General features: G+C 34.5%; 1 protein-coding gene and 1 long non-coding RNA gene across 3 annotated transcripts; one reads left to right on the top strand and one right to left on the bottom strand.

Moving 5' to 3' along the window:
- Window positions 1–23261: 23261 nt before the first annotated feature.
- LOC141481763 (equilibrative nucleoside transporter 3-like) lies at window positions 23262–60541 on the bottom strand. Of its 2 annotated transcripts, none has more exons than XM_074173891.1 (8): window positions 60401–60541; window positions 37539–37702; window positions 31543–31786; window positions 30339–30389; window positions 28278–28715; window positions 25152–25237; window positions 23951–24150; window positions 23262–23622 (listed from the first exon to the last, which is right to left on the bottom strand). In XM_074173891.1, the coding sequence occupies exons 1-8, from the start codon at window positions 60429–60431 to the stop codon at window positions 23514–23516; spliced, it is 1323 nt and encodes a 440-aa protein (XP_074029992.1). In that variant the 5' UTR covers window positions 60432–60541; the 3' UTR covers window positions 23262–23513. The 2 variants fall into 2 exon arrangements, with proteins under 2 accessions (XP_074029992.1, XP_074029993.1); XM_074173892.1 differs by lacking the exon at window positions 60401–60541 and adding an exon at window positions 47046–47093.
- Window positions 31786–45783, top strand: LOC141481765 (uncharacterized). Its single transcript, XR_012465158.1, has 3 exons — window positions 31786–31931; window positions 43454–43536; window positions 44723–45783. It is a non-coding gene; the product is annotated as an uncharacterized lncRNA (long non-coding RNA).
- Window positions 60542–72089: the final 11548 nt, after the last annotated feature.

Genomic DNA, 72089 nt, shown 5'->3' with positions numbered 1-72089 from the left:
TCGGAACAATTAAGTAAATAAAGGGGGTTTGATTTTTCGCAAATATCTCGGAAAATATTGAAGATATTTTCAAATCTTCAAAAAGGAGGAATTTTTCTGAAAAAAGTCCCACCTCTCGGAACTCTATCACCAATATTTATAATTTTAATTTAGAGTCGAAAATAGCGCTAAAAGCGGGCGATGCGCGTCTTGCACGCGCTGACCTTTGACCTTTGAGCAATAAAAATTATTTTAACCCATTAAGTATCATCGTGAGAAATGAAAATTCACATATCCTTTAGCTACTTGAATGAACGAAAATCCATAAAAAAAATTGATTTTCCACTTTGTTATTAATTAGAGACGTTAAAAAGTGAAAAATTCAATTGAAGCAATGCAATTTTTTTTAATATTCAAATTTATTCGTATTCTTATTGTGTAAAGTTACATAATGATGCGGGACGCGCATCGCCCGCTTTTAGCGCTATTTTCGCCTATAAATTAAAATTATAAATATTGGTGATACAGTTCGGAGAAGTAGGCCCCTATTGGAATTTTTCAAAAAATTGCTAGATGTTATTCCGAATCGAACGAGCCTTGGGTCATAATTGTCAGTACCCTTGTCAGGTCCAAAAAAAGGATCTTGTGACCCAGACTAGAAGACGCTAACTTGTTTGGTAAACCGCGTTTCGAAAAGAGTAATGTATTCCTGGTGATTGGGAAAAGTGCTTGTTTTTGGATGTACTTGTATTACCATATCGTAAAAAAAATATATTTCGTTGGAAATGCAACCAATTTGAAGTATGAAAAAATTATTATATTTTAAAAAGGCACTTTGAACACGTTATCATTTTCAAACACCAAACCTTGATAACCAGATATTCAATTAATGAAAGTAATTTATCTCGTAGAGTATCACCACATATCTTCATTATCTTGACATTGCCTTCTACTTATAATCTTCGACCTTGAATAATAACTTTGTTCATATCGAAAACATGTATCTTCATATACGTAACATATACAAGTTCGTAATTTACTTTAATATTTTTCCCAGATTTCATCCACGTTAACTTATATATTAGAAAAGACTCTATAGAAGACACTGGAAACGATAATCTGAGAGGTAGGAAATGCAAACAAATATTCATTATGGCATATTTCTTTTTTATGCTGACGGGGACACTCCTCACTAATTCTCAATAATATAGGAATCTTTGCTGTGTGATGAATCTAACAAAAATAATATTTCCCACACACTTAAAATTTTTTTATTGAGATACGTAGACATTTCCAGGAGATGATTGCCGAGATTTCATTTTAGCAAAGCTAATATTTTAACAATAATGTGATCACTTGAAACCGTCGCTTTGTGGAATATTTTGACGAAAACACTGAATCTACAGTACATTTTTATGGACAAAGTTTGATTATTCAATAATTCATTTCACGACTACGGAGTGCATCATGACTACTGCCATAACCTAACAAACAGAACGTCGTTGATTTGTTCAACCCAAAATATTTCTTTCTAGAAATGATAAAAAAATCGGAAACACATTTTTATTTCAAGTTTGTATTTTTTTTGTTACCGACAGATATATATCATTTCTAAAAAAGAGAATGATAATTCGAGCTGAAAACTTGGTGTCAATGTTGAAATTTTGGATATCCACCAGTGAGGATGACAGTGTAAGTGAAATTTTATCTATTCCATTTACAATATTGTGTATCAATCCTGAGAATGATATCTGATGATTTAATTCCATTACGAATGTTTGGAGTACAAACCGAATAGGAAAAAGTGTTTTTGTATAATTCAATGTTCATATAAATGTAGTTGGTTGTTTCGAAATTATTTTTCTTTCGTGTAATTCAATGTTTTCATGAAAGTAGCTGTTTCGAGAAGGCTTTTCTTCCAGTTTGTGTCTGAAAGTTATTTCTTTGCATGATCTACATATCTTTATACAGTGCATTTCTTTAATATCCGCCCCTTTATTTTTTTTGAACGCGTCAACTCAAAAATTTGAAATTTGGGATAACGAAATTGATACATAAATACTTCATTTTGAAGTAAAACTGACAGATAAAACTTTCAAGATGGCGACTGAACACCATCAAGAAAAAAAATTGGAAAGGGTGGTCTTGTGACACATCTTTTCGAAGCTCCTGACAAATGCTCTACAACCCTAGAATATAATGTCAATATCTTCAACTACTACAAAATTCCTGAACTTTTAATTATTATAATAATAATAATGTTTATTTCAAATAGAAAAATTAATACAATTAATAAATATAGAATAATAAACATATATGCTCACAGAAGCAAGGGGTTGCTTGTGCGTGAGTGAGAAAAAGTAAGTTGATATTCAGTAAGCATGATTAGAAACATACGTAAACGGTAAAATAGTTGAATATATTGACAACACTTATAATTAAAATATATACAGTAAAAGCGAAATAACGATAACACTTTTACGATAATAATGAGGGGTCATATTCGAGAAATTTGCGTCAGAATCGGGGTATTTTGTCAAAAGCGGAAACTTCACTATTCAATTTGAGTATTGAATACACTAAAAGTGAGATTGCCATTTCACTAGTTCGGACTTCCATTGTCTACTATATAAAATGATTTGAAATCCCTGAAACAAGTAAAAAAGAATAATTAAAAAAAGAATAGTTGAAAATAACAATTATATTAAGCAACAATAAACCTGAAATGAAATGATAGTGAAGTAACCTACAAGTAAAAATATAATAATTGAATAAATAAAAATTAAAGGAATGCAAAAAGAAAATAATAAAAAATAAAAAAGTGTAGAGATTCCAAGTCACGTTAGTTCACGACGTTTCGATTGTTGGTATCTACAATCGTCTTCGGGTGATGACTGGAAGTCATCACCCGAAGAATACATCAAAGAATACATTGACATATAACTACATAATATGAGGTAATTAGCTTGAGGTCAGTTCAGAAGATGCTCAAAATGGTTACCTTGAACTTCTTGACATATGAACAGCCTATCCGATATTTCACACCGAACATTTTTGAACACAGTAACGTCAATATCTCTACAAATATTCATTATTCTCTGCCGTATATCCAATATTGAAGCAGGGTCACTTTCGTACACCTTTTGCTTCAGATAGCCCTATAAAAATAAGTCAAATGTGTCAAATCTGGCGAGCGGGCTGACCATTCTGTAGGACCTCGACGGCCAATTCAACGACCGAGAAAAGTAGTAGCCAAACAGTTTCTTACTTGTCTGGAGTGATGTGCTGGTGCTCCATATTGTTGGAATACAATATCCATATTGAATTCATTAGGATTCGCTTCGACGATTTCAATGATGAGAGGGTCACTGGTAGTTTCCAGCGTATTCAAAAACATTTCCATTGTTGAATTTTAATCAATAAATAGAGGTCCTACAATATGGTTTCCCAATATTCCTGATCAAACGTAAATTTTTTTGGTATTGGGTATGTGTTTCCCGGAAAACGTGAGGGTTTGTGTCACTCCAATAACTGCAATTTTGTCTGTGAACATTGCCGTTTAAAAAAAAAAGTACATTCGTCACTAAAACAAATATTGTGGAGATAGGTAGAATGCCTTGCCCTTGCAATGGTTTTCTTCATGATTTCACAGAATTATGTTCTTCGATCAAGTTCATCTTCAGTTAATTGGTGTACCATTTCAATTTTGTATGGATGATACCTATTCCTCTTCAAAAGTCTCCACGTGAATAAAAATCGCTTCATTTTTTTTCCAATAGACGAGAATTGACCAAATCAAAGATTGTTGACGTGGTACCTTTCTACTAGTAAAACCGAAAACTAAATGAGAATATTCTAACTGAACAATGATGTTCATTGTCGTACTGACATTTTTGACGTTTTTATTAACAAAAACTAATTTTACAAACCTCATCGGGTTGTTGGAATTGCCATATGGCAGATAAAAAGGAATATTTCTAGAAATTTCGATACTAATGTGTTTGTCTTCAGGAAATTATTAAATGTTCCGCCATTTTGTAGTAAGTAAGAATTGACTTCATATTCTAGGATTGTGAAATATTTGTCAGGAGCTTCAAAACGATGTGACACAAGACCTCCCCTTCCATTAAACTTTTTTTCCAAATGGCGCCCAGTCGCCATCTTGAACACCCTAAATCGGTGTTCTGTGGTAAAGGATTTGGGAATTACTTATAACCATCTACTGTCCTTTTCTACACATATCAAAAATATAGTCTGCAAACTGATTGCTAGGTGATTTAATTAAACAATCATTTAATTTTACCAATGTACATTCCCTTAAAATTTTGTATTATAGTTCCGTAAGACCCAAATTAGAATTTGGTGCAATACTTTGGCATGGAGAATACCAGACTACATTATTCTTGCAAAAAAAATTCAAAACAAATTTTTAAGATACCTATATTATAAAAAGCATCTTATAAATCCCGAATATAATATAGTTAGAACTACCCATCTTAGACATGAATTCAAAATTCTATCTTTGGAAGATCGATGAGTGCTTAACATTTTGTTATTTTTGTTTAAAATTATCATTAATGAAACTAATTCACGAACGTTACTTTGTTTACTGCCGTTTAATGTGCCTCCAAGGAGAATGCGCTCTTCTGTTACATTTAATATCCCTGTTTTACATAGAACTACTAGAGCTCCTCTTGCAACCATGTAACAACTGGCAAATTATTATAACACACTCATTGATCTGGATTGGTCAATAACTCAAAATATATTTAGAAACATTATAATCAAACAAATTATCAATTTATCATCATAATGCTAACTGATTATAATTACTACTCAAATAAATTTTCTTATTTGTTAAATTGAAACTAATATTGTGAAAATCATAGTGTTAAGTTCAATTTTACTTTCATTTTCACTTTTATTTTTACTTTTACCTTTATTTTTCATGTTTATGGCTTGTAAATTGATATAAATTATTTGTAATATTATATATTTGTATATTTATCCATGTAATTAGACCAGTAGGTCTGTTTGGATACAAATAAATAAATAAATAAGTAAATTTCACTTCAATATAAAGTATTCATGCATTGATTTCATCATCTCAAATTTCAATTTTTTGAATTGACCCATTCAAAAAATAAAAGGGGGAGGAAATTAAAGAAATGCACTGTATAGAGTTAATTTTATGAATTGTATTGCTTTCTCCCTTCTTTTGGAAGATTCCCACATTTTTTATATGAAGATGAAGACGAAGATAGCCAAAACTATTTTTTTTTTTCGAAAATTGATCTCTCTTGAAACTATACCCCCTTCAGTCTGTGGAACATCTTCAGAATATTCTCTATGACTGCCATAACGGCATACTGAATAGGTTTCATTCTATTTTTTAGTACTGAGGTTGAATTATATTTTAAGTGAAAGATTCCTACCTCAGTGACTGCAGCATCCTTTTCAAATGGGGGCATCTGTGAATTAGATTTCTACGGAAATCAAAAATATGCGGTCAAATATATAAAATGAGTCAATTTCGGTCCCGACAAAACTTCCGCTGTGAATATCCATCATTCGCAGTTACTTTCAATATCTTTCGTTGGTGTAGAGGCTAAGGACATTATCTACCACACGGACGTCCTGGGTTCGATTCTCATAACTATAAACTTATTTTAATTAGAATCACGTGACTGGAACGATACAAGGGGTCCGAGGAGTGAGGTGGAGTCTCAAGAGGGCCTGCACATCTACAACATAAAACGAACCTACATACAAAAGTTCAGCCTCCAAAAATATAGCGGTATGGAGGAATAGTAATGAAAAGGTAATTTTCATATGTAAGCGCCCCTTTTACCTTCAGTGGAGGCGTCCTAATTGGAATATTCAAAAATCTTTTCTATTGTACATCTAGGACATAAAACGATTTTTTTTCTGAATAATTCGGCCATTACTTGATGAAGATCCATAGTAATTACACTATTTAAGAAAACAAGTTCACCATTATTGAACTTGTTTTCTTAACCAAGAAAGAATTATTAATGATGTATATGTGAGAAAATATGTTTCAGGTGATCATAATTGAAGAGGTACCTTAGGTAGAGGTGAAGGTCTTTTTTTGGAGGTAGTCTCAATTATGGTTACCTGTAGTATATAAATATTAGTGTAAAAACCAACTTGAAGTATCCAAATCACTTGATAAAAGTACTGTGCTAGCGACACATGTTGTGATCAATTTTTCAAATAAAGTTTGTGAAGATCAGATCGTGAGGTGTAGTTTATGAAAATGAAACGAGCCTACATACAAAATTCCAGTCTCCGAAAATATGCAGGTATGGAGGAAGAGTGACATCAAGTAACTTTGTCAATGAGAATTATGTTCTTCAGACAATGAAGTATATATTGATTTGATTTAATTTGACATATATGTATTTGGAACATAAAAAACCATCTTTTTGTATTCGGATGTTTTCTCTCTAGTAATTTTTGTGAATTTGTTCAGCAATGCTTTCCAAAATGTAGTATTTTTTAAATTATCTGTAAGAACAATTCGTTCAGGCCAGTCTCAACTCACCTACACTGTAGGTCAGAGGTTCCCAAACTTATTTCGACCCTAATTTATTTCAACTTGAAAACCCCAATAACATATAAATCTCACCTGGAGTCCAATTAAACTTATATTCTAAACGAGACTTTCTTACATGAAAAAGTAATAATGATGTAATTTCACAATATCAAAAGTATATTTCATTCAAAATTAACAATAATCAACATTGAGCAATAACAATACAACTTTACAATATCAAGAGTATTTTTTACCTATTCGAAATAAACCAATAATCAACATTTGTTCCAAAACTAATCTAATGTGAAGGGTGTATCAGATGATTTTTAACAAGTTTGTTAATATCAGGTTCCAATTTACTCAAGAACAGCCGCAAGTCCTTCCGTTCGGTAACGTGCAAACGATTTCTTTTTTTATTACTAAATAAAAATTGATGGATGGATGAGAAATGAAACTATGTTTATTTACCACTTTTATTTGTAATAAATGTTACTGCAGTTTCGTCCTATACAAATACAATGAACTTGTATTTGTTTGAAATCAATTTGGAATCAAATAAATTAAATAAGTAGCAGGCATATCAATGATAGATATTTCAGGATAATAGTACCTAGTTTAGTAAAGAGAAAGGAATGGCAAATATTCAGTGGCAAAAATAGAGGAAATATTAGAGGGAACCGAAATGAAAAGTGCTTGTTTTTGGAAACATTTCACGCCAAAGGTTCCAATTCTACTTTCAATTTCAATAAATGAAACCATATACGTTTTTAAGAATTTTTATCCAAATGGACAATCAGTCATATTTCCATGATATCATTATTTGAGAACCAGGTAGTCAAGAATGAAAAACGATAGTTTCTTGGAAACTAAACCAAGTCATAATTAAAAAAATGAGAATCAAGAAACATATCGAATATTGATTGGAAGAACAGCTCATTACTGGACCAGAAGCCTTACATAAAAACAATTTGGTAGTACAGAATCCCGCCGCAAAATCACTACGTTCATAGCGTAGTTAATCGAACTCAAATTTTCACATACATTTATGAATAGGAAAATACATTTATGACAGTTTGCCAGTCAAGAAGTGGCCGCTAATATTTTTATTTGAAAAAAATCAAGCTACTAAAATAGTTCATGTAGTAAGAGCCGAGTCAATCCCTCTACGAAACCCTTCATCACTTGGAAGGATCGATTACAGCTTGAGAAATGGTTCTGAAGCAGATTCTGTGAAACTCTTACATTTATTCTTCAAACTCCAATCTTAAATGTTATGAATATCCTTTTGCTGATATGTGCAGTCTCAGACTGTTTGGACTGATTTGAAGAGTTTAAAATCATCAGCAAAAATAAGAAAATCTATATATTTCAGAACTGATGGTAAATCATTGATGAAAATCATAATTGAAAATTTACCTGAAATTTTTCAGTTATGTTTGACAATGAAAAAACGATTTTGAAGATAATTCTCCGTAAGTTCCATTTTTTTTTCATATTTACTCAATTATTATGAAATTTTTTTTCAGGTTTCTTATACTTCATTTGGTTTCCCCGATAAAGCCATTGTAAGTACATATATACATATAGATGGAGCTGAAGAAGTTTTACTTCAGACGTGTGGTTCGAAGTACATTTACTTTTTTTAATCGAAAATATTCACGACCACATTTTGACTGGCACACTGTCGTAAATGTATTCTCTCATTCACAAATGTATGTGAAAATCTGAGTTTGGTTAACTACGCTATGGACGTAGTGATTCTGCAGCGGGATCCTAGACTATTAAGCTTTCAGTATCCATTGAAAAGTGGTATTGACGTATCACAAGCTGAAATAACACTTTGAACACAATAATTAAAATGTAATAAGCTTGAGTCTGACAATACAATCTTTTCTTTCATCTACTGGGTCATGAATTTGATCACCCCAGATTTTTTTATGGCAATTCAGTGATGGTTTCTTAAATTCATCATAGTTTTTTCTTAGAAATTCTTCAACTCTCAAAAAACTTTCATGTCACACAAAAAAATTCTACAAACATTTGCATTATTGGGACTTTATATTGCAGTCTTGTGTTGTTTAAATAATATATAGAAATTGATCTCACCATGTCGTACTCAACCCCTGGAATTTCCATGAAAATTGTTATATATTTTAAAAATTCGCGTTAAACATAATATCTTCCTATTTCAATTTGGTAGAAATTGTTTTGTATTTATTCTCATCTCTCCTCAAAATTTCAATATGTGGTGACATTTTCGACAAAACTTGATGAATGTCTCGCCAGTTTCGAAAAAAACATTATTCAATACAAATTACCGGCCACACAAATTTCATCTACTTTTACCCGATTCTTCCAAAAATGGGTAAATAGATATCGCCTAATTTATCGCCTATTTACTCCATGAGAAAAAATTTCTTTCGAATAATAATTTAATGAGTGTGGAGAATGGATTAGATAATACTCGAGATCTGATAAAAACTATTACAATAATCACTTTTGGAAATTTGCTTTCTATTTCTCTCTGCCATTTTCACGGTGAAGACCTCCTCAGGGAAGGAGATCTCATTCTGACCTGAAAACAATCTGAGTGTGGAGAGAAGGTGATATTTCCGTTCACGAAAACGTAATCTACGGGATCGACAGACCATCAAAGATAAACATATATTGATGTTTTATTGAGAAGTATAAACAAGCTATGATAACTTTCTGGAAGCAAAATTATTAAATTATCGAATGATATCAGTATTATCGTGCATGCATACATGAAATATTTGTGTTTAGAATTCTCTCAATATGAAATATCATTCACGTATTATAAAAAGAGTATTCCAACAATTCACTACTCTGTTCAAAAAATGAAGTTAATTTTCATATTTATCAAAATATATTCATTTATTCATTAACTTCTATCTTGTATCTCTCGAAGTAGTCCCCCTCAGATATAATACACTTGTGCCAACGATTCGGTTTTTATCTTCTAAATGGTCGCAAAACGCCGTCCACAATTCCAAGAATACAAATATGTCGGTTCATCAAAGACAGCAACACAGTCGTCTCAAGCAAGTGGCACTGCAATTCATCCACAGAGTCACCTGCTATGCCCCTTGCCTTGTGCTATTGCGTTAAAGACAGTGTTGATATAAATTTTCCAATGATATATTCTGTATGATGCGAAGATAATTTAAATATCGTAAAAACTGATTTTGTTCAAATATTTTATTTTGAGAAGGACAATTTATATTTGAAATAGTTTTTTATTTAGATAAATTAGCTTTTTTAAAAAAATCCAATTTGTCAGTAATTTGAATTTATAAAATTCTGCATATAAAAATAAATATGTATTATCTGGTGACGTTTTGAAGACTATCCATTTCCTTCATCCAACCTATTTAAATTAAAGCATTATAATCTGTAGTTATAATTCGTCTTTTGATGTAAATTAATTTGATATTATTATTGATAATGAAGATAAATAAAGTATTCTTAACGTCACCAGATGAGTATACGAATAGAATATGTTTCCGCGGTTAAACATATTTTAAGGTTTTGTGACTTGACGCCGAGGTCTCTCATCCACAGATCTATCAACCTCACAGGCCGCCACAACAAACGACAAGAGCTAGCTCAACTCAAATCAGCTCTTCTTAAAAATGTATTCACAGACCATCAAATTGATAAATTCATCCGTCGTCAACAAACTTCTTCATCCAGCCAACAACGTTCCCCACAGAGCTTTCTTCCTTACATCAAAGATGTTACTGAAAAAATTGCCGAATTCTAAAAAACAGGATATAAAAACGATATTGACCGCCAACAATCAAATTTCCATATTTCATTTTCTCAGCTTCTCTTTTTAGGTGTTTCAGGGCCACGTAACGAAAATTATGGAGGAAAAACTGAAAATCACAGATAGGGAAAATTATATGCAGCGTCAGCAAAAAGACGAATTAACGAGCCTAATGAATCAGCTGAATGAAAGGCTGAACTACGTGGAGGAAAATCTTACGCAAAGGACAAGAGCGAACACAAGACTATCTAGGACGCAATCTGCGGCCGGAAAGCCAAAAAAGCCCAGTGAAAGCGAAAACAAAGATAAAACGCACCAAACCAAGTGGCTACGAGGCCCGGATAGCGCAACAAACACCGACTCGGAGGAAGACGGGTTCGAATTAGTATAAAGAGCAAGGCCTAATCGAAAAACCAGAAGGCGCCTAACGCAAGAGAAAGTCGCGAAGGCGGCAAATCAGGAGGAAAAACCAAACGAGAACATGGACACATTACAAGAAACGGCAACCATTGAACAAATGGCACCATTAAAACCGAAACACCGATCAATGATGTAGGTTAGGTTAGGTTGAGTCCAAAGTGAGTGGGTCTATTAGACTGTCCACTGCAACCCGCAATGGTTTATTGTGTCTCATACCTATTCACACTCGACCAAATGAACCCAGCTTCTCAATGAAGCGAATTAGTTTGTATGGTGAGTGGTCTTTCAAGTCGGATGGTAAGAGTACGGCTCTGCATTTGATGACTCAAATGTAAGTGACCTGTGGGAAGGTTTGTTAGACATCGTAGTTCATCTCTACTGTAGTCCAACAACTGTTTGATATCAAGCTTCGAAGGGCGAATAAACGCCTAGGAGTGAGCATATCCTGAACGATTCTGCCAGAAGTCCATAAAACTTCTTGCCATCCAGGTGTTCAATCTTCGTTTGGCAAAGCCTAAACCGATTCCAATGACAGTTTCTGGTCCGATGAAGCTGCTTGCAGCACCCTCATTTGCAAGGGAATCAGCAGCCTCATTCTCCTCATTCATCCAGACCAGAGACAATATGTTTAGTCTTCCTATCGAGGAGAGTCGTTTTTGGCAATTTGCTACCAATTTAGACGTTGCTTGGTAGGAGCCAAGAGGTTCCAACGCCGCTTGACTGTCCGAGAATATTTTCATTGACTTGCGAGTGAGGTTGGATTTATCTAATCTCTCCGCACACAATTCAATAGCGTAAATTTTCGCTTGAAATACAGTAGCATAAGTTCCTAGGCAGGTACATAACTCTATCCTGGGTCTGCGACTGAAAACACCTGCACCAGAACCGAAAGGTATTTCTGATCCATCTGTGAACCAACAACTATCTACTCCTTATCCCGGATGATTCAGTCTTCCTTGCTCGGAAACAGTACTTCATAAGGCAGTTCGTAGTTGACAGTTGGAGGCATTAAGTCAGAGATCATTTCCAGAATGCTGTTACTTCCATTATTAACCAACATTCTGTTACACTCTGCATTAGATTGATTTGTGCAATTGGCAATGTGTACAATTCTGTATGCACTCCATCTAGCCTCTCTCTCCAAAAAAATGTGGAGAGGGGGTAGATCTGGAAGGATCTCCATGGCCGCTGATGGTGTGGTACTGATGGCACCACTGATGGCTAGACAAGCCTGTCTCTGAAAGTCAGAGAGCTTCGCCTGGGCCGTTTTCTGTAGAGCCTTCGACCACCAGGCAATTGCACCATAAGGGATCATAAGTCTGACAATCATTACATAAATCCAATGGATTTGTTTGGGACCTAAACCCAAATTCTTACCACAAATCCTTCGACATGACCATAGGGACAGTCTGGCTTTGTGTAAAACTTTTTCCAAGTGAGCGTTCCAGGTGTGTTTTTTATTAAGGACAATGCCAAGATATTTCACCTCCGTCCAATTTTCTCCTCCCGGTGAAGGGGATTAACACAGTTTTGCTGGAGTTGACAGACATCTTCTCCCTCAGGCACTAACTGTGAATAACATCCATCGTGTTTTGACCTTGCCAAGATGATAAGGTCATCAGCATAAGCTTGCAGATCTACTTTTCTTCTGTCGAGGGTATCAATTCAATTCAAATCAATTTATTTGGAATATGTTAATATACTATTTATTAATATTATGGGTAGGTTAGGAGTTTGAGGAAAGAATCCTAAGCGCAGGTGGCTTGTAATGTGCTTCCGTCTGTCTCTCCGTGGAAGTACTTTTGTATTTTTTTATACTTTAAAAATGTGGTATTTATCTCTATTTCAAGGGGAAGCATGTTATACAGTTTTGGAGCGAAATAGTAGACTGAACGTTGGGTATGACTTTTTTTGTAAAGAGGTATATCAATGGATAAATTATGTACATTTCTGGTGTACTTTGTATTTGCCTTAGAAAAATTGATATTGTTTGGGTATATCCATATAAGACACTGGTGTGCATACAAACTTCTTATATCAAGCAGATTAGTTTCAGAATGGAGTTTTTCTGTATCAAATTGTCGGTTTTTTTCACCATTATTTTTAAAACTGTATTCTGGAGCACCTGTACAATATTTAGCACATTCTCAAACATTCCACCCCACACTGTGATACAATATCGTATAACTGACTCAACAAGAGATTTGTAAACAATAATTAAGCTTTTTTTGTGAGTATATCCCTGAGTTCATACATTTTATAGCTAAGATGTCTAAGTCTCTTTACTATATAATGCAAATGTTCATTCCATCTCAGATGTTGGTCCATTACAACTCCTAAATACTTTAGTTTAGTTACTTTCTCAATATATGGACATTCACAAATGGTTTCAAAACACTTTGGCATATGTAAATACATTTTTTTTTGGACAGGTTGGTGGTTGCTCAGAAGAGTGAAAGTAATAAATTCCGATTTTTCAACATCAAGGTTGAGAAGATTGTTACCCCAAACACTCTTCTGCTACTTTATATACCTGTTGCCATGTATCACCTGTACAGATAATTGCAGTATCGTCAGCATATGATATGAGGTGTCCTTTGAAATTATTCATGCGACTTAAACTATTAATATATGCTAAAAATAGTATTGGGCCTAAAACGGTACCTTGAGGTACGCCACTAGAGATTTTAGCCAGTTCACTAACATTGTTACCTATTTTGACCCGTTGGGTTCTAAAAGATAGATAATATGTAAAGACATTATTTGCTGGTCCTCGTATTCCATATAAATTCAGTTTATTTAAGAGTGCTTCATGAGAAATTATATCAAAGGCCTTGGCCAAATCAAGAAAAATTGCAAGACACTTTTTTGAATTGTCTAAGGCATCCGATGCTTGCTTAAACAAATCTAAAACAGCTAGTTCAGTATTACTTCCATTAATGAATCCATACTGCCTTTCTGTTAACACCTCATTTTTTTGAAAACATTCCAGTAGGCGAATTTTGAGGGCATGCTCCAATATCTTCACAAAATTATCTATTACAGAAATTGGTCGATAGTTGCTGGGATTGGATTTATCACCAGATTTAAAAACGGGAGTGACTATGGAATATTTCCATTGCAGTGGTATTCTGCCAGTTTTGAATATTAAATTGATTATATAGACAAGAGGTTGTACCAAATACAGGTGTAGAGTTTTTATAAGTTTGGAAGTAATTCCATCGGGACCAGGTGCACAATCGTTTTTTAATTTTAATATAATGTTTATAATTTCTTTATCATTTACCGGGGTGAGAAATATTGAATTTACAATTGATTTGTCGTTCAAAAATTGTGGGGTCATTTTATATGATTTATTTTTTTAGCCATTTCTGTGCCAACACTAGCGAAATATTCATTGAAAACGTTTGTCTTTTCCTTATCTTCTCTAAATATCTTATCTTTTAATTTGATTTCCCGTATATTTTTCTGTTTTATATTTCTATTAGTTATTTCATTGATTGTTTCCCATGTTTTTTTGCAATCTTTACTATTTTCCTTTAATTTATTTCTGTAATAGTAATTTTTTGTAATTCGTAATAATTTACTCAATTCATTTCTATACCGCTTATATTCATTTCTCAATTCTGGGTTCATACTTTTATTCATTTTCAGTTTCAGTTTATTTCTATGCTCTATGTATTTGATTAAACCTACAATGATCCACGGTTTAAGTTTGTGCGAAGATTTTTTTTTACGTATGTATCTTGTAGTGCAGTCTTTTAAATGTTTTTCAAATTTAGTAATGAAGTTATCATAGGATTTTTGTGATTCATTGCAATTTGTAACATCAAACCAATTTTCGGTTTGTAACACAGTGTAAAGTTTTGTATAATCAATGTAGCTATAGCTATGGGATGTGTTTCTTTCTATCATCAGTTCGCTTCTCGAATCGTGTTAACTATTCTTTGAAAAAAAAAGCATGTTATCATGTGGTCTGAAATATTTGTTCCAATTAATGAGGGTGTGGCTTTTATTTTTTCTGCAATTTTATGTTTTTTAATATATATGTGATCAATTAGTGTTTCTGTTTCTTCTGTTATATGGGTAGATTCATTTATGTAGAATCAAGCAGACTATCCATCAGAAGCGACCACAGAAAGGGAGATAGTACCCCATCTTGAGGGCAGCCTCTGGTTACCCTGGCCCTGAAGGCCTCGCCTTGAAGAGTCGTAGTTGCAGTTCTGTCTACAAGCATGGCATAGATCCAGCCAGTTACGGTAGATTCTATACCTTTCCTAGCCAGAGACGATCCTATAGATTTAGGTAGTACAATGCCAAATGCTCCTTCAATATCGAGAAATACAGCAACCGCAATCTCCTTGTTGTCAAGGGATTGGAAGATTTTCTCTACAAAGTTGTTTAAGGCTAAATCTGTGGATTTGCCGGTTTGATTAGCATACTGGTAGTTATTCAGGGGGGATGCATGTAATGCTACCCTCCTGGTATCCTCTCAAGTCCTTTCAACAGGAAGGATGTGAAGCTGATCTGTCGTACCGATTTAGGGTGTGGGTCTTTCCGACCCACTTTAGGTATATATACTACCCTTGCTGCCAATTAACTGGGTGGTATACATATAGTTTCACGCCAGACTAGCTCTATACAACTTTATAAGAATAGGTAAAATTATTTCCAGTCCGTTTTGAAGAAGAGCTGGAAATATACGACGACCTCCGAATCGTTCTTTTTTGTGCGTTTAGCGCCCTCAAAGATGGGAGGTCTGTTATTATCAAGAGTCAGATTTTCAGGAGAGTGGTTTTCTATCGAAAACTCTAATGTTTCTTCACTACAGGTTGTGAATGTTCCATCGGGTCGTTTAAGAGACTCAATTTCAGCAGTCGGCTCTCTAGAGGGAATCTTGTGAATTCTTGTGCTGCGAAGTAAATCAGTGATACTCTCACAGAACTATATCCAAGATTTGAAAGGGTTTTTTTTTAGGAGTGATTAATTTTTTGGGAAAGAAAGTTTTTGGCTTTCTACTACTCCATCTGATACAAAAAAATGGATGAGAGAATCTTCCAAAGAAAGGAAGGATTAATCAATTTGAAAATAAGTGACTCTATACATGGATGTGTAGATCATGCAAAGAAGTAACTTTCAGACACAAACTGAAAGAAAGTCCTCCTGAAACAGCTACTTTCATATAAACATTGAATTACACGAAAGAAAAAATTCTTTCGAAACAAATACTTCTATATGAACACTGAATTATACAGAAGATACTTTTCTCTATTCAGTTTGTATATCGAACATTTGTGGAGGAATAAGAATCAGATATTATTCACATGAGTTCTACTTTGAATGAATGGTAATAAATTGTACTCACATGGAACACTGTCACCCTAACTGGTATACACGTGTTTCGTGTATACAGGTGGAGTAGTAGAAAGCCAAAAACTTTCTTTCCCAAAAAATTAATCACTACTAAAAATATAACCCTTTCAAATCAAATAAGATTCCTCATGGCTGGGATTAAATCAAATAGGTGAATGAATGTCATTACGATGTCATCGATGACATAAGCAGATCAAGCTCATTCCGTGACATTCAAAATCGTAATTCATGAATGAAGTGTTTGTATTTTCTATAATGTTATCCAATTTGGTACTGAAGAGCCTTAGGGCAAGTGTCTTAAGGCGAAACACGTGTATACCAGTTAGGGTGACAGTGTTCCATGTGAGTACAATTTATTACCATTCATTCAAAGTAGAACTCATGTTAATGATATCTGATTCTTATTCCTCCACAAATGTTCGATATACAAAATGAATAGAGAAAAGTATCTTCTGTATAATTCAGTGTTCATATAGAAGTATTTGTTTCGAAAGAATTTTTTTCTTTCGTGTAATTCAATGTTTATATGAAAGTAGCTGTTTCAGGAGGACTTTCTTTCAGTTTGTGTCTGAAAGTTACTTCTTTGCATGATCTACACATCCATGTATAGAGTTACTTATTTTCAAATTGATTAATCCTTCGTTTCTTTGGAAGATTCTCTCATCCATTTTTTTGTATCAGATGGAGTAGTAGAAAGCCAAAAACTTTCTTTCCCAAAAAATATATCCAAGACTTCCGTTCTGCCTTTCTAATTTCCTTGTTGTATGACGTAGTTTTATAAAGCTCCCAGTTACCTGACTCTTTAGCTCTCTTGAATAAACATCGAACTGCTTTCCTTTGTTTTTCAAGGCTTTTGCTCCACCAAGAAGAGTTATGGTTACCTCTTTTAATTCTCGATGGACAGTTCTCAAGATAGGATGAGATCACTGCTTCACGAAATTGCTCCGCTACTATAACCATATCATTACAAATGTGAATAGTAATCAATCGGTCCTCAAAGTACGATCAGTAGATCAGATGAGATCAGTAGATCTGAAGAAATTCCAGCTGATTGGCTGTTAATGAGGTAGTTGGATAATCAACGTGCAAGATTTCCACCCTGGTATCCGCGACAACTTTCCCATTTGAAGATTTTTGCACGTCAGCTATATCTGACAATGCCTTCGAAGGCTTTTTCGCCTCTGGTTTCGGTAAATCACCATTTAAGCGCAAACGTATGCTAACCTGCTCATAGGGGGTTTGTTCCTCCACCTGAGGGAAACTCTGCGTACGCCGCTCAAGAATTTAGTGCAAGGCGGTTTCATAAAGTAATCTGCTCTTGAGGAGACGACTTAGTCGTTTCCTGGCTGCACCACCAAACCTTTTTTGAGGTTCAGTTATTGGATCCGAAGTTGGAGAGTTGAGAAGCTCTCGCTACTGATTTGAAGTTACAGGAAGGTCAGTTGGAGTCGTGAGAACGACATCCATTTCCTCTGAAGACTCAACGAAAAAAAAATTAAATTTACTCTGTCCATAAAAGTCCCACGAGTAGCTAGGGAAAGAAGGTCACTCACGGTAGATCCCCGCATTACCGTGACAAGGCAATGCTACGACGAGAGGGCGCCTGGTATCTCGAAGGTTCCGATGGCTGGTTTGCTAAGCCCCCACATCCCAAGCCAATGCACTCACAAAAGCAGCAGACACAGTGGTTCAGGCAGTGATAAATGAACAAGAACAGCCAACCTAATAATGTAACACTGATCAATAATGTTGAGAGGCCAACCAGTGGAGAAGTGGTATCAATCTCTAACGGTTGGCACCACCAAGGAAGTGGTGCCAACCGTAGACTCAGAAAAGCCGCCACCGATAGTGCTGCACGACAGCAAGAGATGGAACGAGATATTTGAAGATCTCGAAACAAGGAAGATTAGGTACAACTAAGCCAAATTGACAAAGGATGGCATCTACATTCATACCAACGATGAAACAGAATGGCGTAAAGCTACCAAATATATGGAAGATGGGGAACTGGACTTCCACACTTACTCTATCAAGAAGGAGATTCCATTACACGCGATTATTCGCGGAATCCCTGAAAATGTGGAGGCAAAGGACGTTACAGGTGACCTCGTAAAGCAAGGATTCGCAGTGATTTAATTTCACCGAATGACATCAAGGCGCACCAGGAAGACGCTACCACTTTTTCTGTCCAAACAGATGACAAAATTTTTGCACTAAGAACAAGCATGGGACTAATATCCCAATGTCACCGTTGCCAATAGTTCGGACACGCGTAACGATGATGCCACGCAGCTGCGCGTTGCGTAAAGTGTGGAGAAAACAACGACAGCAGAGAGTGTCAAAAAAAGAGAGACAGTGCCTGGGTTCGCACCCAGCTAGCTAGAGAGGATGTAAAATATTCCCCAAACCATGAACAGCGGAATGAGCATGGAACAGGCCCAGACAAGCGAAGAGTCAGAGGCCTAGACAACAACCATAAGCGAGAAAACCGCCGCCGAAGGCGCATACAGCCGGAGGAAATAGCAACGACTTAATAAACGTGCTAGGAAAACTGACGACAGAGCGGCAGGAAATCGCGCAAGCGGTATCAGCTGCATTATTACAAGCACCTGGACAACGTTAATGCCTGTACGTTTCTAGAATCGCTAAAAATAGGATCGTGGAACATTAATGGTGCCACAGAAAGGAAAAACGTGTTCCTAGAACTGCTATTACGGCTAAGCATAGACGTCATGGCAATCTAGGAGACAAGTATACGAAGTAACAAGAACTTTCGCATCCCAGGATACACAACATACAGGATGCCAGGGGGCGCCAGGCCGCAAGGGGCGCGGCGCAACTAGTAAAAACAGAACTAGCGCAACATGAGGACAGAAAGCCGGAACTACAATTCGGAGAGGCAGCAGCAGTCAGAGTAGAACTGGAACGCTACGAACAGCTGAGAATTTTGTACCTGCCTCCGCAAGGATTACTAGATAGAACCAACATAGCAGAAATATTCCCAGATCATCATTAAACAGTAACCATAGGCGTCTCCAATGCGAAGTCACGCGACTGGAACTGCAGAAACGAAAACCAAAGAGGTAGACAACTAACCAGGTAGCTAGAAGAATTCGAGGACATCGCGGTAGTCGCTCCCGAAGCCCCAACGCACTACCCGCAAAAAGACCAACTCCATCGCCATAGTGCAAAACATCCCTACATTGGAGATGGAAGTACTAAACGGAGAATCACAACCCCGTCCTACTCACAATAGGAAGAGGCGAAGAGGAACCAGATGATCCGATAAAGAGAATCATCGACCGGAGCGGATTCCAACGCATCATTCATGACGCGATAGGAGACATCCCACGCATTGAAACAAGGATTGATCTGAAGAACGCCACGACGCAGCTACAACAGGCGATCATCTCAACTATGGAGAGGAGCGCGCGAGAAGTCCCAGCCGCATGCTTTAATTTACAGGACCAAATTATCACAGCGGAAATAATGGAACTCATTAGAATCAGAAGACGCCTGAAGAGACGATACCAATGGACACGCGCTCCAATGTACAAAAGTAGTATGCACAGTGCCGGCAGAATCCTGCGGCAATAGCTGCGTACAATTTGAGACCGACAATGGGCAACCCGTCTGGAAGGACTCAACACCGAAAACCAATCTGCATGAAGAATGCTGAAAGTTCTTAGGAAGGGACAACGAAAACCATGTCCGCGGAAAGCGGAAGCATTTGCTGGCAACTACGAAAGGCAGTGTACAGAAAATGATTTCTCGTTCACGGACGAAGTAGAAGAAATAGAAAACCAGGTCGAAGAGACGGTACGAAGGATACGACGATAACGAAGGGACAACGCGCAACCCATAACACCGACATCACCCGAGGAAGTGAAAGGCATTGTGAGGTGCCTAGCCACTCAGAAAGCCCCAGGCCCGGACCAGATACCAAACCGGGCATTGAAAACCCTACCAAGGAAGGGTATAGCAACAATGACAAATATCATCAAGATTATACTCAGACTACAGCATTTTCAGTACCCGTTCAAGAAGGCAACGGTCAACATCCCGAAGCCAAATTACAACCACATATTTTCAGATAACCATAGGCCAATGAGCTCAACCACTTCCATAAGCGAAGTGGCAGAACAAGTAATCTTGGGGAGACTAGAAGACCAAACCAGCGAACTGGCAATCTTACCAGGTGAACAGTTCGGTTTCAGATCCGAATGCTCGACAGAGCTGCAAGTCCTGAGGGTAGCAGACTATGCGACAGAATGTGCCAACCTAACCTGGGCAAAGGATACCACACCGGAGCGATATACCTAGACATCTCCAGAGCGTTCGACAGAGTTTGACACCGTACTACTCCCAATCATTCTGTATGCCTGCACTGCCTGGGGCCAGCGACATACAGACGCAGTATCCAGAAGTTTATGAACGGTTGCGTGCAAGCCGCCGTAAACGCTCCGAGATACATACCAAATAGATACCTATACCGGGACCTGGACCTAAACATCCACTACGTAGACGCGTATATGAAAGAACACGCAGAAAACGTGTTCGAAAGAGTTCGATTACACAACAGTCCAGCGCTGCGCGATCTACACAAAGCACTCAACAGAGAAGACCCAAGATTCTGAGAGAGAGACAAATACAGAAGGACAACGAAGCAGAATCCGAGACCACCCCCGAGAGTCGCTATCAGGCGGCTCCGGTAAGTATGAAAACAACTCAATCAGATTTCAAATTCACTTCTTTTTCAGATCACTAGGAAACACTTGCTCGCGATACAAAGACATTCGTCTCCGGTTAGTTTTTGGGGGGCCCATGCATTAAATTACATTCCAGTAAAGTTAGATTTAATAAAATACTAGATTAGAAAGTAAAAGCACCTAAAGGCTGGCTTTCAACTGCAGTAGGTCTGTAATAGGATTGGTTCGATAATAAAGGTAGAATGAGAGAATACTAATTTTATTCGATCTCTATTGAATTTGCTGCTGTCAGCTATCAGCGTTTTGTCGAATTAAAAAAACTAAAACCATGAAAAACTGATTAAAAATACATTTAAACAATTAATAAGAGAACCAACAATAATTTATTATGGTATCTGAAACTTACCTAAAACCAGGCACACTATTCGTAACTTGTATAACAAATTCTGATAGTTTCGCGAGAGGATTATAATTTTCTTTCGATTTCTATGGCTATCGCTCACAGACTTGAAGAAAAGAATTTTATTTTGTTCTGTCCGAACATTTAGCAAAAACTATTGAAATGATGAACGGTCAGGTAGAGGCATCTAGTCGTATACTTATCAACCTTTCGAAGTAGAAACCTTACATTCCAATGATAGCGGGTAGGAATGACCACATACAGGATGATTCTGCTACAACTTGCTCCCCAAGATCTTCTATAGATGATTTGAGTTCGGGTAGGGAAGATTTCTTCAAACGGTTTCAAATGACAGGCATGAAACATACCACGTTCTTTTTCCGAATCTAAATATTGCAGAATATATGTAACTGGACTAACCTGCTTTTTTATTCCATAGGGCCCTTCAAACAGGAGTAAAAACTTTTTGGTTTCGGTTTTAATGGCAAAAGATAAATTATTTGCCCGCAGCAATACGAGATCACCTGGTTTATATTCTTTGTATGGACGAGATGGATGCCGGAATATCCGAGCGGCACGACCCTGTAATGTCTCTTTCGCTAAAATTAGTTTAGTTTCGTGGCTCGCTAACTGTTTTATGAATGGTCCTTGTACAGAAACAGGTAGTAATTTTGGGGGAGTAGAACCAAAATGTAATTCATCCGGACTGTACCCTGTAGATTCGTGAATAAGTGAATTTAAAAATACCGAAAAATTTGACAGTTCATTTGCCCAACGAGTGTGTTGATCATGGCAATATGTTCGGAATAAGCGACCGAGTTCCCTCATCACTCGTTCGGACGGGTTTGCTTGAGGCCTACGAACCGAAGTGAATATTACTTTTATTCCTAAAGAAGTCATAGTCTCGCGATACTTGACGGCGGTGAATTGGGTACCATGATCATTCAGAAAAGCTTGTACCGTTCCCATTTTAGTAACATAATCCTTGGTAATGCGATTCAGAATTGCACGAGTAGTAGCTTTTTTCAGGGCGTAAAAAGTGACATATTTTGAAAATACATCCAACAGAATCAAAACGTAAGACACCCCCCCACGACTCGTTGGCAGAGGGTCGTAAAGGTCTAATGCAACAAGCTCATTTTTTGTCGATGGAATTATTGGAAATAGTTCAGGAGAAGACAATGTTGAACATTTTGCCCTTTGACAGATTTCACATCCGGCGTACCTTTCTATCTCTCCAACCGAGCTACCTCAACAAAGAGAACCAACGTGAACATAAACCACGTTATGAAAGTAAATTCGAATAGCGGGATTTCTATCATTCGATGATAATAACTCAGTGTACTAGAGAATTAGGTCAAAACAGTAAGTAAAGATAAAACAGCTTATAGGTCCAGGTAGAGGGCCTGTGCCGTTTTGTGCACGTCCCCTTTAGATTGCAGAATGCAACGACCACTTGATAGTGTTTGAGTATAGCTTCAGATTTCTTATATTGGGTTGACATCATTGTGGTAACGAAAGATTTTACACCAAATATATACGCTATTCGACTACATAGTTCTACAAAAGCTTTTAGAAGAATATTTTACTCTAAATCGTGATAAATAAGGAATGAGTCAAAATATTCAGAGTATTTGGTTAAAAAAGACTGTAAGGGTGAAGATCTTTCGAAAGTCGAATAGTGAAATATTCTAGTTACAAGACATGTGGGATGGTACAGTGGAACTGGAGGTTCATCAAGAACTTCAGAATAGTGTCAATTTGATCTATGATTTCTTCATCTAGAAAGTTTATGCACTCAAAATATTTCACTATGAAGTGACAACTTGATTGTACACTGAATTTGTATTGTGTCGCCCGGAGATGCTATGGTATAGCGAAAAACGTATCACGGTTTTGTGAATTTTCAAGAAGAAATCTCACATTAGAGTGTGTTTTATGAATATGTTATGAAGTTTTCTATACACAAATACAATTTCTGGATTGGATCCTGCATATAATTTTGTATATGCAAATTCTTTCATAGTCAAATTACATTTCAGTTATTGCTTTATTCTCATCGTCAAAAATAAATATGTATGCTATCCGGACAATTCAAAAAGATCTTGTCGAAATATTCATTACTGATACATGTCCATAGTTGATTAGAATTTTACAATTGCAGAGTTCCACTTTATAATTTACAAACTTTGTGAGTTCGAAAGTTCAAATGACAAAGAACATTTATATCATTACATCAAAACGAATGGGTTATCTGCATTTTTGGTCGAGATATCCCACCTATCATAACAATTTAACAACTAACACACCATTGGCGGAAAATGCTGCCATTATAACTGTGATGGAGAGGGACAATAACTTCATAGCGATTGCTATATTTCCCTCTGTGAACCTAAAAAACATAACAGATGGTTGAAAAAAATGTATCAGTTCAGATTTTTCAAGTTTCCGGCTCCTAATGGGCCCGGAAACTTAAAAAAATTCAAAATCAGTACTCATATTTATTCTGTTTCTTCTTGTTGAGAAACGCTTGTTATATTTGTGTATGATTTACGAATCTGACTTCTAAATTCATCAGAGACATCGCAAAGTAACATACTATTCTCATGATCTACAAATCTGATTTCTGGATTCATCTCTGAATACCGACTACTAAGTAATGGCCATTTCTCCTAATGAAAAGTATCAAAAAATGTTCTGACCAAATCATTCATACTCACCCAGGTACACTAAGGCAAGACACGTTCATCAATAAACCACCGCTAAAATTGAATAAAATAATAAACAGGATAAATTGCCAATCTTCATCAAAAAACACCGGTAAATGACTTCTTGGTTGTGCATTGCAAAAAATAATAAATGACACAGAAAGAATCGTTCTAATCATCGTTACACCCATCCAGATGGGATAATTGGATCTCTGAAAAATGAAAGTCGGTTGTCAATATTTAAGCAGAATATCAAAAAAATATTAATTGAAATAAAAATTTAATTAAAATTTCAAAGATAAAAGTTCAATGATATTGATTATAGATTTCGTAAACAATACTTCACGCAGAGGAATCAACATCATGAAAATGGAGCAACTGAAGAAGTTGATTTTCCATCATATATATATATATATATATATATATATATATATATATATATATATATATATATATATATATATATATATATATATATATATATATATATATATATATATATATATATATGGATATGTTTCTACTGAGTAGATTTATTAGGCTTTTTAATTCGCTACATGACAGTCTAACAATATTTCGAAACAAGTTTCGTAACTTCGAATTTGTCAAAATTTGTATTGATCCAAAAGCATCAGATAAAAGCGACTTCACCTTGATTTGAGAATATTAACCAGTAGCCATAATAAAGAAATATTACTGAACAAAAATATAACTGAAGACTGCAGTTTTGTTGTTTTCAGTAAAATAGAAACAAAGTTTTTGATTCATTCCTGTCTTGTTTTCTTCATTGGTGTTTTTGTCCGTTTGATCAAAAACCGTCTTGGAAGAAAGAAATTCGATTGAACTGAGGCAAATTGGTCGGTTTTTGATCCAGAAATTTTTTGATGTTATCAATAAGGATATCAAAAATATCTTCATATTCCACTACATTCATAATGTGTTCATAAACCTATTATATGGAATATGGAGTATCGACCGACTTCGGCCAACCCCAACTTTGAAATTTCAAATACGGACCGAAACAGTGTTTAAAAGGTCCAATATCAGATTCAAACTTCAGAAAATCAAAGGAATTCACCGAGAACCCTTTTCCATAAGGTTTGTGCGTGATCCTTTCAATACCGAAGTCAGCACTAGGGGATATTTTTCAACATTCATCCATTCAACTCTCTAACTACCTATTCATCTATTTTCATTATGTCAAGTCTCTTACCGTAACTCTTCCAAACGAAAGTATTCTTCCTACCATGCTACTAATATCGGATAGCAAAAAGGTGATGACTGGAGTGAAATATTTTCCTGAAATTTAAATATAAAAAAATATATAATTCGAATGATAATGAAGTAATATGAATTTTTAAACATCAAGTAAAAGAATTGTATTTGAAATATCACTCTCGCATTTTATTTTAATCTTAAATGCCATTTGGACATTATCTAATATTCAGGACAGATTGGGTCACTTAGATTCCAAAGTGAGTGGGCAGTTCAAGTATCTGTTGATTGAATCAGTCTTGTACAACTGATGAGATCTTGGGGGGTCAAAACCGCGTTGTCTGATGGAGTTCATCTAGTTGCCTGGTAGTGAAAGACAGAACGAATTTCGTTAGGCAGTGGGTTTCTAATCTTGTCTTTGCCACTGGTCGCCTTGGGGAGCCCCGTTTATCTTTAATATTTCAGAATTGAGTCTTTTAACAATCCCATAGATATCGTCTACGTAGGTGTCAACAGCTCTATACCTGCATATGATAATGCAAAATGACACTGTACTGTAAGTAAGCCTGATGGACAACCTAGGTCTTCCCTACTGTAATCTAACAATTGTTTGGTAACATAAGTACTTCCAAGGGTGTATAAATGCTATGGGTGTCCATATATTCAGTGCTTGTTTGGCAAAGCTTACAGCAATGCCAATGGCATTGCTTTAATGATGAAACCGTTTGCAAAGTCCTTCCTTGCAAAGAAGTCAGCAGTTCCGTTATTTCCTGGACTAATGTGATCAGGAATCCAGGTCAGAGATAATTTGTGAAGTTCTCCTACCGAAGAGTTTTTTTGTCAGTTCACTAGCAATTTAGATATTGCTCGGTGAAAGCCGAGAGCTTCTAACACCGCTGCTCAAGAATATTGGCATTGATTTATGTGAGAGGTTGGTTTCTGTCAATCTCTCCACACCCAAATCAATTATGTAGATTTTAGCTTGAAGTACGATCACATAAGTCTCTAGGCAGGTCGATATATCTGTTCTAGGTCTGCGACTGTATACTCCTACTCCGGAACCTGAAGATGTTTACACCTTTATATTTTCGTGTTGAGGACATTAACTGTTCTACTTTCGCATGAACTTGTGTTGTGCAATTGGCAATTTACAACATTATATATGATTTTCATTCAGCCTCTGTTTCCAGAAAGATGTGAAGAGGGGATTAGAATAATTTCCTTCATTTCTGACGGTGTGGTGAGATAAGCACCAGAAATAGGCACGTATATATAAAATTCAAACTCAAAAGATATCCCATGGAAATAGTAGAACTGGAAAGAAAAGTTTCTACTTTCTACTTCTCACAATAACCTGAATACATGTCAGTTCCATCATCACCACTGATTATTATCTTCATCAATACAAAAAAAATTAATCTTGACTTTTAATTTTTGTTCGTCACTATTTCTCCTTTTTTGTGCAATACATAAGTTGTCCCTTGTGTGTGAACTGGCCCTGAGCTGTTTTCTTGGATTATTATTGACGTATTCAATGATACATTTCCAAGATGTATTCCAAGAACTTTCAGGTACTATTATCAAAAAAAACAGTAATGGTACGTCAGAAAGATTTTCTCCTCGTTGCTGTTGAACCTTTCAATGGAAGAGATACGGCTTCTAGGCCATAATATATTCACTCGTGAAGTACTGGGCTATACAGCAAATAACAGATTAGAAAGCAAAAGCACCTAAAGGCTGACTTTCGACTGAAAGAGGTCAGATGTCAATCTTGCTGAAGTGCCCATCAGTAAGTTGAGGACCGCTCCGAATGAGCGGAGGTGGATGGACGAGATGGGATGTTCTGCACACAGTAACTATGTGGAGAAGATTCAACTCAGGGCACTCAACCCGGGAGGGGGCATGGGGGTGGGCTATACAGAAGAGTTGAACCCAAAGAATCTAAATTTCCCGTCGACAATAAGGGTTATCAAATGAAGGTAATTCCTAATATCAGTTTTTAATGTTCCTGTATTCATTCTTGTTCGTATATTAAAGAATACCTGAATATGATAATCAAAATATATTCACTTGGTTTCTCCTTGTAATTATTTCATGAAAGAGTAAATAACCTGTAGTGTTTACTGATGCACTGATTTTCCTGATCTTCAAAACTGAATATGTGAAACATGTTCCTTATAGCGAGCTATTCTAGACCAATATACTTTCCATCGTAATCCTCACAGTTTATTCCGTATATGCCAGGTTTTTCCTTTTCCGTCGTTTCGTCTTTCAGGTTGTCCATCGCAACACAAATATACGAGCAGATTCCAAAATCACTTACTTGTTGAATTTTTCTAAAATCCAGATGCATTTGGTTCATTAGGAAACAACTATAAATCTTAAATATTTATATTTCTGAGAAATCAAGGATTCAGGAAGACATTCTTTCAATTTCGTTTTCCCAATTAACTCATCCATCTCATCAGGTTCTCGTTAGTTGGTTTCAGATATTTCCTCGATGAATTTTTCCCGATCTCATATCTGTCTCTATTGAAGAGAAACCTAACCAGTCTATGGATACGTATCAAGAGCCTGAATTTTCCATAAGGTGTCAAAATGTCTGATATGGGAAAATATCAGAAAGTGGGTCAATGAGAAACATCAAGAGTACTGACAAAATATGGGAATACACACTGGGAAACTTCCATAAAGGAACCGTGAGAAAAAACTGAAGGACCTCCTCAATCGATCGTCTCAGAATAATTACAGAAAAACTCAGTGGACATTGTCTATTTGAAAACATATGAACAAAATAGGGCTGCATAGCCGATACCTCCATGCCATAAGAAAATTGAAGGTTATACACAAGACCATGAGTCTACAATTATTTTTAGCTCTAGCTGCTCTAAGAAAACATAGGAAATAAAACGTCAAAAATTACATTATTTTAAGTCCGAATTCACTCAAATATAAACCAACAATAACTGCATTGAAATATGAACTAACCGATTGAGATTGATATTTATATCAAAATAATTCCACATCACAATTGTCAAAAAATGTATTAAGCATTATTTGAATCAACAATTTTGAAAGATTGTTGAATAAAATTACCGGGGACTGATGGAAATATAGTACTCACTTCCCCAAGCACCCTCATTCATTTGTTGAGACACAACCAAGCTTGTGATCGAAGGATGGACGCAAGTCATTGAAAATAGTATCATAACTATCATAACACCAGCAGGCCATATATCCTTCGCAACTTCTTTCACTTCTGACCAAGAAAATTTGTTATCTTTCCTTTTTTGATCTTCTGCGCTGTCTTCCGAATAATAGGCATATAATTTCGTATATTTAATTCCTGAAGTCATGGAAATTTGTGCCACTATCAAAATAGTTCCCGTTGAAAAATAAATAAGTGCTCCATCTATGTCTGAGTCAGTGACGGATATACAAATTATTTGAATAAGGTCTGTCAGAATTCCTCCACCTGTTCCCAACAGAAACCATTTCAGGAAATTAATAGGAAACTTCGCCAGTAATATCATCGAAAACATTTGGTAGATGGCAAGTGTAGCTGAAAAAGAATAAAATAATTTTCTAATGATTGTTCGAGTTACGTAGGAAGTGTTCTGATATGTGAAAGAGGCCATTTCCCAAAATATTTTCATTCAAATATAATGCACAAATTTTTTCATAGGACGTATTTCTCAATGTCATATGATATTTTTATTATTGCTCTTCAACTATCTCTTGTTTACAGCATGATTTATTTGAATGATCTCAAAAAGTACAAGATTGGCCCTGATGAAATGATATACCATTTACATTTCTGCCACCTCCACTTTTTTAAGTTTATTTGATTTCTGAATTAAGGAAGTATCTGTGGAAAGGTAGGGTGGAATCATACTAGTTTTATTATTGAACCAGGATAGGTTCCACAATTATAACAACTTATATTTTTATTCAAATTTTCCTATCTATAAAACTCCTTGAGAATAAGTATACTTAGAAATTGGTGGTTTGGTTTATCGATGAAAACATATGATCACAGTGGAATTAGAATAAATTACCAGAAACAATTGTTAGCAGCAGTTTTTAGTTGAGATGTGAGCAAGACAATTTCCAATTTTCATTCAAAGATTCCTTTCACAATCCAGCCAAGTGCTGTTGGTGAGATTGATGATAGATGTGTTATCTAACTGCTTGTTTTTGCAGTGGAAGCTGCTATTGATGACGTCTTTTTAGTCGTTGGGGTATGCAAATATATCCTAGATAATTTCAATATACTCTGTTGGTCTCGAAATTGTTACAATTTCCATGTTTCAGGAGGTTGGAAATCGATTCTATTCTCGATAGAAATGAAGTGATAGGTTAATGTTTCCATAAACTCAATTTCAATTATTTAGGAAATACGTATGCTGCGGACGTTAAATGTCTATACTCTCAGCTTTTGAAAAAGACTTGATCATCGACGTCGAAAAGGATTAACTTGAAAAAGTATCATTTCGAATACTTTTAATGGAAAATAAAAGTGTGGCCGCTTGTTACTGTCAAATGAAAATTAGGGTCAGTTTCGTATTCTTTTTAGAATCCTCAAATTAACGATGAATATCGTTCAGAAAATTTTATTCAAAACTCTCTTCAATTACATATACTTTCAAGCCGTTTATTCATGAAAACCAGACCCTATTCCATAATGTTAGGAATGGATTTGTAGACAAACTTCATATTATCAGGTAGTGATAAAAGTCGAAAATTGTGCGAGCTGAGGACTAACGAGGTCCTACCTTTAAACAGGTGATTCCTAACACGAGGCTATAGAGCATTACTTTCTGTTATTTTTTCTAGTCTCCCTCTCTTTCAGATAGGTATTATTTAGTATTCATGTTTTTTTTTCAATATCACCCCTAGCAGTGACTCTTCGTAGTAATTATTGACATTTCAAATTGTATACATAATTTCTGAAGCAGTCTTCTCGAATTCTTGCTCAACTTATAAAATATCGAGTATTCCGATTTGTATTTTTATATATTTAATGATATTCATTTCAGATCATCATTGTGCTCATTTTTCACTTTTTGAAAATATATATAACTCTTTTTTACCCACAACTCTCTAATGTGTGATATGGTGATATGAAATTTTATGCTATATTGTGATTAAATAAATGGAATAACATGACAGTCAAAATACTCACCGCTATTCACTCCCATCAGCATCATCGTCATGACAAAAAATCCAGTCTGCCCTAAAAAGTGAAGATAATTATTTCCTCCCAAAGTGAAAGTTGTAAGTAGAATCATAGATTCTTACATTTTGACTACACACAGAATCAATCAGTATCAAGTAAAAGAAAATTGACAAAATGTGATGACTTAGAATCAAGAAATTGGATCTAAGATAATGTATCAACAGTTTTTCACAGAAAGAAGGACTGTTTGTTATCATCATTTCTGGAAAAAATGTAGCGGGTGACATTATACAAGGTTAACCGGTATTTAAATGAAACACGCTACATTTTTTTGACTATTCGATTGGTGGCCACTTCCTTTCAAAATAGCTGAAAAAAGTCATTTTCTTCAAATTCAATATGACGGCACTATGACATCATCCATATAAATATGTCAAAACAACTTCAACGGAATTTGCCCAGTTTTTTATTGAAAATTCAAAAATTGAAATATGTGAAGAAGTGAGTAGGTAACTGTAGCTATTAACTCACGATGCTATGGAACAGCTTTTACACTTTCACTTCTTCACTGACAGAAAAAATGAACAGCATAGTATTCCCGACATTTTTTTGTAATGAAAGAGACACACTTCGAAATCAAAGCTTGATAAATATTACTCCCTAATAAGATTTTCTGGATGAAAAGATAGCATTTGAGAATCAAGAAAAAATATGTGAATTGGTGAATAATTAAAATTTTTGAGTTTTCATCCAAAAAATGGACCAAATCCGTCGTTCCCTTTTCTCTTCGTCGAGTTATTTGACAATATTTCTATAGATGACGTCATAGTGCCGCCATACTGCCAACATTTTGAATGGAATTAGCCATTAGAATGTGTTATATCGTTGAGAAAAGGATTTTCTATCCGGTCTAGTCTAGTCTGATATAATGTTTATTTCAAATTGTTTGTATTTTTTACATATTCATTCAATTTCATCACTATTCACTAGTCTAGTATGAATACCGTCAATCATATCGTCATGCAATGTAAAAAGTACGACTTTTCATTATAATGGATGATCCTATTTTATAACGAAACCTATTTTGATTCTTTGAACATCCCGAAGTTTATTATATTCTTATTTTCTGTTAATACGATTCCTAATTAATAAAATCATCATTGGGAGCATTATATAAAGGACCTGTATTTAAGTTAAATGTCTCACTTACATGAGTCTGTGTTGATTTGAGAAAACAATGAAAAAATCACAAAAACCGAAAGGATGACAGTCAACGCGGACAAAATACATTTTCGTGAGTCAATCCTTCCTGCGTAAATTGTGCCCAAGATGGTGAACAGTACAGATGGTACTGAAGTGGCAATCATTGATGTTGACTGGTAAAGAGATTGCAATGACGTTCTGCTTATATCATGTGCTGGTGCAGTTGTATTTCTGAACTTGAACATCCAATACTGAAAATAACAAAGATCTGATTATATCAAGTGTAATATCGTTTCAAAAAATTATTTTGAATACCATACAGTTATCTTTCTAGGAACAACTTTGAGAAGTATCCAGAAGCCAGGCTATTTTTAAGAGAAGACGGCCAGGAAAAAGGTAACAATATAACATTCCAAATATGTCACTTTAGGCACTATCAAAAAAAAAATATATATATATATATATATATATATATATATATATATATATATATATATATATATATATATATATATATATATACAGAGTGACCCATTTGAAAGCGGGCCACCTCTCTAAAACTGTTATTTATTATCCGATTCAGAAGTTTTTTTTTTCAATAGATAGAGCGTCAATAGTTCTATTAGAGTGCTGTGAAGTCGAAATATAAATAAAATTTTCAAGGCCTACTTCGAATTTTTTTCAAGGTCAAAAATCCAAAAAACATACTAGCGATTTTTTTATATGAAATTTGACGACGCCACTGGATTTGTGATGCTTTCAAATGGTTGTGACTGAAATTTCAAGATAAAATAATGTTTTTTAACAGAAATATGGCATAAGTAAAATATACCAATCACTGTCAAAATAATTCAAATAGTTGTATATTAAATAACAATTTTGTAAATAATATGGTTTGAAATACTTCTTCAGAACATAACAACTTTATGTGCGATATAGTTATCTTTATTAGCACACTGCAGTTTGTTGTCAAAGAATAGAAATACACATCTTTATATCATAATATAATTATCAATATTAAAACCATAAATGAACCACTACAAAAGAATGTATTAACATGACAATGCCCACACATTAAATTTTGGACTGTTCCACCAAATCTCCATTCAATTCGATACATTCATCATATCGTTTTCTAATGTTAACCAAAACATTCAATAATTGATTTGGGGTGATATCTCTGCAAGCCTGTCTTATTCTTTCACGCAGTTCCTCTTTGCTCGTTGGGCGAGTTTTGTATACTTTTTCCTTAACGGTGCCCCATAAAAAAAAATCAAGTGGAGTCAAGTCCGGGGATCTGGGGGGAAACTCAATCAGTGAACTATTTCGCCCTATCCACCGATTAGGAAAATTTTCTTCCAGCCAATCTCTAACAATCCTGCTATTGTGGATGGAACAGCCATCTAATTGAAATAGAATATGGGCCTCTTCTGCTAGTGGAAGTTCATCCATAGCGTTGGAAAACTCGTTTTTCAAAAAATTCAAAAAAATTTGACCATTCAAATTGTTTTCAAAAAAAAGGGGCCAATTATTCTGGTATGTAATATTCCGCACCAAACATTTATTTTTTGGGAGTACTGTCTTCTGCAATTTATTATCCAATGTGGATTTTCTTCCGTCCAGTACCTTGAATTTTGAGAATTAACTGTTCCATTGGTTGTGAATGTTGCCTCGTCACTGAACAAAATTTTTTTCAGAAAATTCCTGTTATTTAGATATTCTCCTTGAGCCCATAAACTATACTCCATCCTCTTTTCATTATCGCCTTCTTCTAAGGTGTGAAGAAACTTTGGTTTAAAGGGCTTCATATTATTATATTTCCTAAGATTTCTCCTTATTGTTTCACGCGGTAAGTTGATGTCCAAACTTGCAATTCTCACACTTGTTTTCGGATTATTATTAAAATAATTTCGAATTCGTTCAGAATTATTTCGTCTCTGCCTTTGTACAGTATTAATATTCTTCAGGATATGTTTACTAACAGCTCCATACTGATTGAAAATTTTGTTTACTCTTCCAACTGTAGCTCTGCTAATATTTCGACGCTCCGGATGCATGTTATTGAAAATTCTACATACTTCCCTTTCGGATCTGTCGTTGTTACCACGAAGTTTTACTATTTCAATTTTCTCCTGCAAAGTCAAATTATCTGCCATACTTCTTTATTAGTGTAGGTACTTGAAGAGTTATAAACTTCACTATTAATACTGACAAATTTGTGTCTTTTCGTCTTTTATTTTAATGACTTGTCATCTCCACGGCAACTTAACTTTCAAAGCCTTCTAATAAAAATAATATTTTCGAAATGTGGCATCCCAAACATGTTTGAATGAAACCAAGATATGTAGATATTCGGAATAACTGACAACCACCAAAGAGGAACTGCGTGAAAGAATAAGACCAGGCTTGCATAAATGTTACCCCAAACCAATGATCGAATTTTGATCGAATCTTATGATTAGTTAGCATTAGAAAATGGTAGAATAAACGTATCGAATTAAATCGGAAATTAGTTACAAAGTACGGAAATTAATGTCTGGGCACTCTCATCTCAATCCATTTTTTTGTTGTAGTTCATTTATTTCATCAGTATTGGTTATTATTGATTATTGAATATTGATTACTATTTGATGTAAAGATGTATATTTCATTTCTCTGATGACAAAAAAACTGCAGTGTTTTGATGGACATAACTATCTTCTATACTTTATGGAGTTCTGTTTGAAAGAAACATAATTTGACACCATTTTGAATAACTGCTGTTTACAAGCTCGACTGCTAACGACGTGAAAGAGCATTTTAAACGATATTATTAATAATATTGTGATTTAATATGACGACAATTCGAAATATTTAGATAAAGTGATAAAAATTTTACTTATGCTATATTTCTGTTAAAAAAACATATTTCATCTTGAAATTTCAGTCACAACCATTTGAAAGCATCACAAATCCAGTGGCGTCGTCAAATTTCATATAAAAAAATCGCTAGTATGTTTTTTGGATTTTTGACCTTGAAAAAAATTCGAAGTAGGCCTTGAAAATTTTATTTATATTTCGACTTCACAGCACTCTAATAGAACTATTGACGCTCTATCTATTGAAAAAAAAAACTTCTGAATCGGATAATAAATAACAGTTTTAGAGAGGTGGCCCGCTTTCAAATGGGTCACTCTGTATATATATATATATATACAGGGTGTCCCTGGACTTCCTCTTTTCCTCTCGGGAATATATAGATGGGGTCAAAATATCACCAGTACTTCATATAACTTTTTTTCCTATAATCCTTCGTTACCAAGTAACGGGCCCTCGAAGTTACAAAATGAAAAATGTTTTTCTTTGATAACTTTTCAAGTGAATATTCAAAATCATCCAAATTTTGGTAATTGACTAAACAAATGAATTCCTTCGATGAGCTTTCATGCAGGAGTCAGTTGTTTTGCTACAAAGTCAGGAACGGACTACCCCCGATGGTCCACACCCCAAAACTTTGAAATGACAGATATTTTTCAATATTTTTCAACAAATTAAGGTTACTTGGACAATTTTATGAATAAAAGTACTCGTGTGGAAAGTCGATCGGAGCAACGAGTCTTGATAAAAATGTAGTTTCACTAGACGACATCAAACCCGCTCGTCCACCATTATTTGAAATGAATAATTATCAAAGCAGAAATAATAATGATAACGTTAATTCAACAACATTTATAACAGGAATAATACAAAGTATGCTAAAATGAAGTCGTAAACAAAAAGTACAGTACCTATATGGAAGTTTAAGTCACAATTGTGATAGCAGATATTTTTTCAAAAGAAATATCAAGTTCTGTTGATTCGTGGTGTTTTTAAACTAACAAGCTACTCTACTATGAAATATCGAATTCATTCCATATTTTGTATGTACATAATACGTGTGGAATAATCATGTTTCGTGTTGATCAGTTATCTGAATCTCATGAAACTCAACAATGTAGGATGAGAAATTTTTTCTATTCGATTTTTTAAACCTAGAACTAAATTAATTTTCATTTTTTGTGGATGGCCACACGTCCACTATACAACAAAAATCTAATGCACTCATCAAAAAATTACATGAGAAACATTTTATCAGTAAGACATCTAAGGAAAATTTTACCATATATAACTCCGTTGTTCCAAAATTCTATGGTTTACCAAAAATTCATAAACCAATATTAAGTTTGGTGCATCCATTGATGCACCAAATAGTAAACTCTCAAAGTTCATTACAGAAATTTTAACCAATGCATATAATAAAAATAATCAATATTATATTAAAGATTTTTTTAAGTTTTCTATTTTCATGCAAGGAATGAAACTACCTAAAAATTTCGAAATTATAAGTTTGGATGTTATATCACTTTTTAGTAACATACCAATAAATCTGGTAAAACACAGCATTGAAAGACATTGGAATATTATTACTAATCATACCAAATTAACAAAAACAGCCTTCTTAGAATTAATAGATTTCATTTTTGATACCACTGTTTTCGTTTATGACAACGAATATTATAAACAAATACTTGGTACTCCAATGGCATCACCTTTATCACCTATTTTAGCCCAGTATGCGATGGATGATTTATTACATGAATGTATTCTAAAATTATCATTTCAGGTTCCTTTTTTAAAAAAGTTTGTGGATGATATAATATGTGCCTTTTGACAAAATTGATGATATAAAAACCATTTTTAACAATTACAATCCATCTATTCAATTTACCATAGAAAAAGAAAAAAACAAAACAGTACCTTTTTAAGATACTCTTTTAATCAGGAAAGATGATAACTCTGTTATTTTAGATTATTTTACTGAACCCACTAATTCAGGCAGATATATAAACTATTTATCCTGCCATCCACAAAAAATGAAAATTAATTTAGTTCTAGGTTTAAAAAATCGAATAGAAAAAATTTCTCATCCTACATTGGTAGAAAAAAAAACAATTATTCAATATTTTATTAACTAATTCTTATCCTCCAAAATTTTTAAATAAATTGTTATATAATACTTCATCTAATATCATCAACATCAGAGAGAACAATAAAGCTAAAATCCAAATTTCAAATACTTTTCCATTCCTTATGTCCCTGAATTGTCCAGCAAAATCATAAACGTATTTAAACAAGAACAGAATATAAAAATTTCACAAAGGAAAGTTAAACTTTTAACTAACATACATTCAAAATTGAAAGATGAAGATCCGTTATTTGAAAAGTTACATGTAGTTTACGAAATTCCCTGCAACAATTGTGATAAGATATATATAGGTCAAACAAAAAACAATTTAAAAACCCGCATAGCTCTTCATTAAAGTAATTGTAAAAATTTAAAACGAAATTCTTGTGCACTCACACAAAATGTTCTAGATAATGATCATTCAGCCAATTATACTAACACCAAAATTCTCCATTTCGAACCAGATTCAAATAAAAGGCAATTTCTGGAAATGGCTGAGATCAAAATTAAAAAAAAACAATATCAACAAAAAGACAAACATCGACAACCTCAGCAAAATTTATTCATTTTTACTAACAAAAAATATAAATCTGAATACATCCTGTAATATTAACACAGTCATGACTTACATCTTATGTGAGGATGGTTACATTGATGTTGAAGAAAAAATGTTGATACATTGGAGAAGATGAAACTTGATATACAATTCTAAATGCTTGAGATTATTTTTTATAAAATATTGTTTTTCGTCAGACCATTATTCACATCATGCGTGCAGGATTCAAATGAACGAGTCTGAGGATAGATCGTTAAGAATGCCAGAGTGACATCTGTCAATTGATAAAACTTATATATTCTCACTGGGAGTACCAAGTGTACTCTAGTGCATAATGTAAAATTTATGTTTGAATAAAATTGTTATAAAAGATTAAATTTAAGATTTATTATACAATGGACAATATCAAATTGAACAATTCCATTGTGCATTATCAACAAACAATGATAATATTTGTACTCACATTAAATGCTGTTCCGATGAACACCAATGGCATCAATGTCATGAATCCCATGAAGAAAAAGTAAAAGTTACATAAATAAAAAGTATCCTTCGGTGCATTCTTGATTTTCTCAGCAAATCTTTTATCGTAATTTTTCCCAGTTGATGAAACAGAAATGAGAGATTCTGAAAAGCAAAGTCCATTATTAGATAATACAAAAGTGATTTTTCCAACTAATAAAATTCTTTATGAAAGCAACGAACCGCCTATACCGGATTAACATCAAGAATGGCCAAATATTTCAATATTTTTTTACCTGAAACCATTGATTGATGTGTGCTTGTAAGTGAAAGTGTACCCTGTTAGATATATAGACTACTTTCAGAGTTAAAATTGGTGTTGCAGTTCTGATAGTTAGTACCAGGGCTTCTTTTGAAAATTCAATACATTACATATGAGTGATATAATATATAGGTACCCAAAAATTACCCTCCCGAAATTCAGATTTACTTTAGACACCCCAAAATTTAGATCTGAATCCGCTTTTATCTGGGGGGTTCAGAAAGACATTTCGGGGAGAATCCACAACTCGATATAAAAATTTAAAATAATTGTGAAACAGTGAAAATCAAAACCGATTCCATTAAAAAAATTAGGAAGCAATATTCTACAATCATTACTTTTGTAACTAGGTTGTTATTAGCCAGTTTTACGTCTTTGTTTACACTTTTTTTCTCCAGACGCGGTTCAACCCGAACTCAACAACATACTACTGTCCGCGGAAACCTATTTTTTCTGGTCCCATTTAAACTAATTTTATTTTGTATCACACTGTATGTATTTATATTAACAGGAGTAACTTCGAGTATCGGGCGTGCGTGTGTGATACTATAGGCCGAGGGACTTACCGCCTCTCTGACCAGTGTCTAAAAATCTGTCGGCGCAACTAGAGAGCTCATCTCACCAAGGTATGTCATGAAAGTATAATTACAGTGATATTTCCAATGTATAAACGTCTCAGTAACCTTATTATAAACAGTCTGCTTATATTGAAGAATACCACCTGTTTTGGTACAATCGAACCGGGATTTATATAAATAGTCATAGCAATGTTCACTCTCTCAAGCGACCGATGTGTGAGTCGCTAGTTCAAGCCGCAGGCTGAACGATCGATTTTCACTTGCTATCGTCCAACCCGTATTAAGAATCACACGTTGAAAGGTAAGAACTCGTTAGTCCTTAGGTCGCACAAGTTTAGACTTCTGAGGGTTGTTGTTCGTAGGGTGCGACAGCTGGTTAACGGAAAAAACATATTTTAACATAACACAACAACATAACATATTTAACATTGTCATTGTTTTTTTTTTCATTAGTAAAAAGTTTATCATCAATTGGGACTTTCTCTTATTTCATATGCTCATAGATCGCGTAGATTCTGCCACGGTCACTACTTTTGAATTAAAATGTGGATCTAATTTGCAACAAGAGTTTCATTATGCCACTTCAATCAGATTTTTGCAAAAACGTTGCACCACGTTAGTATCAGTAAATCTCGATAGTTTTCAGCCTTCTCTACATTTATCAATAATAATAATTCGGAAAGTAAACTCAAACCATCATCTTTCATTTCACATACTCAAAATAAATGTCAGCTTTGCAAAGAAACACATTTGATTTATAATGTTTCTTCTTTTTTAGTTCAATTTTCTAAAGAAAGATATTCTTTGGTTAAATCTCAAAATTTGTATTTTAAATGCCTACGTGTTCGCCACAATTCTCGTGTTTGCTCTTCTACCACTATGTGCAAGAAATGTTCTGGTAGAAACCACAGACTTCTGCATTTTGAAAAAGTTTCTCAACCATCAGTCATTTGTAATAATGATAAACCTTGCACCTCAAATGCTGTTTGCTTATCAGATAATTCTGATTCTCCTCAACCTCATGTCAATCTCTTGTTTCAGTGTAATTCCACTCTCATTTCCTCTGCTACTATAATTGAAATGAAAGGAGAACATGGAAATTTTCATAAAGTCAAAGCTGTCCTAGACAGTGCAAGCCAGTCTAATTTTATCTCCTCAAAATGCGCTCACCGTTTAGGTTTATCTCAAGATAAGAAATCTGTCTCTTATGTCAAGGATAATAATAATAATGTTTATTCAACATGAAGAAAATAACAAAAAGCAATTGACCATTAGATAAATACCATAAAATAAATGTAGGTACTCACAGAGGCAAGTGATTGCTTTTACGTGAGAGAAAACACAAAACACTACAGGAAAATCTTTGAAGCGCTCTTAGAGCGGTGCCTGCGACAAAGTAGTGATTCACATTGGATTTGAGTCGCTGGAGATTAAATCCATTTGGAGAAACGTTCTCAGGTAGTTTATTCCGCATAAACCTTATTCTCGAAATGAAAGAGTTTTCAAACGGTGAAGTTCGAGGTGTACTGAGCTTAACATCAAAACGAGAAGCAGCCACAGTCCATCTCGTATTTCTGATATGTACCGCTCTTGGTGAATCAAACGTGCCAAGTCACTTGAACAATTCCCGTGAAAGTATCTATAGAAGAGATAAATTTCCAACCTTTCTTCGATGTTCCAGACTATCAAAGTTGCAAGTGATGTTCGCGTCTCCAATCAAAGCGAATGGCTTTTCTGGATGGGCTCCAGCAGCTTCAGGGTATGTTTGGAGGCGGAGCTCCATACATGAGAACATTACTCCAAATGAAGTCTGATCTGAGCTTTATAAATCATCAAAAGTTACAGAAGTGTGTACAGTTTTTTGGTTCGAAACAGTGTTCCAAGCTTTTGAGAAGCAGCTTTTGCAATTTCAGCAGCGACATGATTATACCCAGACATATTGGTGTCCATTTCAACCCCCAACAAACTTATCGAAGCAGAAAGGGAATTGTCTGACCTGACATTATCCGCTTCGGAAACATTTATCTTTTTTGGATAAAACCGATAGCTGGATTTTTGTGGCATTGAATTGAACCTGGTTTCTTCCACCCCAATTCGAAATTACTTCTAGATCCTCGTTAGAATATGCAAACTCCTGCAGCCGGTGAAAATGTACATCCGCCACCGATGTCCTGGAATCCAAATGTAATAATGAGACAAGTGTGCTGTCGTCAGCAAAGTAATATATTGGATTTTGGTTTTCTCCAATAATTCGTTGATAGAAAGGTTGGAGAAAATATGGATCCGTGGAGAACACCAGCATTGATGGTGAAAGTTTTCCAGAGATATCCATCGACGGCCACTTGCAGATAACGTTCTTTCAGAAAGCTGAAGAGCCATACACAAAAATGATCCGACAAGCCATAGCATCGAAGTTTGGCCATTAAACCCTCATGCCACACACGGTCAAAGGCTTCAGAAATATCGAGCACAACAGCTCTTGACTCTCCATGTTTCTCGATTGAGTTATTCCAAATATGGGTGATATACGATAGAAGGTCGCCTGTTGACCTTTGTTTCCCAAAGCCATATTGATGATCGCTCAAGATGTTTAAGTCTTCCAAATATTTGAGGATGTGATGGTTTACAGCTTTCTTGCCCTATTTGGAAATAGACTGAACGCTAGCAATCTTCCAACATGAAGGAAAAAACCCTTTCTTGTAAGACAGGTTGAAAAATCTGCACTTTTTAAGTACGATGACGGGCACTTCATCAGGGCCAGACGCCATGTTGATATTAAACTGTTTCAAAATTCGCTTGACTAGACGCTGTCGAAAAATAATTTCCGGGATTGTGGATTCTGGTGTGGGAATAGTGGTGTGGAATTGAATCATCCGCTTGTTTTAGTGGTGAAATTGTGGACCCGCTGGGATTGGCAAGCAGTTTATCCCTAATTCTCCGATTGTGAAGTTCTTTGCTTTCATTTAGCCTAGGTTTGCAGCTGTTGTGAGCAAAAACAAACCTAGTTCGGTTTTCGGCACTGGGATTTTTGCGCCGCCTCCGGTAGGTGAGATTTTTGGAGGCGACAGCTTATTCGCAATTTTTGTTGAACCAAGGTTTGCCGTTAGAAGGTCGTTTCATTGGAAAAGGAATATATGCATCCATGGATGATAGAATAACTTCCATGACTTCAGAAACACAAGTTGATGGATCTTCAGAGCTGAAACAAACATCTAGTCAGGGGAAATTTCGGAAATGGTCTTGAAGATCCTCCCATTCAGCTGATCTATAATGCCAAACTTTGCGTGGCTTACATTGTTCCTCAACATTTATTGGTGATTCATTCAATACTGAAATGAACTTGTGGCCAGAATAGCCCAATGGAGACCTTACGGTAACTGTAATGATTGTTAGGTATAGATCCAGGAGACAAGCTTTTTCTCTACCACCCAGGAAGCCGGGTTGCCTCAGCTTTCGCAATAAGCACAGCGGACGCACTCATATTATATAAATGTTTATATATATATAACCTTTCTAGATTTCATATCATTTCTAGAAACATGTGGATTCGTTTTCCGATGGCATTTCAGGTTAGCTTCCCAAATTTCTGCTACCGCAGTTGTCGGTTGATTGGTCAAACCACCAACACTGACATAAAAACTTGGCAAGTTGACTTGGGTGTCACACCAATAGGTGGTTCCACTTATGTTTCGCTTGCGTTTACTCAGCTATTTTTATCAAGTACTTTCTTGGTTTTTTCTCATTTTGTCTTCAATCGAGGACCGCCTGCCCGCTACTGACGATGTCCAATAGGCTGAAACAGCTGTATACCGGTGGCTCTTAAATTGAAATCAATATGGGAATGATCAAAGAGTACCTATATATTTATTTATATATATATATATATATATATATATATATATATATATATATATATATATATATATATATGCAGTCAAGCTGCTGGAAAATAATTCCATGAAAATCAAAAAATAAACTTGGCAAGTTGACTTGGGTGTCACACCAATAGGTAGTTCCACTTATGTTCCGCTTGCGTTTACGCAGCTATTTTTATCAAGTACTTTCTTGGTTTTTTCTCATTTTGTCTTCAATCGAGGACCGTCTGCCAGGTACTGACGATGCGCAATAGGCTGAAACAGCTGTATACCGGTGGCTCTTAAATCAATATGGAAATTATCAAAGAGTACTTATCTATTTATTTATATATATATATATATATATATATATATATATATATATATATATATATATATATATATATAGAAAATGTAGAAAATGGTTATATGGACGACATAATAATTTATTTCCCAACAATTGAGCACTTGCAGAACTTAAAGTTACTCTTCAAAAGATAACGTGATGCTAATTTAAAGATACAACCCGATTAATGCGAATTTTCAAGGCAAGAAATTGCATATCTAGGACATCTCACAAACAAAGATGAAGTAAAACCGAACACGGAAAAACATTACCTATTGTATAATAGACTTCCCAGAGCCTGTAAACGCTAAAGAAAAAACAAATTTTTTAGTTTAGCAGGTTATTACCAGAAATGTATCCCAATTTATTCTGAAATATCCAAACCAATGACACACTAGCTACAAAAGGACGTAATATTCAATTTTGACAGTGAATGTAAACTTGAATTCCAAGTATTAAAAGAAGCATTAACGTAACAACAGATGTATCTGCCTTTGCAATGGGAGCAGTATTGTCGCAAGTACCCATAGAAAAGGATTTACCTATTGCCTATATATGCATCCTGAATACTATAAATACTGAAAGAAAGAAAAAACTTAAATCAGATTTGATAGTCACTTACATCATGAACCAATCATGTATATCACAGGTGATAAAGAACATGTAAAAGAGTACCAAATCAACAATAAGTTAGAAAATGTAGTGGGCCTTTAAAAGTAATAGAAATTTTCAAAATCTCAGCATTACTGAGAAATCCTGAAACTAACCAAACAACACAAGTCAATTTCCATAGACTGAAACTCAGTTTTGTTTCAGATCAAGAATGATTCTTGTACTGGCACCTATTGACCCAATAATCAACACCAAGTTAATGTTAATGCCGTTGGACAACACAATAGGTATTTATTATCATAAAACAGAAAGCTAGAAAATATCAAATGGGAAATGGACTTGTTAGTTGTAAAAGACATGGCACCTTTGAAAGAAGCCATTGATCATAATCGAAACATATTGAGCAATTTTATTCACCTTATCGAAACAAACAAATTATGTAGTAATTATCTCTAAACTTTTAGTTTAGAGATAATTACTACATATCAGTCTTCTGAATAAAGTAACTGATTCAGTTGAGTTAAGGTGTCAAGAAACGCAAATATATGTGAACGATTACAATAAGCGAAACAAAAGAGGACTTTTAAACGGAATAGTTTCTGTTTGGAAAGCTATAACTGCCAACCTTGATACCAGTGACAGTGAATATTTTAATGAATCTATCGACAAGATTTATAAACACGAACACCAAATTGAAAATTTACTTAAAAACCAAATTTCAGTCACAATATAGGAATTCAATTCTGCAATACAACAGTTGCAGGTTGATGAACAAGCATTTATCGGGGATATAAAACAAACTGAAAAATGGATATATACGTTATCAGATCAAGTAGCTTTAATGAACGTAAAATTGAAAGTCATCCAAATTTGTGAACAACTTTTAGAAAGTTATCTATTTCTAGAAGATTATTTGAATCATATGTTGAACGCAATTACTTCCGCTAGACTTCATATCATTCATACTACAATAATTATAAAGCCAAATGATCTAGTTTCGTCCCTTCAGAAATTTGCTCAAATAATTCAAAGGAACAGTTTACTTTTACGAACCAGACTCTCTTCAATATCAAAATATCTAGACATAATTGAATTACAAGCTTTTCAAGCAGATTCAAGACTCCTTCATTTTGAAAATACCATTGGTAAAACCCGAATTATATACTGTCTATAGATTGTACCCCACCCCAATTCTGGACAATCCAACAGGGTTAAAAGTGAGGATGAAACACGATTTATGAAAACCAATTCAATTTTGAAACTCCAAGCTATATTTAATGCTTTTATTGGAAACACAAGAGTATTCAAAAGTGTCTTTAAAATTGAGCATACTAAATGTAGAAAATCTCAATATTGCTCAACATAAATTAAATCAATATTCAGATCGATTCGATAAGATCATAAATGGTTCACTATTTTGACCATTGTAATAATTGTAACATTAATAATACCTTACATATTTTGTAAATATAGAAAAAGATGTTCCATGAGAATTGGTATAACGACATCAAGCAATGATGATCAACTACCACCTCCAGGACCTAGAAGAGCCTTTGCATCACTTCAAAAATTACCCTCAGCTCCAGGGAGAAGACCTAGTATTCACCTAGAGGAACACCGCATCAACTTTCTTTCCAAGAGGGGAGTTGTTATATTACCCTTCGTCTATGAATTGTACCATAATAACATTGCATCAGCCACTACGCAGTTACCCAAGAAGTTCCTCAACATATCCAACACATTTTGGAAATTTTCCTCGAAAAATAGAAGAAACACACATCTACATCACCGGTTCCTGATCCTATAAATATGGAACACCAAGAGGACGCCGACATTCAAGTCATAATCAAATTCTTGATAACTTCGCGACAATCCATGTTCGTCGAATCTTGAATCATATTTTGTAACTCTATTGTATTCAAATTTGTGATCAATGATAAAATTTCTTACTTAGTATCGTGAGAATAATAAAAAATGGATACGAAAACATAGATGAAATTAAATGATAGACTGACTTTGACATATTTTCAAAATCAGGGGGGAGAATTTTGAATAGAGGGTAATATAAGTTTTTCTTTTTGATGTATGAATTTTACTATTTTACTGAGATTGTTGATATCTGATCTTTTATTTATCGCATGTTCATCATTATTCATTAACTTACCCGAAAAAAACAACGAAAAACTAAAAGATGAAATCATTAATCTTCTGAATACGAAAATGTCGATTGCACTGAATGAAAGTGATGTCAAAATCTGCAATAGAATAGGGAAAAAAGGGGGAAATGAGGTGAGAGGTATTTTCCTGCAACTTAGAAACCACGAACTGAGACAAGAAATATATAAAGGAAAAAAGCTCATGAAAGGGACCGGCATAGTCATCCGAGAAGATTTAACAAGACTGAGAGTTGAACTACTAACAAAGACTATAGAACAAACTACAATGAAAAACGTTTGGACTGACTTGGAAAATATTTTCGTTAACCATCATAACAAGCTGTAAATCATAAAATCAACAAATTATTACGATAAAATTTTCGGATACTTTTATATATATATATATATATATATATATATATATATATATATATATATATATATATATATATATGTATAGAGAAAGATTTTATCGAGTGTGTATGATATACAAATCAAAAATGAAACAATTAGTGAAACACTCCAAAAAGGGGGGCAAACCGCGGACACGTATTTCTGGCTATTGGCCTCATCAGCGGGTGCAGCCAAGTGTTGCCCATCTTCACACTTGGCTTCAATGTTATCAATTTATTGTAGATGTCTTGATAAAGAGAATAAACATTCTCGAAAGCTCGACCATATAACAACAGCCCAGCAATTTTGACTGCATCCCCAACATTATTCTGTATTTCTATACATATATATATATATATATATATATATATATATATATATATATATATATATATATATTTCTCTCTCTCAGTATTTTTCTTTCTCTTTAATATATAATAATAATATACAATGCAATTTTCTGTTTTCAAACAAACCACTACTTTTTCATCTTTTACAACTTTTTTTTATTATTTAAATTTCAAATTAGGGAGCACATGACATAGATTTATTTTGATGTTAGTATATTTAGATTTAGCGAATGAACAAAAAGAGATAAAAACTACAGTGTTGACTAATTAACATAAATATTTCATTTTCACGGCAAAAAGAGAAGAATGACGATTATACATTTCAACATAAGAAGTATTAAAAAAAATATGACGAGTTACTTGTTTATTTAGAAGGAAAAACAGAGTTTATAGATGTTATAGTACTATCAGAATTGTGGAACATCCAAATGGTGAGTGACTTTTATATACCAAACTATAACCTTTATAACCAAAATGATGAACTTTTTGTTTATATGAAAAATTGTTTTTCAAACAGAGGTACATGTTGTAAGTTTAACAGATACAAATTTACTAAGATTATCCTTGTGTATTGATAACATGAGTATTGGTATAACAGCATCTTACAGACCCCCCTCCACTGATTCAAATGTTTATTCGAATGACCTAGAAAATCACTTCATGAACACACGGAAAAAGTATAGAGATATTAGTGGGAGATATTAATCAAATATAATGGATAAATCTGACAGCGAAACCGTCAGATACCTAAACCTTGTGTCAGAAAATGGTTTTGTTTCTCATATAAATGAGCCCACTAGGGTGACGGAATCTACTTATAGTATAATTGATCATGTTTTTGTCAGATGTGTATCGAATAAGAATATCAAATTTAGTCCAATTATTTTCTAAACTTACCTATCGGACCATTACTCAATATTCCTCAGTGATGCATGAAACAAACATTCATTAAACAAACCGCAAAAAAATAGTGTAAAATACTGATATTGATAAACTGAAAACAATGTTTATAAATGAAAATTGGGATGATGTCATGAATTGTGAGGAGATACAACTTGCGTATGAAAAATTCATTAACAAATTGAATAATTACATATTTCTCTCAACGTCGACAAAAACCATTGATTATAATCAAATGTACAAAATCAAGCCATGGATGACAACTGGAATAATAGCCTCTATAACGGGATTATCTCAAATCAGTTAATTTGGAAAACCAAAAATTAGTATTACAAAAAGAAATTGAATGATGCTAAAAGAAATGGGAAAAAACATGGGATATCATCAATGAAGTAACAAATAGGAATAATGAAAAACAATCACTAAACAGTATTCTTATTAACAACTCAAAAGGTGAAATAATAGAAAATATCAAAACTAAAACGGATGTTTTTAATAAGTATTTCACCAGTGTAGGAATAGATATGACTAAAAAAATTAAAAATATGAAACACTCCCTGAGAATTTTCTTAATGATCCGTCGATTTCAGCATCATTTTTTTTCAACCTGTTACATATAATGATATTATTGTCCTCGTGGCCAATTTAAAAAATAACAGTGCACCCGGTCCTGACAGTATCACTAGTAAAATTATCAAAATTATCCATAAAGAAATTGTTCTTCCTTCAGTTCATTTAATCAACCTTTCTTTCAAAAATGGGAAAATTCCAAAGCAGTGGTAAGAATCACTAGTTACTCCAATATATAAGTCTGGTGAACATGACGTCCTAAATAATAATTATCGACCTATCTCTGTGATAAATAATTTTGCGAAGCTATTTGAACAAAGTGTCAGAAGTAGACTAACGGCTATTTTTAACAAACAGTGTCAGGCTGTCAGTGCCTTGGATGGATCAGAGCGATGCCTAACCATTTTTCTTGACTTGGCTAAGGCATTCGATACTGTATCACATGAACTGTTACTAAAAAATTAGAAAATCATGGTGTTAGAGGTAACGTACTCAATATGATGAGAGATTATTTGTCGCAAAGATCGCAAATTGTAAAAATTGAAGACTGTCTGAGTGAACCGATTGATATCAAAATTGGAGTTCCGCAAGGAACAGTATTGATATCTCACTCAGTATACATCAATAGCATAACTGCTATAAAAAATCTCAAAGGGAGTATAATGTCTTATGCTGATGACACAGCATTATTATATAGGGGAGACTTGTGGCAGCAACTAAAGGCTCACTCAGAAATGGATCTGCGAAATTTACGAATGTGGCTCAACCACAATCTTTTAAGTCTCAACGTAAGTAAAAATGAATTTATATCATTTTTATTATATAAATCTGTATAGCCTCTCTACTACTTTTTACCAATACATGATTGTAATGACACAAACAAGTGCACTTGCCCAACTGTAGCAAAAAACCCCAGGTTAAGTTGAAAAACAGCATAAGCTGAACTTCGCCTTTCATCGATTGTTACACTGTGTTCAATTTGTAATTATTCGATGAATAAAGCCGATTATTATTATAATTATATGAAATATCTCGGTATTATACTGGATTAACATCTACGGTGGGATGATTCGTTACCTATGTAACAAAAAGGAACAGACAACTGATCCATAAATTTTACAGTATCAGAGATATCTTGAACAAAAAAAATCTTTTAATGTTATACAACTGCCTGGTCGAATCAGTTATTAGATATTGCATAACAGTGTGGGGAGGTATGTACGATAATGCATTGGGTAAACTTCAATCAACACAAAATTCCTTACTAAAAATAATATTGAAAAAAACTGTATTCCGCCATTAAACTCTACAAGGATGTTGAAACACTTGATACAAGAGAATTATATATCAACCAGTCATTGATCTGGATGTTCCATAATAAACAAAAATATGCGACTCCCAAAGCTAAGCAAACTAGATTTGCTGTAAAAAAGTCCTTAATATTACCAATTTTTCGGAAAGGACACACACAACGTTATATATTTTTTAATGGACCAAAACTGTACAATATTTTGCCATATGACATAAAAACTATAAACTCCTTGCCAAAGTACAAAAACACTTTAAAAAATTTATATATGAAAATAAAAATCTGTTAAAAATTTTCTTACAAAAACAACAAATCATCATTCATTGATAATATCACCTCTCCACTATACCTTTTATTAGAATCAAATCCTCATCAAACACCTCATCCTCTCTTGCCGTCGTATTTTTTCCTTCTACTGTTATTATCTGCATAATCATGAATACCAATTTTTTTTTAATTTTCAATTTTTCCAATTTATCTCTTTCTCCCTTTTATTTCTGTTTATATTCCTCAATATTAATGTAGTTGATCTGTTACCTAAATCTTGATGAAACAATTAAACCACTTCAGATATATTTCAAGGCCACAACACAAGAAATTGAATTGCTAGGTGGATTGTTTGTTTTTGAAGTGGAATGTAACATTCTGAGATACATTTTGGTAATTCTGTAAATTATGGTATGTGAATAAATTGAATTGGAAATTGAATTGAATTCATCTCAGCCATTTTTAGTCAAGGCACTTGATTTAATATATCTCCTACAATTGCTCTTATGAGAGATTATACGACTATTCAATGTTCTAGATCAGGGGTCTCCAAACTACGGCCCGCGGGCCAAATCCGGCCCGCCAGTGTCATCAATCCGGCCCCCGACAGCCAATGATTTACTGTCATCAATCTGGCCCGCGACAGCCAATGATTACCTAATTGTTGTTACTATTGCTGTGATAAGTTGAAGAAGAAAACACAGAATGATAATTACTCGGTTTTATTTACTTGCAAAGTAAAACTTAACGACAGAAATGATGACAAAGAAAACTTAACTTAAGTATCTAAGTTAAAGCATATTAATAACTAACAAATAATTGAAATGAATCACAGTAAAAAAAACACTAATGAGATTTATGTAATTGTGATTTTCCACCGACAATACTTTGTAGTTGTGGATCAACTTTACTTGTACCAATTATCAAAAAGAGATTTGAGATGCTCATCGGTTAATTGAGATCTGTAAACATTCTTTGTGTACTTCATCTTGGAAAACGTTTTCTCACACAAGTAAGTAGTACCAAAAACAGAAAACAACCCATGAGCAAATTTATGCAAATTATCAAATTGTTCCAGTGGAAGACTCATAAAATTCCAACAAAGATGAATTTTGATATTTGTTCTTTACCATAATTAAATACTACCTGGATAAAAATAAGTTGATAAAAAATATTCAGAAGGAAAACTGGTATGATATCTACACGGATGAAAACATTGAACTATCGACAGAAATACTCGTCAGAAAAATACAATCAGCAATCGAAAGCAGTACAAATAAAGTGAAAGTGAAAAAAGAAAATTTCAAACGAAGTCCCTGGATCACCAGCCATATAATTAAACTCACGAATGAGAAAAACCATATTTATAAAAAACTTAGAACTCAATTAACAACAGAAAATAAAACAAAGTACAATCAAATGAAAAATGAACTACATAAGATTATTGATACAGCAAACAAAAAGTACTATCAAAAACAAAAGAAAAAATGATAAATGAAATAAAGACAGAGACTGGTGATATAGTAAAAAATGACAAAGATATAGCAAATGAATTTATTAGCCATTTCACTAACATAGGTAAAATACTGGCTGAAAAAATTATAGATAAAAAACAACTACCCCGCTTCTCAAAAAAATTCTTATGTAATTCATTTTTCCTAGAAGAAACTACTCAGTCTGAGGTCTTGAAAACAATACTTGAATTAAAAAATAAGAAATCTCCAGGAATCGATGGTATTCGATCAGAAACTTTAAAACTAATAGCGCGTGAAATTGCTGAACCCCTAACTTACATCATTAACCTCACATTCTCTGCAGGACAATGCCCTTCGGTATTCAAGACTGCGGTAATAAATCCTGTATATAAAAAAGGTGACAGAACTGACGTGTCAAATTATAGACCAATTTCCCTTATCTCAAACTTGGCAAAAATCTTTGAAAAAATTTTGAAAAAACGTATTATTAACTTCTTGAATAAAAACAACATTATATCAGATCGCCAGTATGGATTCAGAGAGAAGAGATCAACAGAAGATGCTATAAACTATCTGCTGAGTAAAATTAGCCAATATGTCGATAAAAAGAAACCTAGTTTATGTGTCTTTGTGGACCTAGCAAAGGCTTTCGACACGGTAAGCCATAAGCAACTACTGGAAGTATTGGAAGGGATTGGATTCAGGGGAATTCCATATGAATTAATGAAAAACTATTTAACATCAAGAAATCAATGCGTAAGAATAAATAGACAGTATAGTGAATCGAAAGAAGTTGAGTATGGTGTGCCTCAAGGAACAATTCTGGGTCCAATCCTTTTCAACATTTACCTCAACGACTTATATATGCAGCTAGTCAAAGGAGATATTATCAGCTACGCAGACGACACCGCTATACTATATACTGCAGAGAACTGGATAGAGTTAAAGAGTATTGCAGAAACAGATTTCAAAAAAGTTATACAATGGTTCAGTAGTCGTCTTCTAACAATAAATTTTGACAAAACCATTTTCATTCCCTTCACCTCATACCCCAAATTTCTTCCAACATATAAATCCCTCAGTATTACTTTGAGTGATAAGGAAGTAGTGAAAATATCCACAGCAGATAATATAAAATACTTAGGTATCATTGTAGATCCACACTTGAAATGGAAGGACCATATAAATACCACTGTAAAGAAACTCCGGTATGTGCTTTATAGAATGAGGTATTACAATAATATTATCAACATGCAACAAATGAAAACACTATACTATGCCCTTGTGCAAACCCTCATCAATTACGGTATAATTGCATGGGGAGCAGCATATTCCAATCATCTGTCTCCGCTGGAAATGATACAAAAGAGAATTCTCAAAGTTATTTTCCGTAAGCCACAAGACTATCCAACGGAAATGTTATATAATGAAACCAAAGTAATGGATGTCAGACAGCTATTCTTCTTGATATTAGTTCTTAATCAACACAAAAACAAAAAAACGGCGACTAGTAGTAGCCATGTACATGATACTCGACATAGGAACTATATAATTTCAATAATTCAATTTATTCAATGATCCGTCGTTAAATATTTCAATAAAAATCAAAATAACCCCTCAGTTAAAATATAATAGTGAAAAAGCAGGTTTTCGTATTTATATTGATGAAATTACGAAATCTGACTATGATGAGACAGATAGGAAGCTCAAACCTGAGAAATTAGCTGGAGTAGACAAAATTACACCATATATTATCAAGGCTTGCAATGGGTGGTTGAGTGAACCTTTACTACATATCTCTGTATCTGCAGAATATGGAGGGTGGGTGTAGGCCCACAGCACTTAGGCCACATGTGACCCATTATACATCTTCCCGAAGAGTTGTTTTCCTAGGGCATTGTCCATCCTGTGCTTTCCAGGAAGGTGGACAGGTCACTAGAAGATATCTCTTTATATCGGCAGGTGTAGGCCAAGACTTGCCGAACACACACTCTCTTATTGACGATAACTCCGGACACTCACATAAGACATGCTTAATAGTTTCATCTTCCACTTCACACATCCTTCATAGAGGTGTATCCACTAGCCCCATGATATGGAGGTGTTTCTTCAGTTTACAGTGGCCAGTCAGAAATTCTACTGTTAAGCGTATGTTTTTCCTGGTCATCGCCAGATATTTTTTCGGCGCCAGCTTTCCAGGGTTGCCCAAGGTGATCCTGGCAAGACTGCATCCTTTTCCATCTCTTTAGGGATTGAGTGTGGGTGTGACGCAATATATGGGTATTGCATTTGTAGCATCTGACTCTGTGTTCTATTTTGTTTGTATTTTGTAGGGTTTATTAAACACAAACCTGGGTTTAGTTACATCACTGGCTGCCTACAGCAGAGGTTGCACAGTGAGCGCTTCTAGCCATAGGCTTAGCCTCAATTGACCCATTCCTACTTCGAGGTTTACATCAGCTGTGAGAAATCGTAACATGGCCATTAACGCAACCTCCTTAAGGTACAGGTCCAGAGGGGTCAGACCAGTAATTAATTCAATTGCCGCGGTTAGTGTTGTTCTCGTGGCTCTTGTGATGTTCAAACAATCCAATCACTGTATTTGATATAATTTTTGGATGTCCGTTGCTTGTAGAACTTTCGGTCCCCGTGCAATGACTCTGTACGTTAACATAGGTCCTATTATTGCAGTGTAGATCCAGGTGACCACGCGGGGTGAAACACCCCATGTGCGTTATCCGACATTGCTCATAAGCCACATATGCTCTTTTTGCTCTACTCTGTAGGTGAGAGATCCATGTTAGCTTCTTGTCGAGGATAGTACCAAGATATTTCACCTCTTCAGAAAAGATTAGTTTGCTTTCGAAGATTTCGGGAGGTTTTAAGCCCGATAAACTTCTTTTCCTGGTGAATAGGTCCATCTCAGTCTTCCTGGGATTGATCGACAATGAGTGTTCCTCACACCATGTTTCTATTAATTTGAGCCCATCCTGCGCTCTTTCGCACAGTGTGTTCACAAATCTGCCGGTACGCAAGATAACTATGTCATCTGCATATGCAATTGAGGTGATTTACTACATATATTTAATCTCTTAATATCAACAAAAGTGTTTCCTTCGATATGGAAGACAGCCACAGTCACTCCAATACCTAAGTCTTCAAACCGAAGAGATATCGAAAATTGAAGAAGCATTTCTATTATGTGTGCACTGTGTAAATTATTTGAACAGTTGATTCGCGCTAAATTGTATCACCATGTTGAGAAATATGTTATTCTCCAACAACATGGTTTCGTAAGTGACAAGACTATAGTTACTGATTTATTTATTTTTACTAATCGTGCATATGACATATTAAAGTCAAAGTCACATTTAGAAATGATAAAAATTTACTCCAAAGATAGGTGTTTCATAGTCAAACACAATGGTAATTTCTCTAAAAAGTTTTGTGCCAACTCGGTAGTACCTCAGCGTTCCAATCTTGGAGCCTATCTTCTCATCATGTTTGTCAATAATTTGGCTTCGGTACTTCATCACTCAGATTGTTTGCTATTCGCAGATGACTTGAATATTTTCAAAGAAATGAAAATGTTAGAGACTACGTCAAGTTACAAGAGATATACATAACGTTCCTAGGTAGAGCTCTGAATGTAAGTTATTTTTCAATATTAAAAAATGTACCGCAATGACTATAAAATACGCTATCGAATTTGAATATATGATAAATGGATAAGCTCTTGAGAGCTGCCAAGGTATCAAGGATCTAGATGTAACATACAATAACGTCTTGTCGTTTGCAAATCATATTCATGGAATAATTAGTTCTTCAAATCGTATGTTGGGAAACTTGATAATACAAAATTGAAACTTTGAGAATGTCAATACAATCAAGTGTCTTTATTATACACTGGTTAGAACTAAATTAGAATTTGCTTCAATAATATAGTCAGAAGAAAGTCGGACAATACTCCAGAAAGTTGAAAAAATACAAAACATTTCTGAGGTACTTGTATTTTCAAAAATATCACACTAGAGCAGATTATAATACAGTACGAACAACTAATTTGAGAAATGTATTCAAAATTTTGTCTCTGGAACAATGGCTTACCCTTTGTATGTTGGTTTTTCTCTACAAAATTATCAACAATATAATAAATTCTCCTGAACTCTTGGCTTCGATAAAATTCAGTATATCTCTTGGTAGACCACGAACACTAGCTATGTTCAATATTGGTAACAACTACTAGAGCCCCTTTTGCGACTAGCCAACAACTTCAATGCAATGATTGATTTGGATTGAACTCTCTCACGAAGTAAATGTACAATCATTTGTTTGCATTATATCTTGGATATGAGTGGATATGAGTCTTATATGTGCTTTTACTGCATTATGTGTTTTTTTAACATTAAGTTACAATGTTAGATTTAATTCATCCATGTATTGAGACAGATAGGTCGGTTTGGATATAAATAAATAAATGAATATGAAAGTGGCTTTAAAAACTTCTCGTAAATATTGGGCAACCCGAAAGAAAAGACGACGAAAAAAAACCTTGTGTCTACGAAATAAGCTATGGGGATTGCGATAAAAGTTATTTTGGTTAAACTAAGCAGACTATAATAGCTCGCTACAAGGAACATGTTTCACTTATTCAGTTTCACAGAGAAGTGCTTGAAATTGTTGAGACCGATACATGAGAACAAAGTTTTGAATGACTTCGAAAATTCAGAAATCAAAAAATGTGAATTGAGTTCCATGAACGAAGGCCATAGTTCCATATGTATCAGCGCTCGTTCGCACTCTTACGATATTACAGATAAAAAGCAGATTGGGTATCAAACAGGTAGCAAATAACATTAGGTTTCAGGAATTCATTCAATGACCCTCATTATGTATATTGTAATGTATATTGGTTGGAAGTTGTCCCAATCATATTCTGATAACGGTTACTCAATTAGCGAAACGCGCGTCAAGAGACAGTATTTTTGTTCTGGTGAGGAAAAAGTGTTTTCTGTGATCATTACCTTGGTGAATTACTCTAATCACAAATCTGGCGCATTTTGCTAGCTTTTTCATCAGGACTGTGAATATTCATATTTATGTTTCAGTTCATTTGTAGAACAAACTAATACATGACCTCTTTGCCACGTTGTTGTAACCCATGAAATTCAAGAAAAACTCATGTGGTTCATCCCACCTACATATCTGCTATTTTTATGACCACCAAACATTTCAGTTTATGTTCATTCGTATGAAACAGAAATGATGGAAGTGACATTTCTGTAATTTTCTATTTGCACGGTGATCCAGTACACTCATATTCCGAAGTTTTTTTTCATGATTTATATCATTGTATGCTGATTCTTTCCTATTCTTCAACTTGATATAATCATATATGCTCAAACAATGAAATCAGGTTTTGTTATTTTGGAATCTTTTGGAGATTATTTTATGAATAATTAGGTTTTCTGAAACCAATAAATGACAAATATTTGCAGGTCTTGAAACACTGTGAGTCATTCTCCAATAAAACCAGTGTGTAGATTTTTCATGTGGAAGTCATTTTTATCAATAGATAAAAACGTGAATACAAATATTTAATTAGATATGAGGTTGTTTTCATTATTTGTATAAGGGTTTCGAAATTATGAAACTAAAAATGGGTGCTTTTTATAGTAGCCTTCCAATTTTAAAATTTCGTCAATGTGTTTTTAATGAAGAATATGTTGAAAAAATGTCTAGCGTATTCAAGGGATTTTTTTAAAGACAAAACATAAGCACTACAGGAAAATCCTTAAGGGCCCTCAGAGATCCGGTGTCTATGCGAAACTAGCGATTCACATTGGATTTGAATCGCTGGAGAAAAACGTTCTCAAGAAGTTTATTTCTCATAAACACAGTTCTCCAGAAGAAAGATAGTTTAAACAGTGAAGTTCGAGGTGTACTGAGTTGAACCTAAAAACGATGAGCACCCACAGTCCATCGCGTATTTCTGATATGTACTTCTTTTGCTGGAATCAAATATGCCAAGTCACCTGAACACTTCCAGTGGAAGTATCTATAGAAGAGAGACAAACCTCCAACCATTTTTGGCTGTTTCAGGCTATCAAGGTTGTGCGTGATGTTCGCGTCTCTAATCACGCGGATGACTCTTTTCTGGATGGAATCCAGCAACTTCAGGTTATGTTCGGGGGCGAAGCTCCATACATGAGAACAATACTCCAAAGAAGGTCTGATCTGAGCTTTATAAAGCATCAAAAGTTGCTGAGGTGTGTACAGTTTTCTGGTTCGGAACAATGTTTCCAGCTTTCGGGAAGCAGCCTTTGCAATTCAAGCTACCTGATTGGGCCAAGACATATTGGTGTCCATTTTGAACGCCAACAAATTTATCGAAGCAGATCACGGAATTGTCTGACCTGTCACTATTATCTCCGGTTCGTAGTCAATTCTTGAACGCATTATTTTCGAACATGCTGGGTTCTTCTTGCAGATTGTACTTTTCAGAAATCCCTATAAGAAAATTATGAAAGGCAAACATTCTGACACCTATCGAGTACATTGCGAAATATTCATTTGAATCAGTAGTACCCATAAAAGTGAATTCAACAACATTCATCAAGAAATATTGTCAACAACATTTTATCAAACCTATTTTCACTGACGTACCAAAAAAAGTATTGACAGGCAGTAACTAGCCTTTTTTCCGAGAAATGAAAAGTTTAAACTTGTCCTGCGGTAGTTCGATTACATAAAAACCTAAAAAGAGCAAAATATCAAGCACTAGGAGGAAGCAAAATCATAAAATGTCACTCCCAGAGCTCACATAAGAGGATTACTACTGGTGGTCAGCGATAGTTGATAAAGCTCAACAAGAGATTATACAAAAGTAATTCGATCTAGAAGTCTCAAGAGATGCCTCCAAAACTATCGGTTGTCAGTATGAGATGGGAAATAGACACACGTGATTTGAAATTCTGAAGAGATCAGATCTCATTAGAATTACTCAAAACTCAAAACTCAAAGCTCAAAACATTTTTCAAGGGTCAGGAAGACTGTTCGGTTATCAAGTAACAATATAAATGTCAATTAAGAGAAAACGATATAAAACTTTATTACAATGCTACACTGACGATATAATACAAACGCTTCAACTGAATGTTCAGACTAATACTCAAATGTCTCGCCCCATTAGATCACTTGGTACCGCACTATACTTTCCCAATCTGCATTTTGATAGTGTTTATACATCAAATTGAAATCTCCAGAAAACGATGAAAGTCTCCGGAAATATCTAGAAGCGACGCGACACCTAGAATGATCGAGAAACGCAAATCGAGTTGAGCGCGACCTTGGCCCCGTCACAATCGATTGACGAAGACCAGCGGCGACCAGCGTTATTTTTCAAGGGATAATTCACAAAAATATTTTGGTCGATTTCACTATCTAATACTCGGTAAAAAGTGATATTGACGAATCATTTGAAATTACTGTAGTTATAATAACACGTGTGTCCGACAACATGATCCGTTCTAGAATAAATGAAACATATTTTGGGTCACCAATCTGCTCGACCGAGATTTTTCAATATAATCTAGATGGATACAATTTCATGTAATTTTTGAGAAATTTGTTCTCTAATCATATACAGTGCTAGTCAAAAGTCCCCTCCCCCCCTCGTATCTTTGGAACGGGTATACTTATAATGATGAAATTTGGAGGGTGGAAATAAACGGATGTAGGCTTCTTAACTGGTCATAACAGGTGACGCAATAGTCATAAATGACGTCACAAGGCCACTGTGACCAAAAATTTTAAATGGGACCCTATGGCAAGTGACAGCTCGTTTGAAAGGTATTGAAAATACCTATTCAGTCATACCAATTTTGTTTGGGTTTCGGCTGATTTTGATTGATAAATTGAAGAAATACGAAAATTATTGTTTAGCATTTAATTAATAAAGAGTTTAAAGTACGCCTCTGGTTCATTGTCAAAAAGGTTGACGTGTTTGAATTATCTACTTGTCAAAAGTGTTTATACCTTGAAAATTTACCTAAGCTATTGTTTAACGAGACGTTTAAGTGTTTACATAGGCAAAATGGTACGTACTGTAGCCGACAAAGTAGCAGCTATCTTAATAATTGGTGAATGTAGAAACAATTTCCATACAGCGGAACGACTGTTTAATGAGAGGTACCCCGATCGCCCTATATCGAGGGTTTATTTGAGGGAGCTTCTTCGGAAGTTTGAAGCATCAGGTAGTGTTCAAGATGCCAAACGATCTGGTCGACCAACAATTAGTGATGACAAAAAAATTGACATACTTGGAGAAATGGTAGTGAACCCTACTTCTTCCACAGCCCAAGTTGCGTCAATCTGTGAAGTCAGTCAAAGGACAGTACATAGGGTGTTGGCTAAAAACAAATTTCATCCATACAAATTAAAAATGGTGCACCAACTTTCAGATGATGACCCCGACCGAAGACTAGAATTCTGTGAAACTATGTCCGATAAAATGAACCAACAACCAGGCTACATACAGACAATTTGTTTTAGTGACGAAAGTACTTTCTTTCTCAATGGAAATGTTAACACTCAAAATGTGAGGTATTGGAGTGACACAAATCCTCACATCTTTCGTGAAAAACATACTCAATTTCCAGAAAAAGTAAATGTTTGGGCAGGTATTTTGGGAAACCACATAGTTGGGCCTCTTTTTCTCAATGCAAACTTAACCGGTGAATTGTATCTGGAGATGTTACAAACTGATATTGGGGCGTTAATTCTTGAAATTCTAGAAGATAATCCAGATGAATTCGACAACTTGGAAATAACGTTTCAACAAGATGGTGCTCCTGCACACTATTACGGTGCAGTAAGACGTTACCTAGATGAAGAATATCGTGGTAGATGGATTGGACGACGAGGTTCGATCGAATGGCCAGCTCGGTCACCGGACCTTACACCATTAGATTTTTTTCTATGGGGGTACTTGAAATCTAAGGTTTACGCTACAGCACCTGACAGTATTGCCATTCTGAAACAACGAATTGTTGAAGAATGTAGGGCAATTTCCGCTGACACACTGGGACGAGTACGACAAGAGTTTAGCAATAGGATGCATTACTGCCAGGAAGTAGATGGAGCACATTTTGAACACTTATTATAAGAACTGGTTCTTAAATCTTTATTAATTAAATGCGAAACTATAATTTTCGTATTTCTTCAATTTATCAATCAAAATCAGCCGAAACCCAAACAAAATTGGTATGACTGAATAGGTATTTTCAATACCTTTCAAACGAGCTGTCACTTGCCATAGGGCCCCATTTAAAATTTTTGGTCACAGTGGCCTTGTGCCGTCATTTATGACTATTGCGTCACCTGTTATGACCAGTTAAGAAGCCTACATCCGTTTATTTCCACCCTCCAAATTTCATTATTAGAAGTATACCCGTTCAAAAGATACGAGGGGGGAGGGGACTTTTGACTAGCACTGTATATGATCTCACAAAGTACCAACACACATATCACATATCAAATTTTTCTGAGATTGTGAATCTACTCAGGTGAAAATAATATTCAAGTGTTGAATCAATCTTACCTTGAGAATCTCAACCATGAATATCCATGAAAATCGTTAAAAGGGTTTAAAATTGATATGCGTGATATCAGTTTCATGGAAACTGCTCTATATGAAATCCAAAAACTATACGTAAAACATTTTTTCTTACCTCTCCTCAAAATTTCGACATTTTGTGACATGATTGCATAATGTTGATGAACGATCCACAACTTACTGAAAAAACTCTATTTAATATAAATTGTCGACAGCAATATGAATAACAGTTCAGATTTTGTCTCCTTCTATTCTTTTCATCACAAAAGATAATATAAATATGGGTTAATTTATTGTCATAAGTAGATAATACTAAAATCCAGAAGTTTTGAATGCATGAATCATAGATTTTATCAGTGGTACTAAAAATGCGGGATGAAATGTTTTAACTCATTATGTCCTATAAAAACAATATATCTGATGGCGGATACTTCTATAAAAATGCTTGGGAAATCGAAACTTTTATTAAGTTATCAGGAAATAAAATGAAATACTACTGAAACTAGGATAACCCGTGGCTTGATATTGAAACCTATTCTATGTGTTTTGTATGTCATATTAACATAGACACAATTATTAAGCCTCCTCTACACCGAGAGCAGATTCAGGTAATGGACATAACTCTGAAGAAAATCATTTGCATCTTTGAGGGTGTATAACCTGGTCAAACTTGCCACGAAATATTCAAGAAACCGAATATTCCCACATGTATTCGTCTATAAATAGATCGGGAGCCCGTGACAGAAATGTTGACCCCATTTTTCACCGTCTGCCTTTTTCAGAAGAAATATTTACAGCCACAAGCAACAGTATTATGCCTTGAACGAATTTTTTCCCATGTTACACATGTTCAAACATCAACTCTAGTTTGCATAAAAAAAGCTTCTTCGATCACCATTTTACCGTCTGCCATTCATGCGACCGGAAGGCTAGGTTACGCAACCCACAAAAAAATAATTGGCAGACGGTTACATGGTGTTCTGGTTAAAGCATGAATTTTTTATTCAATCAGAAAAATGTTTAAGTAAAATCAATTTTTTACCGTCTGCCAAGCACAACGTAGTCTAACAGTAGCATGAAATAATGAATTTTCACAAGGCAGACAGTTTGCCGGTGTATTATTAATTAATAGACATTAGTTAATTAACATTTTTTTCAGTGTCTCTGAACCATTTTTCACCGTGTGGCTCTTGAATGTAATGAAGTTCCAATGTTTTAAGTATAGGCAGACGCGAATGAACTTGCAAAAAAATTAATAACTTTCACCAACATTTCACCATCTGTCATTGTTTTCTTGCAATATATATGATTATTAAGTAGACGAATTGTCAATTGGCAGACTAATTGACCGTGTTCATACAACTGAAAAATATATTTTTTGATTTGTTAAAAATAGTAATACCTTTGACCAAAGTTTTACCGTCAGCCATTGTTTCCTTGCAATATATATGATTATAAAGTAGACTAATTGTCAATCGGCAGAAGAATTAACCGTGTTTATACATCTGAAAAATATTTTTCAATTTGCAAAAAAAACGTAATAACTTTGACCCACGTTTTACCGTCTGCCATTGTTTCCTTGCAATATATAATTATTGAATAGATGAACTGTCAATTGGCAGACAAATAGACCGTGTTTAGACGAAAGTGGTAGACAATTTTTCATGACACAAGTTATGTTACTGCATTAGAGATTTTTATCAATTTTAGTGAATCATCATCATGATCTTCAGCAATGTTTTCATTTCCCTGATCCGCAACTTTCTCATCATTGAGCTGAGCAAATTCAGTAGGATCTACAACAAAAAATAAGGTATCGATATAATAATCAATTTTCGTGATACAGTTTAAAGGATGTGAAAAAAATGCAAAATCATTTAAACGATACGTGAACATATGCTACTAGGTACATTTATTCAATTTCGATTAATTACGTAAGGTAGTATTTTCGATATTTCCATGCCGGATTTTTATTTCATTGAGTTCTGACGTACGTACTGACGTACCTGTTAACATAATTTATTTTCTTGAATTTTTTCAGGCGTATCAGGTTTTTCGAACCAGTTTAATGTATACTGTCTATTATCATTGTGATACCAGCCATAATGTAATGGTTTCTAATTGAGATGGAATTTTTTCAAAAGAATTGGTCCACATGTTTGATATATATGCTGTTCTTTAAATTCGTTGCTGTAACTCTCTGGCACATGGTGTGTTGTTTCTAGAAAGGCTCCATGTCATCTATCACTCCGTAATGTCTTTCAAATATTCAAACTCTCGCTTCATTTTTGAAACTTTGGATAATTTGTTTTTGGTTGTTGCATACATACGACACACAAATTCTTCGATTATTGATGCAGTGTCGGCAACCAAAGAAGGATTTTCCAAGTCTGCAAAAGCTTTTTCAAACTTTCCGTTGCCCATTGAAATCGACAAAAGTTTTTTTTTTAACTTTTTTGTAAAAAGCTGGTGTGAAATAACAGCCGGTTAAGGTTAAGCCGATTTATGTGGCATTTATGAATCTGCAATTGTTTTCAAAACCAAATTGTGTAGTAATATTGACACTTGTGTCATCACAAATTGTCTACCACTCTTGTCTAAACAATGTCGACTCTTCTGTCAATTGACAGTGTGTCTACTTAATAATTATACATTGCAAAGAAACAACGGCAGACGGTAAAACGTTGGTCAAAGTTATTACTTTTTTTCTGCAAATAAAAAATATTTTTTAGTTGTATAAACACGATCTATTCGTCTGCCGATTGACAATTTGTCTACCTGATAATAATATATATTGCAAGAAAACAATAGCAGACGGTAAAATGTCGTTAAAAGTTATTACTTTTTTAACAAATTAAAACATATTTTTCAGTTGTATAAACACGGTCTATTCGTCTGCCATTCATTTTTCTCTGTATGTTTAATACTGAAGTTTATATCTTACCAAGTTTTATACGGTAAAAAATGGTTCAGAGACACTGTAAAAAAAGTGTTAATCAACTAATGCCTACAAATTAATAATACACCGGCAAACCGTCTGCCTTGTAACAATTCGTTCATTTCATGCCACTGTTAGTCTACACTGTGCTTGGCAGACGGTAAAAAATTGATTTTAATTTACTATTTTTTTGTTGAATAAAAAAATGATGCTTTAGCCAGAACACCATGTAACCGTCTGCCAATTATTTTTTTGTGGGTTGTGTAACCTAGCCTTCCGATTCCATGAATGGCAGACGATTATAACAAATCCTCGTTTTTTTTAAATGTTGATTCCCAAATGAATTTCTAGTGTATAGTTTTTGATGGGTTGAGTAGAAAGTTTGGACCTTGACATTTTTGTGAATTTTTTCCAGTGTGGTTGGCGATTTTCTATACAATATATCTAATTCAATAACATAATAATGAAGAATAATTATGAGTTCACTGATATATTCATCTGAAAATTACGAAGGTGCAGCAGAACCAGTTCAAATTGTGGTTCATATATAAGTGACAGTACAAAATGTCGTTTAATTATAATTAATAGTTTAAACTGTTGATTATCTAAAATTGGCAGTCCGAAATGTCTGTTACCCGTAATCGACAGTTCAAAGTAGGAATTATCTTTAATTGACAGTTCGATTTCGATTATCTATAATCGACAGTTCAAACTGTCAGTAAGCCATTATCGACAGTTCAAACTGTCGATTAATCATTATCGACAGTTCAAACTGTCGATTAGTCATTATCGACAGTACAAACTGTAGATTGACTATAACCGACTGACGAAACTGCTGATAAAACAAAATCGACAATTCAGTTTTTTTGACTTACCATAATCGACATTTTGAATTATCAATTACCTATAATCGATAGTTCAAACTGTCGATGTCTATAAGCGACAGTTAAAATTGTCGATTAGACATTATAGATTATCTATGATCAACAGCCGATTATAGTCAATCGACGGTTTGGACTGTCATTCATTAACAATTAATCGACACTTCAAACTGTTGATTACGACTGACTGATGGTTTGAACTGTAGATCATGAAATTGAAATGCTCTGTGGCCTTTAGTTTGATATTCGAAAAAATTCTTATATTCATATCATTCCAATACTAGTTGAATATTCTGCTATTCCTCACCGACTCCACATCTGGCATTGAATGAAAAGAAACTAGAAAATAGCAAATGGTCATCAATGAAAAGATCAAGTAACAAGAAATTTATATGAATCTGACGTTGATTACTTACAAAGGTCCAAGGTAAATCTGATGTGAACGACATTTATTCGACTTATTTATCAGTTCAACTTATTCTGAATCATCCGGTAGAATTTGTAAGAACCGCAATGCAGTGACGTGTCTTGTCTGTGACTCCATTCAATAAAAATGAAGCTATAAACTCTCAACATCAAAATGTATATCGAAATGAATATTTATAGGCAACATTCAGAAACATTAGTTCATTACGATTACCAACCAATATCTTTTCAGTGGAAACTTCTAGTATTATTGAAAAAACTTAAGTCGCGACATAATGCCACTAAAAAGAATATTCATGAAATCTGTTTGCCAGGTAAAATTTGACTATGACATTTCTAGAAGGAATGATATAGCAGAACAAATTTTCCCAGAAACTATCGAACAGTGAATGAGAGAATACCTGGAATATTAAAAATAATTCATTATATAACATTGAGTACTTGTTCCAATCCATACAAATCGTTTCAAGTTTTAAAAGTGTATCGAATAAAAAAACCAAAATTTCACGTCAAAAATGTAGTTAATGTATTTATTTTTGCTCTAATTGCGAGAATTATTCATATATGAGTTCGTATAGTTTCTCAAATATTTAAGTTTGATAATATGTACTCAGCTCTATTGAGTACATTGAAAAATAATTTTTCCACGCCCAGAAAAAATACCGTCTCCCGATGCACGTTTCGCTCACTGAGTTAGCATCATCAGGAAATGTATGAAGTCTTGGTTAGCAAAACTTGCGTCAAGTGACAGTATTTTGTTCTGATGTGGGAAAAGTGTGTTCCAATAGATTCATTGAGTTTCCATTTCAATAATGTATCTTGGGACATTCTCTCCCAGTAGTATATTTACTAAATCAAGTCTACTATACCTTTGAATTCAGGGCTCATTCAACGTTTGTTTGAAGGTGGTTGAAGGTGAATGTTTCATGATGAATTTCACTAGTTCGGACTTCCATTGTCTAATATATAAAATGATTTGAAATCCCTGAAACAACTAAAAAAGAAGAATTGAAACTGAATAGCTGAAAATAACAATTATATTAAGCAATAAACCTGAAATGAAATAATAGTGAAATAAAATACAAATGAAAATAGAACAAAAAAATATAAAAAAATCAAATTAAAGAAATAAAATGAAAATGAAAATGAAAAGTTGAGAGATTCCAAGCCAAGTTAGTTCACGACGTTTCGATTGCTAGTATCTACAATCGTCTTCGGGTGATGACTGAACTGATTCCTCCGAGAGATGACTATTTATGGGTCGTTCGAGTACTTTCACTTATCCCCACTGGTTCAGTGGGAGATGACCGTTTGGCGAGAGTTGGCCATTTTTCGCTTGATGATGGGTTTCCATATATTGCGTATCTCTACGGTAGCTTGGCTGAATACGTTGTTGGACAACATGTATGCCGTCTTCCTTAAATTTTCTCCTACACCAATGTTCCTCTCTGTGCTCATTCAGTTCCGAGCTGAAGTTCATTTCATTCAATAGTTTTCTCCAAAATACTCTATGAAGTAACATTTTCAAAATGATCAACAAACAGTTGCATTCGCATGTGCCTAAGTAGTATTTTCGAAATTCGATAAAAAATAATTCTGTTCTTTCTTGCCTTTACAGACAGTTTTAGGAAACAACCGAACAACCACAAATAATCTAATTTTTGACCCAATAATATTATTATATTCTGAATCGAATAGAGACTACCTATAGATTGACCAGATGTTCATGCCTTTCAGTAAATTTTTATCTATTTTTGATCCAAGATTCCTGTTGCTGTGGAAAGAATTAGCTCAGGAACAATGACAGCTATAGAATCTTACATCTTTCAGCAATTTCTTTGTTTTCATAATATAAAATATTTGTAAATTCAATTTCCTGTTCCTAAGGTCCATTGCTTCAACCAAATTAAGTATGCATAGATAGTTTTAATCTGTTTAATCTGTTTTTCCGGTAATCAGCTGTCGCCCCATACGAACGGCAGCTCTCAGAAGTTGAGAAACTTGTGCGAGCTGAGGACTAACGAGGTCTTACCTTTTAACGTGTGATTCCTGGAACGGTATGTTACTCATTTCCCGTAGCAGTTTCGTTTCCTTCCAAAATAATTTCGGTTGGAGAACGACCACAGATTAAATGGAAACTTTCTGAAATTGTTGTGAGCGGTACATGACACTAGATTTCAGAATGCAAAATTCTACCCGAAATCATGTCTGAAACTGTCCCCTGTTGAAATATGAATAGAGACCAGAGTAAGAAATTGATGTACTTCATCTCCTGAAGGCGCCAACCTGATTGGTTGAAAGTGCGTTGAGAAGAGTTTTACAGCTCTAGTGTTTGGGATCTGTGGTTGTTTTGCATTTATTCTACGCAAGAGATTTCGTTCTACCTTTCATTCTAGTGTCAAATGTTGATGTCATTATCCTAACTAAACGACCCAACTGCCTTCCATACAACAAAGGATCAAGACGAAGCTACTTATTTTTCTGTTCTTTTTTTTTTGGGCTGGGTTCACATGGGAGGTGGAGGAGGTTGATCAAATAACCAGTCTTTTCTGTAACATCGAATCAAAAGCGAGAGCTTCTCAGTTCTCCAACTGTTGAACAAACCTAGACGGTTCTTACGAGATTAAGAAGAATGTGCCATGATCTAGAACCTTACAGAGTAATATACTTCACTGAGAAGTTCAGACCCTGGTAGTAGAGCACATACTCATTGCCTGCCTGGCCGTGAACCGGTTCGGGTTTCAAGCGTTTGGTAGGATATCAAAGGAAGGTGTTCAAGCGGAAAGAAATTCGAAATGTCGAAAAACACGATGGTTATGGTATCAACTTCAAAAGGTTAAGACTTTGCAAAGGTTAAGGACAGTTTGGTAGTGCTCGACGTGCACATTACATGAAATGAATATACCTACCTACTGCGCATGTCTAGCGATACCTAAAAAATGAATTGAAAGTTAAGAAACATTTCTAAAATCAAGCTTTCATCAACTTGCTCTGAAGAGAAAGCAATTACCTTGAAGTTGAATCAAACTCATCAATTCTTTATAGTAAGTACACAATTCATGATTTTTTATGTTTGTTCATGATTAATTCATTATATTTTATGTTATGTGATTATTACTTGATATCGACTCAAGAACAGATGTATGGATATTATTGAGTACATTGTATGTACAAAATATAGAACTTACTTCAAAGTCCAAAATTTATCCTTCACATGGGGTTGCTTTTATCCTGGAGTGGATTCCACCCATTCTCGGGGGTAAAAAATGTTTCTTTTCAAATTGCTTGAAAAGTTTGATTTCAACACTGATATTAATTTCGAGAACTATAATCATAAATATGAAAATCGGGTTAGGAATCGTATTAGAAATCACACGTTAAAAGGTAAGACCTCGTAAGTCCTTAGCTCGAACAGGTTTCTCAACTTCTGAGAGTTGTCGTTCGTATGGAGGCGATAGCTGATTAACGTAAAAACAGATTTTAAAAACAGACATATTTTTTTAAACATGCATCCATTGATGTAAGCAGTTTTCGATTTAATTCGACGGAATTATTCCGTGGCGTGATTTACAACCGAAAGGTTCTCTAAAAGAAATACCTTTATGAAAATTTACAGATTGTAACTTTGTTTACAACCTGTGAAATGGTAATTTCGAATTATTTTGAAAATATTGAACGGAAGTCATTTTTTTGGGAAGGAATTTTTTCATATTATAAAAGATGAAAATCCCCAGAGAAGTGAATGAAAAACTTTGAAGATAATTCGAAAATATGAAATATATATATATGTATATATATATATATATATATATATATATATATATATATATATATATACAGGGTGTCCCTGGACTTCCTCTTTTCCTCTCGGGAATGTATAGATGGGGTCAAAATATCACCAGTACTTCATATAACTTTTTTTTCCTAAAAGTCTTCGTAACCAAGTTACGGGCCCTCGAAGTTACGAAATGAAAAATGTTTTTCTTTGATAACTTTTCAAGTGAATATTCAAAATCATCCAAATTTTGATAATTGACTAAACAAATGAATTCCGTCGATGAACTTTCATGCAGGAGTCAGTTGTTTTACTACAAAGTCAGGAACGGACTACCCCCGATGGTCGACACCCCAAAACTTTGAAATGACAAATATTTTTCAATATTTTTCAACAAAATAAGGTTACTTGGACAATTTTATGAATAAAAGTACTCGTGTGGAAAGTCGATCGGAGCAACGAGTCTTGATAAAAATGTAGTTCTACTCGACGACATCAAACCCGCTCGTCCACCATTATTTGAAATGAATAATTATCAAAGCAGAAATAATAATGATAACGTTAATTCAACAACATTTATAACAGGAATAATACAAAGTATGCTAAAATGAAGTCGTAAACAAAAAGTACAGTACCTATATGGAAGTTTAAGTCACAATTGTGATAGCAGATATTTTTTCAAAAGAAATATCAAGTTCTGTAGATTCGTGGTGTTTTTAAACTAACAAGCTACTGTACTATGAAATATCGAATTCATTCCATATTTTGTATGTACATAATACGTGTGGAATAATCACGTTTCGTGTTGATCAGTTATCTGAATCTCATGAAACTCAACATTCGAATGTTTCAAATTCTTCTTCACAGCTAAACTGTTGAGGAGTTTCACTGATAATTATAATTTTATGGGAGAAATTCTTTAACACGAATCTAAATTTAGCTGAAAAAACGCACATCGGAAAAAATATTTACTATACTAATAAAAAGCAAACGAATGAACTACAAAAACGACTGCACATGATCAGGTGAAAAATATCCAGGGAATAATATTTCTTTCACAGATGTTGCGTTGTCATATGACTATCATTGTATTGTCAATATTCTATAGGATATTTTGAATTTTTTTGATATGGCCGAACAGTTTACATTCAATGAATATGCAGATATGCATGTATTTTATGGACGAGCATTTTGTAATGCTGTAGAAGCTCGTCGTCTGTATTCCGAGCATTTTCCTAATCGAACGGTACCGTCAAGAGAAACATTCGAGCGTGTCGATCGCAGCTTGAGGGAGACAGGTATGTAATAATTGATAATTAATTTGAGCACGTTGTTTTATTTCGATATTATTGTAGGTACAGTTTTGCCAAAACGAGGTGGTGAGGGCGCTCCTAGGACTGTACGTACCGTTGTATTGGAGGAAAATATTTTGGAAGCCGTCGCTGATGATCCTTCAATGAGCATCAGAAATCTATCAGAACAGTTCCATACATCCAAGTCCACTATTCATAGAATAATTAGGGAACAACTGCTCCACCCATTTCACATCCAGAAGGTACATGCCATGACACCTCAAGATTTTCCAGCACGACTGGAATATGCCAATTGGTTCATGGATAGGCAAAGAGAGGATATGACTTTTATTAATCGAGTTTTATTCACTGATGAAGCAGGTTTCAGTAGAGATGGAGTTATCAACTCTCATAATCTCCATATATGGGCCGAAGAAAATCCCCATGGGATATTGCAAACCAAACAACAACGGAAATTCAACGTGAATGTTTGGGCTGGTATCATAGGAAACCATATTATAGGACCATTCGTTCTACAGGACCGATTGAATGGAGAACGTTATTTGGAGTTCATTCAGAACGATTTGAATGGACTTTTGGAACATGTTCCATTGCAAACCCGAAGAGATATGTGGTTTATGCATGATGGCGCTCCTCCTCATTTTAGTTTGATTGTGCGTGACCATCTGAACCATATTATCCACAATAGATGGATTGGTAGAGGTGGGCCATATTCATGGCCATCGCGGTCTCCGGATTTAAATCCATTGGATTTCTTTCTGTGGGGGCATCTAAAAAGCCTTGTTTACGCTACACCTATTCACACAAGAGATGCATTGTTGAATAGAATAACATTACATTGTGAAGCCATACGAAACGACCCTGGAATGCTATTTCAAGTACAGAGAGGGTGTCTTCGCAGACTAAGAAAATGTATAGAGAGAGAAGGTGGTCATATCGAGCAGTTTCTGTAGCGGATTTTTCATTTCTGTTTGCTCTTGAGGCTCTTGAGTTTCGTTAGTTAAACGTGTTTGCATTATAAAAATTCGTTATGAACATTTTACCTATCATTTCCATTTTCCTTAAAAACTAATATTTTCGAATAATGGTAGACATCTCAGGATAAATGTTGTTGAATTAACGTTATCATTATTATTTCTGCTTTGAAAATTATTCATTTCAAATAATGGTGGACGAGCGGGTTTGATGTCGTCGAGTGAAACTACATTTTTATCAAGACTCGTTGCTCCGATCGACTTTCCACACGAGTACTTTTATTCATAAAATTGTCCAAGTAACCTTAATTTGTTGAAAAATATTGAAAAATATCTGTCATTTCAAAGTTTTGGGGTGTGGACCATCGGGGGTAGTCCGTTCCTGACTTTGTAGCAAAACAACTGACTCCTGCATGAAAGCTCATCGAAGGAATTCATTTGTTTAGTCAATTACCAAAATTTGGATGATTTTGAATATTCACTTGAAAAGTTATCAAAGAAAAACATTTTTCATTTTGTAACTTCGAGGGCCCGTTACTTGGTAACGAAGGATTTTAGGAAAAAAAGTTATATGAAGTACTGGTGATATTTTGACCCCATCTATACATTCCCGAGAGGAAAAGAGGAAGTCCAGGGACACCCTGTATATATATATATATATATATATATATATATATATATATATATATATATATATATATATATATATATGGATATACTTTCCTGATTGATTGATTCGTGCATATTGGCATGTATGTTTGAATGAAAAATCCATTTATCTACAAACAAATAGCTGTATCCAAGTGAACCATGTACCACTAATTCAAGGAATCAGGGTCTCGACAATATTTGAGAATAAAAATAATCAGAAATCAAGATACAACTCTTATCACCTCTATACCCTCTTTCAGCAAAGTATGTCTCCAGCTCTGGTTTTTATAATGAAAACACGGTTCATCCTTCTCTGACATTCGCAAAGGGAGTTTCCTTGACATGCAGGAAATTTAAAAAGTTGGGATATTACATGCCAACAATGTCAAAACGTTCAACATTTGATTCTCTGATATACATTAAATTTAAATATTTTCAAGAAATCGTTACGAGTATCACTCTTGTCAAGAGTTAGTGATGGCATTTCAATTATAATTTCCTTTCACCTCATTCTGGAAAATATTGCGGATTTTAAGACGTCATTAACTCTGATGTAACCGCGTATTAATTTTTTGTTAATCATCATATTATTATACTTATGATGGATATAAGGAACACATAGCATACTTAAAATATGGAAAACCTGAAAAATCAGCAGTCGCCCATCATATTTTGCAACAAAACCATTCCATAGACTTCAGTTCATCAAGATCAGTTAGACAAGTTAACAACAACAGGCAACTAGATGCCTATGAGAGTATAGAAATAAGTAAACATAATAATATTATGAATAACGATGACGGACCAATACCAAATAGCATATTATTGGATTTACTGATTACTACA

The sequence above is a fragment of the Leptinotarsa decemlineata genome, unplaced genomic scaffold (genome assembly GCF_025532065.1).
Source record: "Leptinotarsa decemlineata unplaced genomic scaffold, Ldec_3_MD MMD2_tig00000505_RagTag_RagTag, whole genome shotgun sequence".
In the NCBI taxonomy this organism is placed as follows: Eukaryota; Metazoa; Arthropoda; class Insecta; order Coleoptera; family Chrysomelidae; genus Leptinotarsa; species Leptinotarsa decemlineata.
Note: the sequence above shows the minus strand (reverse complement) of the source record. Positions and strands in the feature narration are given on the sequence as shown.

What these genes read in the sequence shown, in the direction of transcription:
- LOC141481763 (XM_074173891.1), bottom strand. Translation starts at nt 60,431, where the DNA reads ATGTCACAAAATGTCGAAATTTTGAGGAGAG. An exon ending in TGTCGAAATTTTGAGGAGAG is followed by an intron (nt 37,703 to 60,400) that starts GTAAGAAAAAAT and finishes TTTGCTTTTCAG; the next exon opens with AATCTCTCATTTCTGTTTCA. An exon ending in TCATCGGAACAGCATTTAAT is followed by an intron (nt 31,787 to 37,538) that starts GTGAGTACAAAT and finishes TGTTATTTTCAG; the next exon opens with TATTGGATGTTCAAGTTCAG.